The sequence below is a fragment of the Balaenoptera ricei genome, chromosome 1 (assembly GCF_028023285.1).
Source record: "Balaenoptera ricei isolate mBalRic1 chromosome 1, mBalRic1.hap2, whole genome shotgun sequence".
Lineage (NCBI taxonomy): Eukaryota > Metazoa > Chordata > Mammalia > Artiodactyla > Balaenopteridae > Balaenoptera > Balaenoptera ricei.
In genome coordinates, this window is record NC_082639.1 from 96,888,486 (window position 1) to 96,958,553 (window position 70,068).

General features: G+C 51.8%; 2 protein-coding genes across 4 annotated transcripts; one reads left to right on the top strand and one right to left on the bottom strand.

The window, feature by feature from the left end:
- The first annotated feature begins 5,009 nt into the window (after nt 1-5,009).
- On the top strand, nt 5,010-28,160 carry KCNC4 (potassium voltage-gated channel subfamily C member 4). Of its 3 annotated transcripts, none has more exons than XM_059927480.1 (4): nt 5,010-6,969; nt 17,916-18,852; nt 20,878-21,081; nt 26,971-28,160. In XM_059927480.1, the coding sequence occupies exons 1-4, from the start codon at nt 6,301-6,303 to the stop codon at nt 27,093-27,095; spliced, it is 1,935 nt and encodes a 644-aa protein (XP_059783463.1). In that variant the 5' UTR covers nt 5,010-6,300; the 3' UTR covers nt 27,096-28,160. The 3 variants fall into 3 exon arrangements, with proteins under 3 accessions (XP_059783463.1, XP_059783471.1, XP_059783452.1); XM_059927488.1 differs by having other exon boundaries at nt 27,034-28,160; XM_059927469.1 differs by having other exon boundaries at nt 23,357-27,063.
- Nucleotides 28,161-35,666: 7,506 nt separating this feature from the next.
- Nucleotides 35,667-36,270, bottom strand: LOC132351095 (large ribosomal subunit protein uL22-like). The gene has a single exon (XM_059900908.1). It carries the CDS (start codon nt 36,238-36,240, stop codon nt 35,686-35,688), a length of 555 nt encoding a protein of 184 aa, XP_059756891.1. The 5' UTR covers nt 36,241-36,270; the 3' UTR covers nt 35,667-35,685.
- Between the last annotated feature and the right edge of the window lie 33,798 nt (nt 36,271-70,068).

A 70,068-nucleotide genomic window follows, 5' to 3' on the forward strand; every position in this document is an offset into this window, starting at 1 on the left:
ACCCTGAGACTAGCCTGTGCCAGAGAGGCCATGTGTTTGCAGGTGTACCGTTGACAGCTTCAGCCAAGCTCCCAGCCAACAGCCAGCATTAACTGCCAGCCACAGGCACACACCATGGTGAACATTCAGCCCAGCTGAGCTTCAGATGTCTGCAGCCCCGGCTGACATCTGCCTGCAGCTGCGTGAAGAACTCTAAGCAAGGACTGTCTAACAGCTATTCCTAACTTCTGACCCATAAAATCATGAGCAAAATACAGCACTTGTTGGATTTACACCACGAAGTTCGGGTAATTTGTTTCACAGCGATAGTAACCAGAATATAAACCTTAGTGCTTATCTGGCTCAGCCTCCTCATAGAATAGTTGGAGAAACTGGCCCAGAGAGGGGAAACTCAGAGCCTCATAAACCACGGAGTTGGAGTCAAAGGGCTGGAAGCGATCTGAGTGTCAACCAAGCGGGGGCAAAATTGGGGTCAAGGACTGGGTTTCTCCCAATCCAGTGCACCCTCCAGGATAGCAAGATGCTGACAGGGAGGGCTCCCACCTTCTCCTACCCTCACCCCACTGCCTCATTAATTCCATGCATCAAGTATAAACCAAGTGTTCTGAGTGCCTAGGATTGTGCTAAGCACTGGCAATACACAAAGAAGGATCAGGCAGGGGTCCCTTGCCTTGTACTTCTACTGTCTTGCAGAAGCAGTCATAATCTGACTTGGCACGTCCTGTCACTGTCATACCCACCGGTGCCAGGCACACTGCTGTGTTTACTTACATGGTCTTACATGGGGAGAATCCCTGGGAAATGGGGAGAAGACCATGTGTGTCACTCAACAACCACCCAACCATTATTAGGATTACTCCAAGTGAGCCACAGTGCCAGCTGCAGAGCAAATCTCCACCCTGGGGCTCCCTGGGTCAGAGCTGGCTGGCTTCTGGGTCTGTCTGTTCTTCCCAGGGCTGACCCAAGCAGGTAAGGATCCCTGGGTTTCATGAGTGTCCAAGAGGAGCCAGAGTTTGGTCTCCCTCTCCAGACAACTGCTTTCCTTTCCCTGGGACACCGCTGGAGGGGACCGGGCCCATCAGGACTAATTAACCACTCTAATGGAATAAGCCAGTTTTGCTGGAATTTAGCCCAGGTGGGAGGAAGCTGTACTTTTCTAGATGGAGAAGCACTGAGTGCCAAGGAGTCTTGCCAGCCGGGCCCTGAGCTACCATGTGTGCACACGTGCTCTCACTCTCTGCACCTGGCCTGGGTCTCTATCTCGGCAGCCTTGAGCCAGGAGGGCTCCGGGAGTCCCCTTAGCTGCCCTGATCCTGTGATCCCATGAACGCTGTTCTACATGCAGAGGCCACGTGGGCCCAATATCATTCTTGACCCTTGGCCCAAGCCCAGGCCCAGCTCAGTCTCCCAACACTCACTGAGGCTCCACAGGCCTGGAATCTGTCAAGGAGAATGTGCCTGTGAGCTGACAATCAGGTCCCTTCTAGCCCTTTGACTCCAAGTCCATGGTTTATGAGGCTCTGAGTCCTGGCCAGGCCTGAGCTTGTAGCCTGTACCCTTCTGGTCTTTTCCCTTTAAGAGCTGGGCCATCAAAGGCCATCTCTGGTGTTCCCCCAGAGCCCCAAATACACCTTCACTAGGATTTTCACAGCAACTCAGCCCTGACTTCGTCCCTTGTGCTGACCTCTGCAAGGCCCCGTGGGCTGTCATCTGTGTCTGGGCTCCTCCCAGACCCCTCCTGGGAAGGCTCTCAGCATTTGATTTGGAGCCTGCAAGTCTCCGCAGGCTGCCTGGGGGTGGGGGTGGGAGGCAGGATAAAGTGAAGTGATAAGCACACGGGAGGTTTCAGCCTCCTCTCACCCTCCCTTCTCTCCCTCCATGAGGGGAAAAGCTCTATCACCCTCTGCCCCAATGATGATGACTGATAAAGCAATTCAATTAACCAGTCTGGGAAGCAGGGAAGGCTGGGAAAGGACGCTGGTTCCTTGACCTGGACCTGAGGGAAGAGGGTTTGGTTCTTGGCAGGAGCTGGAATACCAAAAGGGGGAGGTGTGAATATCAATGGCTAGGACTTTGCCTTGGCAGCCATTGGGCCTGCTCCTAGGCCTGGAGCCCCTCAAAACAAGCAGAGTCCACAGAAAAAAAAATGGAGAGGAAATTGGCTAGCTTCTGTCACCTCAAAGTGGCTGAGCCCCACACCAAGCTCCCAGTGGGCAAACGGGAAGGGTAAATGGCTTTGATGTCAGGCTCTCAAGCCTCCCACTGGCCAGATCAGCCTCAGCTCTCAGACAGCAAGGGCCTCATATGAGGGGACTCTAGAAAGGCTACAGGTGCTTGACAGCGCCCCCATCCGTTCCACTCTGGGATCAAACATTGCTCTCTTTTCCTTTTCTTGCTATACCTATATTCCTGTTGAGGAAAACCCACTGTGACTGACACTTTAGCATGAACTGGCTCCCAGAAGGATGTTCTTTCCAGACAGCTGGAAGAAACCTGGGCATCCAGAGGAGGAAAGTGGAGAAAAGGGAAAGAAGCTTGTGGAATTCGGAATTTCCAGTTGTGACTGCTTCGTGGTCTTGCTTAAGCCTGTTGGTCATCAAGATCTTGGAGGAAAGGAAAAGGGAGAGATCAGGCCAAGTCCCAGATGGGAGAGATACCTGAGGTCCTGGAATTGACCGGAAGCCTATCAGCCCCATTTTCTCCCATGACCACAGCCCAGTGAGGTCTGGAGCAGGGTCTCCTAGCACCACCAGGGGGCAGCACCCACCCATCCACAGTAGGCTGTCACATGGCAGTCTGGTCAGGGGGGCTCTCTCCTTCCTGGGTTCTGAGCTTTTCGGAAATAGCAGGACCTCATACATACAGAATTGATGGAGACAAGCCCTATGTGGCCAGCTGCGGCATTATGAACCCTCCAGAAAATTCCAGAGAGGCCCAGGTAACAGGTTAGCCCAGAGCTCTAGGATAAAACCTTCAGCAAGTGGTGAGGTCTTCTCTGGAGGCCTCTGGCCTGGCTGAGTTCCCTTCTCCAGGAGCCGGGCAGTGTGTTGAGTCAGGGGCCCTCCCACCCAGTGCACTTTCACCCCGCTGCCTCTCCCAGGCTGGGCCCTCTGTTTTCAGTGACTCTTCCTGGGTTTCCCTACCCCGACCCCAGCTTTCTGACCTCCTGTCCAGGCCTCCTTTTTCTCTGGCAGTTTTCTCCCTCCACTTATCTCCCCACATGCTTCTCACCATCTACAAACACCACAGAGTGAAAGCACCAAGAGGGTGGAGATTTACCAGGGCGAGGTTGGAGGAGCTCTGTTTTGTTTGTTGATTTTCAGTTCCTGGAACAGCTTCTGGCACATAGTAGGTACTCAAGAAATATTTACTGAATGAACAAATGACTCAGGAGTGGGATGCTGGGATGGTATTTTTCACTTCTCCCACCCACCCCCACCAACCTCTCCCTTTTCTTGGAATGACTGAGTTCAGCCAGCCTGAAGAATGGAAAGTGGGGGAGAGACCCCAAGGGAGTTTGCCAGGACACAACCAGATAGGGCTTTAAAGCTATTCATTACAGTCAATTCTTTAATAACCGTGCTGTGGTTCTTCCTTCCTCATTCCAGCTTCTGGCCAGTCCTGGGTCTTCTCTCCCCAGTCACAATTGGGAGATTTCTTTTCCCCTGCAGCAAACTCAAAGCCAGCTAAACTCTGAAATGCAGACATCAGGTCCAAGGGGTAGGGAGACTGGACACAAAATGTTTGCCAGCAAATGAGTGTTTCTGACTACAGTTCAGGATGCTATTTACCTCTTCTGCATGTTAGTACAGATCACAGATCATCATCATTATTTTGGTTTTCTGACTTCATTAATGACAAGATTTTGCTTATAAGGATTCCCCATATTTGTACTGGGCTTCTATTCTAACCTTTCCTCAGAGCACCCCCAAGCCCCTGTCTTGTTTCTCCCAGTATAGCCAGGTACTGCCTGATCTGGAAAAGATGGTACACAGGTGTCCAGGGAAGGTGTGTTAATCACCTTGCATTTCTGCTTTAAAATCCTTCTTACAGTGATCTGGACAGACACGGAGGCTTGCCTAAAACTGTAAAAAAAAAATTTTTTTTTAATTAAAAAAAAGAGGATTAATTTAAAGATGTGGAAGAGGTCTGGACTTAAAAACAAATAAAAAATGAATCTGGACATTGCTCTTGGGATGAGGCCAGTCAAGTCGGGCTAGTGCCTAATGTTTTGGGTACAGCAGCTTCTCAATCACTTAGCAAACAGGTTCTCAGAGGCAGGCACTGTGGGAGCTATTAAGATGAAAAAGCAGTCCGGTCTGGAAGAGCTCAGGATCAGAGAAGGGAGATGAGACAGGAAAAGGGCAAAGTCAACTTGCAATGAGTGAAACAGTAGAACCAGGAGGTTGCTCCCTAGGATAATGATAAGCAACGGCTTTAACCTAATGATCTTTCATGGCCACCTGCCCCACACCCATAACAGCGCCAAGGCTACGGTTTCCTTCCGCCCGCCTAAACCAGGAGCTGCTTCTCTGCCCAAGGCCGCCGGGTCCCTTATTCCACCGCGGGGGCTTCGGTGACTGTGACACAGGCCGCAAGCATAGAGACCACGGGGATCTTGGGCCCAGTTGGGGGCGGAGTCGTCAGGAGGGCCTAACACAGTGTCTGGGGCAGGAGGGGGCAGCCTCCTCCTAGCGACGCTATCTCTCCACTCTTTCTTCCCCGGTCTCCAGTCAGTCACAATTAACCGGCAACAAAGCGATCAGCTTGGTGGGGACGAGGCAAAGGGAGCTGCCAGAAGGGGCGGGCGGAGGTCAGAGGTCAGGGGTCGAGAGCGCTTGGGTGGCAGCCGGACTGCAGTGGGAGGAGCTCTGGGCTCGGGGGAGGCGGGGAGCCGGGCCGAAGGGAGGCGGGAGGGGAGACGGCGGCGGAGGCGCGCAAGGCGTGCAGGCGGCGGGGGGGTTACGCGCCTGGTTTGGCTTGGCTTGGCTCGGCTCGGCTCCGCGGAAGAAGGCAGAGCTCGGCTGCCGGGGCCCTGCAGCGAGCCGGGTCGGCCCCACGCCGCGCCCCGCCCACTCCGCTCCGCGGAGGGCGCACCCGGGCGAGGCGGCACCGGGAGGAAAAGGCGCCAGCAGAGAGCGGCGTCAGCTGCCAACGCCGGAGGGAGACGGAGAGCGCCCAGAGCCGCAGCCCACCGGCGTGGAGGCAACCCCCGCCCCTAGGCCACCTCTCGCCCGCCCCCTGCTGCGGGCCAAGGCCAGCGCCCCGCCCGGAGATGGGTAGACGCGTGGATGGCGTGGCTCTCAGCCCCGCCAGATCGCAGGAGCCAGGCGCCGGGGCGCTGCGCTGAGGCTCCCGCTTGGTCGCTCGGCCGCCGCCCCGGAGACTCCTTCGCAGTGCCCAGAGCCCTGCTCCCGGGAGCTGCCCCGCCCCCAAGCTCGGCACAGCGCAGGACGCCCCGTCCGAGGCCCCCCCGCCCCGGCACGGCCCCCGCAGCGCAGCGCCCAGCGCAGCGCAGCTCCCCGCCGCTGTCGAGCCGCGGACGCAGGACCGGAGGCTCGCTCCTGCGGGCGCGCTTGTTTTCCTTGTGCCGCCTCGCCCTGCGCAGCACCCGCCCGCCCGAACGCCGCGTTCCGCTCCGCCCCGCCCGCCATCCGTGCCCTGCGCTGGATTTATGAATGGGGGGAAGAGGCCACATGCCGCCGCCGCCGCCTTGTGTTGACCGCACGCAGCCCGGGCCCGCGGAGCTCCGGCTGCCGTGAGAGCGCCGGCCCGGCCCCGGCAGCCGCTTGGAGGACTTGTTGCTGCTGCGCTGCTTCCGCCGCCGCCGCCGCCGCCGCTCCCGGGTCTCGGCGGGGACTGGGAGCCGGAGGGTGGCCCGTGTGAGTGTGAGCGCGCGCAGTGCGCCTGGACAGTGCGCTTCCTCGTCTGTTGTGGGGTGCAGGGGGGCGTGTCCCGGGCCCCGAGCGTCTGGGTGTCCAGTGCTAGCGGGGGAAGTGTGTGTGTGCTAGCCCTGCCTCCCGGGCGCCTCGCTTGGGTCCTCGGCTCTCCTTTTCTCCTCCTGCCTCCCTCCCCGGCGCTGCCAGCCCAAACCCCAACCACCTGTGCCCCCGAGAAATCCAACTCCTCCCGCTCCGCGCCCCGGGGGGGAGGCAGGGGCAGGGCCACGCCGCAGAGGGGGCCGCCGCGGCCTCCTGCCTCCTCCTGGTCTTCTCCCCCTCCCCCGTCTGACGCTGCCTCCTCTGGAAGGGTGTTTGGAGGGCAGCGGCCGCCCCAAGCCGAAGCCCCGCAGCGCTTCTTATGATCAGCTCGGTGTGTGTCTCCTCCTACCGCGGGCGCAAGTCGGGGAACAAGCCTCCGTCCAAAACATGTCTGAAGGAGGAGATGGCCAAGGGCGAGGCGTCGGAGAAGATCATCATCAACGTGGGCGGCACGCGACATGAGACCTACCGCAGCACCCTGCGCACCCTACCGGGCACCCGCCTCGCCTGGCTGGCCGATCCTGACGGCGGGGGCCGGCCCGCGTCCGATGGCGGTGGTGCAGGCAGCAGCGGCGGCGGTGGCTGCGAGTTCTTCTTCGACCGGCACCCGGGCGTCTTTGCTTACGTGCTCAACTACTACCGCACGGGCAAGCTGCATTGCCCCGCCGACGTGTGCGGGCCTCTGTTTGAGGAGGAGCTCACCTTCTGGGGCATCGACGAGACCGACGTGGAGCCCTGCTGCTGGATGACCTACCGGCAGCACCGCGACGCCGAGGAGGCGCTCGACATCTTCGAGAGCCCAGACGGAGGCGGCGGGGGCGCGGGGCCCGGCGACGAGGCCGGCGACGATGAGCGGGAGCTGGCCCTGCAGCGCCTGGGGCCCCACGAGGGAGGCGCGGGCCCCGGCGCCGGGTCCGGGGGCTGCCGCGGCTGGCAGCCCCGCATGTGGGCGCTCTTCGAGGATCCCTACTCCTCCCGGGCGGCCAGGGTGAGTGGTAGGAGTCTGGGTCTTCTCTCAGACCGAGACTGACCGACTTTACCACCGCCTCCCTCCCAAATTCCCCTGCTTTCCGTGGGTCCCCAGGGGAATCATCCTCGCCCCCAACGCTTCATCAGGAGATTGCACACTTTTGCACTCCTGACTTACTACTTGGACCTAATCCCAGCTCCTGCTTTAAGGCATCCCCTCCCAGCGAGTGGGGTGCTCTTAGCTGAGCTCTTCCACCCCCTTCTTCCTGCACAGGCAGCCTCACTACATCTACTCCCAATTCCTCTGAAGGACAGAGTCCTGGAGAACTGGAATGAGGCCTTGTGCTGGGGTCAGGCAGGATTTGGGGGAAAAAACTAGAGTGTAAGTGGCTACTCTGGCAGTTCCCTGTGTCCCATCTCATTGAAATCCTCCCAGCAGCTCAGTGTGCTAGGAACTGTGAGTTCTAGAGAAGGGGGCACGGGTTTCAGCCTCTTCAACCATAACAGGCAGAACTGGGACCAGAACCCAGACCTCTCAACCAGGTTTGGGAGAGCCCTTCTTTTTCCCAGGAAGATAAGTCAAGATGCCTGCCCCACGCCACGCCCCTGAGGCTTCCTGGACACCTGGGTTGTCCTGGCCTCTGCTGGGATGAGGGGAGAGTCAGACAGGAAGAGCGTAATGTTGCGGGCCCTTCAGGCTCCCGCAGCCAGTGGCCAGCCACAGGCTGCCTGGTGATGATCCCAGATTTGTTGCCGCTTCTTTCTTCCTACTGCAGCACAAATTGGCTTCCCAGAAAGCCCTGGTTCAGGTTACTGCTTGAAATAGGTGATGGGGATGGGGGCAGGGGGGAGAAGTGTAGGTTGATTTAGGCAAGATCTAGTCCCTTCCCACCATCCCCTCCCCAAGTCAGTCCAGTTTCCCCTAACCCGCTTAGGTGGAAGGCGGTAGTGGGGAAGGTAGGCTTGGGCATCTAAAAAGAAAAAAACACCCATGAAGGATGGCTTTAGATTCTTTAAAAAAAGAGACCCCTGGGGGTTGGTGTCTGATCTCATGGCTGGCAGCCTGAAGCCTGGCTGGGGTCTGTCTGGGAGACAGGAAAGAGCAGCGTGATGTGTTGGGTCTGGGGACTGCCCCCTGCTGTGGAAGCTGGTAGTTTCCTCTGGCATCCCAGGTCGTCATGTTAGTGAGTCTCAGAGCCCTGCCGCGCTCCCCAGCACCTCCTGTGCTGGGCTTCAACCCAGTCATGGAAGAAAAAGTTACACTCCCCTCACCCCCCCAGGGGAGGGCAGGAGACTGGGAAACGGGGCTGCAGGGAGGGGCTAGGCTGGCATAAATGCTCTACCAGGGCACATGCATCTCCTGCGTGGAAGAGGAGGGAGGAGCAGAGGGCTCTGGCTGAGGCGTACCATCCCAGGGCAGCCACTGGAAGGTAGGGGCCTTCTTCCGGGACTGAGAGCAAAGCTAGGGTGCTGCTTCTGTTTGCTCTGGCCCTGGCTGGCTGTGAGTCCCATGGGCTTCTCATGCAGTCCTCTAACCCTGCTAGTGTTCGCTCTCGGCTGGGTGCACGAGGGCAGAGACAAGTGCAGATCCTTCAGGCTCTTTCGGAGTTGGGGGTGAGGGAGGAGAAGGCAGATTTAGCTTGATGGAGTTGGGCAAAGGGGGCAAGCCAGGGAGGCAGGAATGAGATGAGGTGGTTAGGGGCCCTATTTCCGAGCATTCTGGGGCCTCTGAGGACTTTACATCTGCTCAGGTTCCTCCCCCTTTGATTCCAAGGGGCTGTACCATCAGTGAGTTTATTTTCTCCTCAACTCACTGCAGAGTGGTCCAGCCGGGGCTCTCTGAGTAAGCTCAGAGCCTGGTTAGCCCCTGGAAATCCTCCAGGAGCCCAAGATACTTGGCCCTTTTGATGTAGAATCACAGCAGCCAGGGTGATCCAGTTGAGGTCAGAAGTTTGGGGCTGGGCTGGGTAAATTCTTCCCACTTAACGAAGAAACCAGGATTCAGGGATGTTAAGTGTCATCACAGATCCTTAACTAATAAATAATAGAGCCAGCAAATCACCCCAAGTATCCTGCCTTCTGGTTGTTAATACTGATGTGCACAGCTATATGGAGCTTTGGTGGCACTCATGCCAGAAGGGGCTTGCCTCCTGCTGAGAGGCACAGGCAAAGGCAAGCCTTTAGCTGTTCCTGGGACATACAAGTGAGAATACAAAAGTTTAAAAAATTAATTGATAAGCAACTGCCATTTATTGAGCACACCATGCAGGTACTTTGCGTTAATCTCTAATCCTCCCAGTAAACTTACAGCAGAGGTATTATCCCCATTTAATAGACTGAGGCTGTGAGAGGGTAAACAACTTGCCTGAGGTCACACAGCTAGAGAGTGGTGGGCTGTGACTCAAAGCCAGGGCTCCCTCACTACCCAGCCCTTGCTCCTCGGATGATAACATGTTCTTGCCACTGAAGGAGGCTATTTTTGAGGTGGATCGTTTGTTACTCTGGTCTGGGAGGTGGCCTGAGGTTTTGTAACTCCTGTGGATGACATCAGAAAACCAGGGGCAGTTGGGGACATCAGAAGGGACACTACTCGGTTACGCCTCCAGGCCTGAGGGTCTGAGGTGCAGGGGTTCTGGGGCTATGCCCTCCCTGCTCTGTTTACCCCAGGCCAATAATACCCCCTGCCCCTGTGCTGTCCCCTGGGTCTGTGCGCATACCTCCCCTCCCTCGGCCTCCTCCCTGTCTCCCTGGAGGAAGAGGGGGAGGGGCCTGCAGCACTGTGGTGGGCTTGGAGTGCTCACCGAGGGCCAGTAAGGGCAGAGGAGCAGAGCGCTGCCCCGGGCATCTCTTCGCATACAGCAGCTGGTCATTTGAGTAGTGCGTTATGACAGGAACAAAACAGATACAAACGGAAAGTGAACTGAGCTGATTATGGGAGCCTGTTGCCTAGCTACCGGCCTGGCCCGCAGAGCCATTCCTGTTCAGGCAGGCTCCAGCCTGGGTGCCCACCCTGCTCCCTTCACAGCGGCTGGGTCCATGGGCGGCTGCTGCTGTGGTTCTGTTCCCATGGCCTGACCTGGGAGCAAGCACAGGAGGCAGGCTGGTCCTGTCCCCCTCTGCCCATTGCCCATGGTCCCAGGCAGAGGGAGGGCTCAGCAATGGCGAGGGTGGCTTCCCAGACTGAGGCGGACCAGTCAGGGTTTGGGCAGCAACCGGAGCTCTAGAATCAGGCCTTCCTCCTTTTCTGAGGGCAGACAGGAGGCCTGATGAATGGGACCCTGGGACACTCACCTCCCTCATCCCCAGTCTCCAGAGGTCCCAGGGGCTGAGCTGGCTTTAGTCCAGTTATCGGCCCTATTAAGGATGATAGTTCTCCTTTGGCTAAATCAGTACCTAGACTGAGTTTTCTCATAGTGTTTCCCCTCTGAGTAGAGGAGGTGACCCCACAGGATCCCACTGCCCCAGGAGGCAGCTGCAACTGGGGTTTCATACTGCTTGGGCATCCACTCTGCCAGCTGTCAGATGCTGGCACACCTGCACTTTTTTCTAATATCTGACCCATGTGAGGCAGGGATTATTAACCTCAGCTTACAGAGAAGGAAACGGAGACCCAGAGGGGCTTGTTCAAGGTCGCATAGCTGGTGGTGGAACTAGGATCCAAGCCCAGATCTTGTGCATCCACGTCTGTGCTTGTCCCCTGCTTCGGCCACCTCCTGGGGCTTCTGCTTGGAGAGGGCCTCTGACTTCAGGAGGGCCCTTCGGGGAGGGGAGGGCCCTTCTGCTCTCCTCCCGTCCCTTCACTTCCCCCTCCAAACTAAAGCCCCCGTCTCCTTGCTCCCTAGAATTGCTCACACCTGAGCTTGCTTTCTCTTTCTTTCCCTCACTGTGGGGCTTTTTATAGGACAGAAAGAAAGGGGGCTTGGTTAAGAGAAGAGACTAGGTGTTCCGTGGCCCAGGCAGAGGAATGAAACCGAGGCCTTCTAGGAAGGAAATGCAGAGCTTGCTTCCTGCTCACCCCATCTGAAGGCCCCAGCTTCTCCGGCCTGGGTGCTGCCTGGGACCAGCCAGCCGGTGGGCATGACAGGCTTCCGAGTGAGGGCCAGGACTCGCAGTCCCATGCCGTCTGGGTGAGGAAGGGCCAGGAACCTGAGCCCAGGAGGCTGGGTGCCCCAGCTTCCGCAGCACCCTTAGGAGGGCAGTGCCAGCATGCCCCAGGGCAGTCGCTCTACCGCCTTCCCGGGAGCGGAAGCAATGTTAGGCCAAGGGCTGCAGGCCTCCCCCCACCCCTGCCCTCAGGCAGCCTCCCAGTCTCCTCCTGGGTTTGTTTTCTGTTTTCCTCTCTTGTTCTGAACAGACCAACATTTGTCTCTGAACATCTTGTCTCTGGATGACGAGGTGTTTCTGCTTGTCACCACTTGGGGTGGGGTGTAAAGTGGGGGAAGGGATAAAATAAACTTGGGCTATTTTGGAGAGTTGGGGGAGGAGCAGGCAGGAACAGAGGCAGCTGGGCCTTGGGAACCGGGAGCCCCCAGGCCCTCCACCTCCACCTGTGGTCAGTGTCAGCCTGGGATGCTGGGCACAAGGGTACTCAAGCCACCTTTGTTCCTTGGCAGCCAGCCTGCCACGACCTGGCCCAGCTCCCTGCTGGGGATTTCTCTGGGCTGGGTGAAGGTTACTGGCCCCTGGCAGGCGTCCCCATCAGGCAACTGGCTTGACCCATCCCTGAGAGCCGCAGAGTCTTGAGAGCCCAGGTGCCTGGAGGGATTCCTAGGCATCCCTTTGTCATCTCTAGTCCCAGTTAGTAAGGCTGATGATCTCTCCTCGTGACAGGCTCTCTAGGACCAGGAGAGGGAGCAGGCAGTCAGCTTGGCTTCAGTCATTCAGAAAACATTTATTGAGCACTTAACTACCTGCCAGACACCAGGCTGGCCTCTATAAATATAAAGATGAGTTAGAGGTGGTCCCTGTTCCTAAAGAGAACCAGATCAGGTGGAGTAGGTGGCAGTTGGGGAAAATTGAGTGACAAGAAATGGTAATAATAATACAAGATAGATCAGGAGAGGGGCCACAGTAGTCTTAAAAAATGAAGTTCAATAGGAGGTGAGAGGGGGAAGTGATAAATCCCACCTGTGTGTGAGATGAGGGTTTGTTTGTTTGGAGGGGGTTGGTATGCAGGGAAGCTTCAACAAGGAAATAGAAGTTAAACTGGGTAGGCCCTGCATGATAGTGACTTAGCTTCCTTAAATAATTTTTAGAAGGAAGCCAGTTATAAATAAATATATAAATAAATATTCAATGTGGGTAGTGCTTAACCATGCAGAGTTAGGGAAGAAGGGAATTTCCTGGGCAGGGGACCAGCCAGAGCAGAGATAGGACAGCATGGGACAGAAAGTCTAAGGGGCAGGGGTGTTTTGACGGATAGGCAAGAACCTGGAATTGCATTTGTCTGGATAAGTTCTTGGCCAGTGATATGGACTGGACTGAATTCCTTCTGGGGCTGGGACTCATCGGCTCTAGGCAGCCAAGTGGCCCTGAGAGGCCCCAGGTGCTAGCTTGGCAGGGGCTGAGCATGGTAGAGGCTGGCTCTGACACCGGAACCAGAGGGTCCTGGCTCAGGATGGGAAGGCCCAGGGCCAGCCAGGTTCTGCTCTTGGGCAGCCCATGAAGGGAGAGGAGCTGGGGTCCCTCGGCTGGGACCTGGGCATCATAGTACAGGTCCTCACCCAGGAGCCCAGGGACAGCTCAGAGATGCCTTGCCTGGCACACTTCCTCTTCTTCCCTGCTTCGCAGCCCGCAGGGCTGCCCACTCCCTTTCCAGCACCACCTGGGCACTAGGATCTCACTTCCCCAGAAGGCTTAGCTCCTCATCCCATCCCCTCAGATCTTCCTCTGCAAGTGTCTTTGGCTGTGTTCTCAAATTTCTCTTCTCCTACACTTCATCCTTAATATAGGTTTTTGGGCATGAGTCTTCTTATGTTTATCTGTCCATCTGTCTCCTTGGCCCTTCCTCCTTGGGCTCCCCTCCCCTGCTCCTGCTGATTGTATTCAGTTCCCAATGACTGGTGTCTGTCACCTCCTCCCCACCCCCCCCAACCCAGCCTCTGCCAGATTTCTGAGCCACTCTAGGCTCGGTGGTAAGTTTTACAAATATCATTTCTTTTAATCCTCAAAATAACCCTATAAGATAGGTACTCTTATCCCTTCAATACATGAAGTATGCTAGTAGCCTCAGGGCCTTTGCACTGCCTGTTCCCGCTGCTTCTGGAATTCTGCTGGATCTTCACATAACTCATTCCCTCACTCCTTCAGGTCTCTGCTTCGATGTCACCTTGGCACTAAGGCCTTGCCTGACCACCCTATTTGAAATAGCTCCCCCACCCTCACACTTCTTAACCTCCTTTTTATTTTTCTCCCTCTTATACCATCTGACATACTATACTTATTTGTTGACAGTCTCCTTCCACTGGAATGGAAGGTCTAAGGGGCAGGGCTGTTTTGTTTCCTGCTGTTCCACAGCACCCAGAGCAGTGTCTGGCACATAGTAGGTACTCAATTTTCCATTTTATGAACAAAGATCCTAAGGCTCAGAGAGGGTAAGTAACTTGCCCAAGGTCTGGGCAGTAAGTAGTGGAGCCGGACTTGCGTCCAGACGTGTGTGACTTTACATTTCCGCCAGGGACAGTCGTGGGATGAGCTCAGTGAAGGAGGCTGGTCACAGGGCTGGCCCACCAGCTGAACCACCTGGGTCTCTGGAGATAGATGGGTCCCCAACAGGATACAGCCAGCCAGTGTGAGGGGCCCAAGGGAGCAGGAAGCTCGAAGGAGCAGCACTGTCCTTCACAGAGGCTAGGACCCTCCTGTCCAGGGTGGCGAGACCCTCCTGTATCCTCCCAGCTGGCAGGAGAGGGGCTGCTGCTGGCCAAACTAGTTCACACGAGCGGTTTTCTGCTTGGGCAGTTTTGGCTTTTGTTTTCTTTGGCTGCACCGTGCGGCATGCGGGATCCCAGTTCCCCCTCCAGGGATCGAACCCACGCCCACCGCAGTGGAAGCGGAGAGTCTTAACCACTGGACCGCCAGGGAAGTCCCTGCTTGGTCAGTGTTGACTTCCAGCAGAATCCATGCCTTCTGTCCCCACACAGTGGAAAGAACGGACAGCTTCGGCTATGGGAACCAGCCAGGTCACTTCTCCCCAGGCCTCAGTTTCATCACCTGTAAAACAGCAGAAAGGGCATTGAATTCAATGACCTTCCGAGTCCCTTTCTCTTCTGTGAAGCAAAGGCTTTGTGATATTTTGGGCTCCAGATCCAACTCGTCCTCAGAAGCTGCGCGCGGGTGTTCACGGAGGCCCCCTCACCTCCTCAGCTCTGTCACCATTCATTGAGCACTTACTGTATGCCAGGCACTTGCTGTGTAGAAGCTCATTTAATCCTACAGTAACACTACTGGGGGCACTAGTAGTGTCCCATTTTGTAGCGAGGAAACAGGCACAGAGTGCACCGTTTCCCTGACTGAGTGGCAGTGCCGGGATGAGGCACCCAGGCAGCTGACCCCAGGGCTCCTTAGCCCTCCTTTGCCCTCAGTCTCAGCTCCCCGAGGCCGCACAGCCCCATGTGTGGCTGGGGCCGATGGGGAGCGCTCTGAGGGGCCCTGCCAGCCTCGCAGGATGGGCCAGGGTTGGGGGAGCAGCACTGGATAGGAGGCTCAGGTGTGAGGCCTTGACCTCTAAGCTGGGTGATGCTGCTGCAGCCGCTGCCTCCTCGCTGGTCCCTTTCAGGTCCCAGTCAAGGGTTGAAAGCAGAATGAAAGCAGTATCCCTGCCACCAAAGGGAAAAGCCCTGGTGAAAGGCACCGATTGCAAGCAGAGCCACCACTTACAAAATAACTTGGCTTGGGGAATAATTTAGGGCCCTGAAGGGGTACCTGTAACTTCGGGACCCACCTGGGGCAGCCTGCCAGAGCACAGCCCACTGCATCTATCACCGCTCGGCCTTAGGTCTACCTGTCTGCTCAGGGAGTGAGGGCTTCCTGGGACCAGCCTGGAGGGGCCACAAGGGAAACTGAGGCCCCATGTAGGTTTCATCAGGGAGGAGTGGATTGTCCCCATCTGTTTGGTCAGAGAGGCCAAGAGGAAAGAGCTCTGAGCTGTGAGTCAAGAGACCTGGCCTCAGTTTAATCCTCAACAAGTCATTTGCCCTGTCTTGTGCCTCTGTTGACCCTGAGAAATGGACACATGTGGCTCCCCTTTCCCTGTCCGCATCCTCTGAGAGGGTGGCAGTGAGGGGTAGAAGTAAGTAGATGGGATGGTTCTGTGTTTAAAAAAAAAAAAAAAAAAAAATGAGTGAACACTGCAGGAATTCAGGAGGTTGTTCCCTAATGCAGGAGGGAGGAGTGGTTTGCACCCACTGGGCCTGCTGCAGAAGGAGCCCTTGGGGTGGAGTTGAGGAAGGCACCTTGGCCCTGCTGGTGAGAGAGTGGCCCTGGCCACAGCACCCGCCCTGCCCTCCCCTCCCTTTCCCTCCCTGCGCCCTCTACTCAGCCCCTGGGCAGCTCTTCCTGAACTTGTTTTTCCAAATCACCAATTAACTTCACGCTGGGCTCCCAGGTGGGCCAACTCTCCTGGCTAACCTTTCCTCAGAAGAGCACAAGCTTCTGCTTCCCAGGCTTCCTGGCAGATCTGGGATGTGCTGGCCCCACCCCTTACCCCAACCCCCTCTGCTTGGGAGGGCGGTGCCAGGACTCGCGGTTCCCAGCATCACCATGGCCACTGGACAGGTGCCTCCACCAGCTCATCTCTGGATGGCCCTCGAGAGCCCACAGGCTGGAGCTATTTGCCTAATGCCCATGTCAGCCCGTATCGTCTTGACAGCCCATTTCTCAGGGGAAGAAAAATGAAACCAGAAAGGGAACTTGAAATTCACCTTCACGGGGCAGGGAGGAGAAGCAAGCAAGAGAAACTCCAGGCAGAGTTGTCAAGTGGAAAAGGGTGTCTGTGGTCCGCTACCCTGCTTCTCCTAACTTGCCGTAACTGATCAACCTGTCCAAGTGTAAATAAGATAAGTCTTACTGTGTGGCGGGTGTCTGTCCCAAGCCAAAGGTACACATTCCTAAGAGTGAAATAGCAGTCATCAGGGAGCTGGCTGGGAGCAGTGTTGACAATTCAGAGAAGACTTTCCTGGGTCTATGAACTGACCCTGCCTGGGAGGTGTGAAGAGAAGGTACGGCCCCTGAGTTAAACAGTGCTGAGTTCAAGTCTGGTTTCCATCCCTTCCAGGCTGTGTGACCTCAGGCAAGTATATAACCTCTCTGATCTTCAGTTCCTCCATTGGAAAATGGGATGATGGGGCCTACCTCACAGGGAGGACTGAAGGTGCTAACACATATAGAGTGCCCAAGTATGCCAGGCACAGAATAGACGGCTAATGAATGTTCATTCCCAAAGTTCCCTCCTCAGACTCGCTCCTGCTCCAGAAGCCTTTGGAGGTGCTACTCCTTGCTTCATTTTCCCAGATCCCCCTGTATTCTCCACTGGTGTTTTGCAGTACTAAGAACAAGTTGTGCCCACCCACCTCACCCGTCTCAGTGCAGACTCCCAGGGAGGGAAGCATCTCTGAGAGGCATCATTAGACAGGGGGCAATGCTATGGCCAGGTGGAAATCAGAGTGGGGCAGGCAATGGGGGTTGCCAAGGGGTCGTGGGGCCACAGTCCTCCCTCATCTATCTAAGCTCGGCCCGCCTCTCAGGGAGGAAGCCCATCCCCACCTACCAAGCAGGACAGGCAACAGCAGGGGGCATGGACTCCAGCAAGGAGCACCCTGACAGTGGTGAATGGCATCACATGAATAACAGATGAAGGCTCCGTAATTGGTGTTATTACACATGCATTTCATCTCCATTCATAATGATTGGACACTTAAACCCAGCCATTCCTCTGCTGAATGCCGCTGTCATCATTCTAGCCGAGATCCCAGCAGCTGTCCAGATCAGCTGTTGCCACACTCTGATCCCAATGGGTGCAGTTTATTTTTTGTTGGCGCTCAGTGTCCCAGGAAATGTCAGTTCTCGGGAAGGGGAGGGGTAGCTATTCTGGGCAGACTACCCTGTCTCCTGCCCTGGAGCAGGTTGTCTTTCTTCAGACGCTTCTCACTGTCTGGGCAGTCAGCTCAGACATCCTAGGGTGAGAGGCAGGCAGGAGGGGCTGGGACTTGGGGCTTGAGGAGGTGGGTCACGGCCGGAGCTTAATAGGTAGAATGCCAGCCCCCTGCCTCTAAGCATATCCCTTGATGTAGTGGCCCTCGCAATTTAGTGTGTATCAGAATTACCTGGAAGGATTGTTGAAACATTACTGGACCCTCCGCCCAGCATTTGTCATTCAGTAGGTTTGGGTGGGGCCCGAGACTTTGCATTTCTAACGAGTTCCCAGGTGATGCTGATGCACTGGTCCAGGCCCTCACTTTGAGGAAAACTGCCTTAAAGCCTAGTTACTTGAGGTGTGGTCTGTGGACAAGCAGCCTCACCTGAAAGCTTGTTAGAAATGCAGAGTCACAGGCCCTGCCCCAGACCTCCTGAATCAGAATGGCATTTTAACAAGGTTCCCGGAGGATTTATACAGCCATTACAGTTTGAGAAGCCTCAAAGCACAATCGGGTTAGAGGTGGGCAGAGCTAGGCAGTAGGCAGGGCCAGGCAGCTATCATCCTCTGTTCAGTTCCTTCCAGCCAAAGGCAGCCTCTAACTTCTGGGCACCATGACAAGGATTGGGACGTACGGCCTTAAAGCACGCAAGCAGAGGGATAAAGACCCTCTGGGGATGGAATTCCAGCCCCAGACTGTGTACCTTAATCCCACCTCTCACCACCTAACAGACTGCCTGGTGACCCACGGCCCCTCCCTCTACAGGCCGAGGGCCCTGTCCCTGCTGGGTGCATCTCTCCCTGACAGCTGCCTTCACTCTCCTCCCCGCCCATAGGTGGTGGCCTTTGCCTCTCTCTTCTTCATCCTGGTGTCCATCACCACCTTCTGCCTGGAGACCCACGAGGCCTTCAACATCGACCGCAACGTGACGGAGATCCACAGAGTGGGGAACACTACCAGCGTGCGCTTCCGGCGGGAGGTGGAAACGGAGCCCATCCTGACCTACATCGAGGGAGTGTGCGTGCTGTGGTTCACGCTGGAGTTCCTGGTGCGCATCGTGTGCTGCCCCGACACACTGGACTTCGTTAAGAACCTGCTCAACATCATCGACTTCGTGGCCATCCTGCCCTTCTACCTGGAGGTGGGGCTGAGCGGCCTGTCGTCCAAGGCGGCTCGCGACGTTCTGGGCTTCCTGCGCGTCGTGCGCTTCGTGCGCATCCTGCGCATCTTCAAGCTTACGCGCCACTTCGTGGGGCTGCGCGTGCTGGGCCACACCCTGCGCGCCAGCACCAACGAGTTCCTGCTGCTCATCATCTTCCTGGCCCTGGGCGTGCTTATCTTCGCCACCATGATCTATTACGCGGAGCGCATCGGCGCCAGGCCTTCCGACCCGCGGGGCAATGATCACACCGACTTCAAGAACATCCCCATCGGCTTCTGGTGGGCCGTGGTCACCATGACGACGCTGGGCTACGGGGACATGTACCCCAAGACGTGGTCAGGCATGCTGGTGGGGGCGCTGTGTGCACTGGCCGGCGTGCTCACCATTGCCATGCCCGTGCCTGTCATTGTCAACAACTTCGGCATGTACTACTCTCTGGCCATGGCCAAGCAGAAGCTGCCCAAGAAACGGAAGAAGCACGTACCTCGGCCGCCTCAGCTGGAGTCGCCCATTTACTGCAAGTCGCAGGAGACCTCGCCCAGGGACAGTACCTACAGTGATGCCAGCCCCCCTGCCCCAGAAGAGGGTGTGGTTGAGAGGAAACGGGCAGGTGAGATTGGGGGTTGGGAAGGAAAGCCACCTCTCCCCCAGTGGCCAGGGGAGTTCCCAGGTAAAACTCAGCCCTTGGAACTTGGGATTGTGCTTTTATTGTTCTGGGCTTCCCTAAATATAAGGCGTGCCTTTATGAGGGCACAGTATTGAGGCTGAATATCTATTCTCTGATAGCTTCCTGAACATCAGGCTCTGTGGAGTGAGTATCCCACTAAATTTAGGCTGCTATGGGCAGTGCATGGGGCTGTAAATTAGAAGCCTGGGTTTCTAATCCCATCTTGGCCATTGCGCTGTGTGCCCACAGGCCAGTCACTCACCCTCTCTGGGCATAGACTCCTCACCTGTAAAACGGGAATGCTGTCAGTGTCTTACCCCGACTTTGACGAGACCCAAACGAATGATGGCTATGAACGTCCTTTAAGAAGTTAAAACCACTTTACAAATATCAGGCGCTGTCATTATTAGCTGGAGAGTAGGGCAGCTGTTCTTCTGAGGAGAATCAACACATGAATCATTTATTTCCAAACGTTCCAGTCTAGTGTCTCTTGGCCTGATAAATGTGATAACGTAATGGCAGTGGGAGGCTGCCTTCTGTTTGGCACAAGCTAGATTGAGTCCTGGGCTCGGGGTTTAACATGGGACGGAAGGGAACCAAGAGGGAGCAGCCCAGACAGTGTTGGGAGAGGGGAAAGGAAAGGTGGAAGAAACTGGGAGCTGCATCCTGGAACGAGAGGACCTGAGGGTCTGAATCGTGCTCTTCAAGGATGAAAAAGGCCACCCCAGGAAAGCTTGCTTCTACCTGAGTCAAGAGTGAAAGGAAATTGGCTTCACCCACAGCAACGTGAAGTTAGGTTGGAGAGTGGGAACCCAACTGTTAGGTACGGGATGGGCTCCTGAGGGAGGTATGGGATTCCTAGCATGGGGGGCCATTGGATGCCAGGCCACTGGGGAGCTGGGCGGGGGGTGGGGGGGTGCCAGGAGACTAAGGTAGCAGCTCCTGTCTCGGCTCTGGGGGCAAAGTGGGACTCGTCCTTGTGGGGAGGTGCCTGACTTGGGACATTCACCTGTGGCCTGTTGGTGGGTGCCCATCCTACGTGTTGGAGCCACTCACTCCCTGGGGTCATTCAAGGGCCCGGGTCCTTCAAAGACCTTGATGGAACAGCACCCATTAGGCCCCCCTCTTCTCCCCCACCAAAATGGTACCCTCTTCCCCAATCCCTGAACATAAATCTCCCAGCCAGTACCCCAGGGAATTTCAGCTCTACCCTGAGGTCCATTCAGGGCTCAGAGGGTAACTTAATATCAAAATGTACAAGTCCCTAGGCTGGCTCCGCAATACCTATGGCGCCATGAGCCGTTCCTTAGCCTGACTCTAACTGCTCGGTCACAGAAAGGGCATTCCTGGCCACTGCCTTCAGACCAAGGAGCCCCCCTTCTCCAGATCCCAGGGCTCAGCTCTCATCTGTGCTGCTGCGTGCCTGGCAGAGCAGGGTTGGGACTAAGAGCCCACAGCGGTAGGAGCTGAATTGGAGCCTCTTCCCCTCGGGGTCCTCCCCAGACACAGGGGAGCCCCGAGAGCAGAGGGCTCTAAATCCTTCAGGCACTGACTCTGGCTTGGATGCCTGGTGAACAAGAATAAGTGCCTTCGGGTGGTCCAGGAAGACAGCTGCGGAAGCCACGCTAACAGTTTAACCCTGGCAGTGCTACCCCTCACCCCAACAAGCCAAGCGTTCTCCTAGGGAATGCAAACTCATCCGAGTGTCAGCCTGAGCCAGACCCAAGGAAGAAGCCGACTCTGCTGCCTGCCTTGGACTGATCTCAAAGGGCCAACTTGGGGAATCCCTGCTTTTAGGGTATCTGTGGCCCTGGCCAAGGCTGGGAGAGAAGCCCACATCCTGTCCCCTGCCCACCAGGACCAGACCCACTCGCTGGCTCTGGCAACACTCTCCCCTCGGGTTGGGTAAGTGATACTTTAGGTCTGGGATCAGCCCTCATGCAGCCTTCTTTCTGTCTGCCCCTTTAGACTCCAAGCAGAACGGCGATGCCAGCGCGGTGCTGTCAGACGAGGAGGGAGCCGGCCTCACCCAGCCCCTGGCCTCCGCCCGCACCCCGGAGGAGCGCCGGGCCCTGCGACGCTCCGGCACCCGAGACAGAAACAAGAAGGCAGCTGCCTGCTTCCTGCTCAGCGCTGGGGACTTTGCCTGTGCCGATGGTAGTGTCCGGAAAGGTATGGCTCCCCAGGCTGGGCAGGGGGGTAGCCCCCACGGAGCTGAGTCTCCCCAGTGTCCCCCATGGAGCTTGAGGTCTCCTCCTCCTCTGAGGCCATGGACACCATCTCCTCTGCCTCGGATGCGCCCTCGCTTTTAGGATGGGTCCCCTGATATTCCAGTTCCCGGATTAGAAAGGCCTGTAGCATCCCCAGAAGGTACACAGAGCCCCCTGGGTGCCCACGGGGAAGACAAGTACTAGAGGGTGAGGGGACCCCAGATCAAGGCTCCTGCCACCCCCTCCATTTTATTGCCTCTCTTCCTCTGGTTCCTGCAGTGGTCTTCAGGCCTGGCTCCGCATGGTCATTGCCAGCCTTCCCCTAGGCCTCCCTTAAACACAGCTCAGGCTTCCCCAAGTGAGTAGTCCTGGGAGATGCCAACACCATTCAGGAGTCAGGGTAAAAATGGGGTGCTGGTGTGAGGTCTTCAGAGAGCCTGGCTCAGGCCCCACCTCCTGCGTCCTGCACTGGGAGGTCTGCAACCCAAATCTGCAAGCCCCTGAGATGGGACTGTTCACTCCGGGTAGAGCCAGAAGGTGACCAGGGGGAGGGGTGGACAGGGAGAGTGGGTCCCCTCTGAAGTGCGTTCTGAAGGATTTGGCGAGTTCAAGGGAAGGCTGAAATTCCATCCGCAGACCCCATGCAGAAGCTGGTCAGTGGAGCTAGGGATTCCTGGCCTGAAAAAGTGGGACCGAAATGATTAGGGATGGTTGAGAGCCAATGGTGGCTGAGAGCCAGGGCTCTCAAGGCCAAGTGTCCCTTCTGCCCAGCTCCTCATCACTTGTGTTTTTCCTGCCTTGTCCCTGTGACCTAATCTCTCTAAATAGCCTGCCTAGTTTCAGGATAAACCCCAACTCTCCCCGCAAAAAGCTCTTCCCTGGGTTTGCAGGCTACTTCTTTACTAACCTTCTTTCAGCCCAACACCCCGCCGCCACTTGCCACCATCCCCAAACCTCAGACCAAAGTCAGGTTGAGTGAGGCAGGGGCAGTGGCTGCTGTAGGAATAACCTGTGATGTCTCTGTCCCCCCAAGGATGTCCCTTGGCCTGCCCAGCCCAGGCAGCCTCCAGGAACACCTCCCCAGGCCCTTTCCCTGGCTTGCTCAGCGCCACTGTCCCCAAGGGATCCCCAGGGCACCCTGACCCTAACCAAGACCTGAGAGGTATGCGTCGTGCTTTGCTGGGCATGTGTCCTACTGGGTGGCAGAAGCAGGAACAGCAGCCTGGAACCTGGAGATGGCCCGGAGGCTCAGACTCCTCACACCCTCTTCTGTGTTCTTCTGGTCACCCCTGGCCTCTGTGTAGCCCACTCCTTGGGCTCTGGATGTGCCTCTCCCTCCTGCCCCCACCCCAAACATGCTGTGGCTTCCACTGTGTCCTAGTTCAGACCCAGAGTCTTGCTCTGGCTGGAGCATGCTAAGTGGATGGTGTAGAAGGTGGGGTGAAGGGGACTCCACCCCCCAGGTAGGACTTGAGCAAACGGAACTGAGTCCTGATCACCCCTGTTTTCATCCAGAGTGGTGAGGGGCTCAGTGGAAGTAGTGGTGCGCAGGAGGCTGTGAGGTTGCAGGTCAGAGCAGGGACCATGAGGGCCTGGGGAGCAGGTCCCATCCGAGGAGGAGACTCTGTGTGTGCATGCATGGGGCCGGGGGGCCTGCGTCCCACCACGTCGTATCTCTCTGGCTGCTTGTGGCGCCCGGCTGCTCTATTTTCAAGATGCCTCCACACTGCTTCTTGGCAACAAGCATGTAGCTCAGCCAATTAGAGTGACCTTCGAGAGGGAACAGGTGGGTTGCTGGGAAACAGGCCCTGCTAAGCAAGCGTGGCAGTTAGCATCGCCAAACTCCCAGTGCGCGCTCGGCAACTTTCCCTGTGCCAGACCACGCCACACTTCTCTGCGCTTGGGCTACGTTCAGGCCCAGGAGTGAGTGGGCCCAGGCCTCCCCCGGCCACCAGCACAGACCCCATGTGACCCTGTAGGTGCATGTGACTGAAAGTGAACTCCCTGGAAGGAAAGTGATGAGTGCTAATTAGGGCGTCTTAGGGTTGAGCAAGGAGGGTACTGAGGGCTGTAGGGTCTTCATGCAACTGGAGGGAAACCTACCTGGGGACAATGATAGGGCAAAGGTCAGCTGAGTGTGGGGCCCAGGGGTCCATCCAGAGACCAGAGAAAGTCAGGGAGCTTTTCCCAGGGGGACCAGACCCTTCCACCCAGTCCCGGGGCTGCCCGCCCTGCAGGGTCCCCGGAACGTGGATCCCATGGAGCATCTCAGGCAAGGAGCTGCGCCCCTCTGACCCACGTGCCTTTTCTTCACCAAGGCTGTGAAAAGTCCCGGAGTCTAAACAACACAGCAGGAGCTGCTGGAACCAGTCTGGGGCTATCTCAACTGGCATCGCGATACAGCTCACCCTACCCTCCAAGAAAGCTCCTGCTCTCCCACCCCTTCCACCCCCTCACCAGCCCACCCCCTGGACACTCAGCCCCGTAGCTGGACCCTCGGCTCACCCCGCCCCTGGGCACACGCGCACAAACAGGCACACTCACATGCCTCCAGCCCTCGTTCCTCCTGGGGCCTGCGGAAGCCAGGCAGGATGCAAGAGAATTCAGGGCCCCCAGGCCTCTCCTCCACAGCACCCAGCTCCCCAGAATGTTCAGCTCTGGGACCTGAGAGGGAGGGAGAGATTACTTCCAGGCCTTCTATCCCGCTCGCTCCCGTCCTGAGCTGAGGGTGCCGTCACCCCCAGGACTGTGTCTCTGGGCCCTGCCTCCCCCTCAGGGTCCCACCTAGATCACAGCAAATGCATTTCCATCCCTCGGGGCCTTCAACCAGTAACCAAACAGCCTGCAACTGAACATCTCTGTCTGTCTGTCTGTCAATCCCACACCCAGACCAGCCAGGAATAAGGCTGTCCCCTGGGGCATCTCTGCCGGTGTGTGAGGGCTTGACTCCTTGGGGGAGCAGTGCCACCTGATATTCTCCAGCCCTGCCATGGGGTGCAGGTGGGCGTTCCTAGAGTCAGAGCCCCAGGATTGGCTGCCGAGGCGCGGGGAGGTCCTCCTCTCGGGGGTGGCGCCCAGCAGCGGAGCCCAGCATCCCATCTGCACCCCGAGCTGCAGTATCGCTTGCCACGCTGCTTCCTCTGCTTCCCCGACAATTCTTCTTCCTCTCCTGCTCCCTCCAACTCCCAGCCCTGCCTCTGAGTCACCTGCCGCTCCCACCCAGCCTCTGTGCTCTGTATCGCTGCCAGAACCGGAGACTCATCTAATTTCTATAATTAAGTGTATTCATTTACCTAACGAGCCAGGGAGCACAACAGGTCTGTGAGTCATTGAGTGAGCAGGGGTGCGCCCCGGGCAGGGGCAGCTGAGGGGAAGTGTAGGGACTGAAGCCATCCTGCGCCCACCAGCTCCCTTACTGGCAGCCTGCCGCGCCCAGGGTGGGCCGAGCCGCAGGGGGCCCCTCCCCAGCGCACCAGCCAGGCGCTCCAGGACCTCCTCAGCCCAGGAACTCGGAACACCTCAGGCAAGACATCGCCTGTTTCACCTGATGGGAATTAGACCTGACAGCAGAGCCGTGTGCCTGGCAATTTTTAGAGTCAGATTATGCAACTTTGTCGAGGGAATGACTAAGTAAGGTCCATGTCTGCTCCTTCCAGAGTGGGCAGAGATAGGTACCGCCAGACAGCATTTTTGGGACTTGGCAGGAGGCTGGGGACTCTGGAGGCCACCCCAAAAGGTGAGCTGGGCAGAAAGGTCAGACCGTTTCATGGCGCTGGAGGGGTGATGAAGAGCCTGCTCCAGGAACATCCCCATTTCAATGCCTTCTTCAGCCTTGGGCAGACACAGGGATGTCCCTTCCAGGAAAGTCTGTTCAGGGTGGGTCCTGGGCTCCCCCAGCCCTGCTGTGGTCTGTGGGGCCTGCCTCCTGCTTGCTCTCAGAATGACGAGAAGAAGAGCTGAGGAAGATACAGGGGCGTCCATGCCACTGCCCCTCAGAAGGGGACACGGACAGGGAAGCCCTGTGGAGCAGGACGGGGAGCAGGGCACCTTCGACCCTTTCAGCCCAGTCTGAGAGCCCAGCTTCTCTTCCGGGAGGATGGGTTCGGTCCTGCCCCTGCCGGGCTCCCTGGTGCAGGGGTCCCGGCTCTGACATGGACACGATGAGCTGGGTGTCCGGTGTAACATGGGCACCACAGCTATTTTCTCCTCTCACTCGCCTTTCTGGTTCAGGGAACTGAGGCGGCTATTTCTGTGGCAGCCCTCAAGTTGTCAGGAGCCCAAGTTTCCACGGCACCCACCGCCTCCTTCCCTCTCTTCCCTCCCACAGGGACGGGTATGCTCATGGCACCCCCATGGTGGGCACAGATGTCTCTGGGCGACATGATGCAGGAGTGCCAGGCTGGAGCCCCTAGTGCCTTGGGAGGTGGGCTCCCACACACCCCTCCTGTCTCTCTGGCTTCTGTAGGGTTGACACAGGATTGAGCGTGAGCTGACGGGAGAGCTGAGTAGGCCGCCTGCCCCAGCTCCTCTCAGGGCCCTCGGAAAGGGCAAAGTGAGCCCTGGAGTTTACAGAGCCCCACTGTACACCAGGCCCTGCCTGGGGAGGCGGCTGCCTGCATGGGCCTCAGGCTTGCCCAGGCCTCGGGCCTCCCTCCTCAGGAGAGGGCACTCCCTCCCACCCACAATCTGAGAGTGCAGTTTGCTTTACCTTGGATCTGGACTTGGACCTCTGCCCATTACTTTGGCTTCTAACAGCCTTTCCCCTGCAGCTGGGGCCCAGCCCCTCCCCGCAGAGCAGGGAAGCAGCCCGGTTAGGAGTTGTTGCCCCTCCAGTTTGTACCAGGGCTGCTGACAACCCTAGAGGCCACTTCTCAGCCCCCAGGGCTTCTGAGAGGGGTGGCTGTGAGCTGGAGCCAGAGGGGAAAGTGCCTGTTCAGCCCAGAGCCCAGACTGCATGGGAGTCAGAGGGGAGGCTGCATAACAGCTCCGGCTGCCCTTTCACAGAGCCTCCTGGAAGGCGAGGGCCTCCTCTGCCCTGGCCAGAGAACATCGCCTTCTCTGGCATGATGCCTGCCCCCGCAGCAGCCTCCTGCCTGCCCTACCTGCGCCCCAGTTGAGAAGGTAGGGGAAGGGAAGGCCCAGGCCACTGCCGTCCCAGGCTGAGGAGGAGATGCCGAGAAGGGCTCACTGAGGGGTTGGGTTTCCTGCTGTCTCTCCTGAGATGGGCACAGTCATCCTCCCTGACCTTCCCCTTCAGCATTCACCCTCCAGCTGCTGGGACTCTGTTCCTGCCAGATTGAGGAAGGGGACTGGGCAAGACACGGCAGCACACTCAGGAGCCTTCCTCACCAGCCCCCTGGGACAATGGACTAGCCCCAGGTGGTGATGGCAGATGGAGCTATGTCAGGGGGGAGCACAGGCTGGGCAGGCAGCAGCCCAGGCGATGGCCTGTGGGCTGTCAGCCCCCACCCTGCCAGGAACCTCTCCCACTGCCTCCATGCCAGGCTGCAGAGCTGTGGTCCCTCTTCCCACTGCACTGCAGCTTTGAGGACCTGAGGTCTCCTGGTTCCTGGAGCTCATTACCTAACAGGCACAGAGATAAGCTGTAACATCACCTATGGGTCACCGTGGCCCAGTGCTGGGTTGGCAGAGGGGTGATGAAGGGCTCACCCCCTTTCCTCCCTATCCCCACTCTTCCTGGACTCTTAGCTCTGGGCCCCATGCCTTCCAGCTCCGCTCCTGGCCTACTCCTCAACCCACCGCCTATAGGTCAGCAGCTGCCTTCCTTCTAACATCTCATTCTTTGTTTCTCCCTTTCTTTTGCTGAACTCCTTACCCCCCCCCCCCCAAGAAGGCAATGTTGAGCTGAAAGTGTGCGTCCCAGTGTCTCACACCCTGTGCTCTTTAAACACAGAGACCTGCCAAGATGCCCTCTCGTCCAACTATGCCCAGGCTGAAGTCCTCACCCTCTCTTAAAGCGGCACCAACGTGAGAGAGACAGGCAGACAGACAGAAAGCCAGAGGCTTAGGGCAACTCTGGAACCCAGGCAAGAATCTTTCGCTGGGAAAGACTCAGATATCCTTGATTGCACAGGACTGATGGGAAACCTCCCATGTGACCCTCGGGGCCCAGAGCCATTGGGTCTGATGTTCTTGTTCTGTTGTACATTGAAGAGATATATATGCACATATAGTATCTATATTCATACATACTATACTATTGTGTGTAGTGCATGTGCTCTTGGTGGTCTGTCTTCTTCGTTAGGCTATGTCTCCCCAGGCCCTCGCCCCACCCCCACCCTCACTCCCTTCCCCTTCACTGATTCCTTGTTTCTGCTGAATATGTGTGTGGAATATCCCAGGAAAAGTGTACCTGGGAACTGCCAGTCCAGCTGGGTGGTCCCTGGCTAGACTCTCCCTCTTGGGAGTGTTTCCCCTGTGGGCCAGAGGCCTGTGGAAGGCCAGATTGCCCCCTAGGGTCACTGCTCCACTAACCTCACCCCACCCCAGATTGGGGCTCTACCTCCCACCCCACGCCCCAGTTGTTGGGGGACTTCCCGGGGCTCCTCTGCAGCTTCTTCCACTCCTTTCTCCACCTTCCCTGTGTCCTTGACTGAGGGGGTGTTTTGTCTTTTTTTATTTCTGGTTTTTTGTTCTGTCGCCTTTGTCCGTTTGTTTCCAAAGATGCTGCTGGGCGGACGGGCAGGGAAGGGGTCTGTCTGCCCATCTGGCTCAGGGGTCTGAGAAGGGAATGCTGCGGGCGAGCGGAGACCAGTTGCAATACAGTACTTCCTGGCTGGTGGCCGGAGTATGCGTGCAATAGCCGAGGCCAGGTGCCCCCTTCGACCTTGGCCTCTGCCTCTGCGTAGGCCCTCCCTCCCCACTCCCAGCCCGCCCTGCCCCTCCCTGGTGTTGGTCGTCCTTTTCTAAAGCTGTCCCCTCGTGTGTCTGAGGCATGCCTAGGCTGGGCCCTGCCGCCCTGTCTGCATGCCTTTGACTGTCATGCTGTGCTCAAGCCCCAATAAAGACATCTGGAGCGTCCTGCCGTGCTCGCTGTGTGAGTGACTGCCTCCGCCTCTCCTTTCTGTATCTGTGGGGACCTCCCCGGGCTTCCCCCCCAACACCCGAGAAATGCAACACACTCCTAACCCGCCCCCACCAGGAATCACCAGTGCAGCCCAACCCCTGCATTTAGAGCCAGACACGAATGCTCGAGATGAAAAGTGATCTGGCCAAGGTCACGCCAAGAGGACTAACCTGGGACCCCGGGCTTCTGGGCAGTGATCTCCACTGCTGCCACCGCGCCCCACCCCCACCCCCAGCAGTAACATGGAAGAAGAGACTGTTGTTTGTTTAGGGGGTTCCACTGTATTCCTGCTTGTTTTGCAGGGGGCATCTTCTCTTCCCTGAAATTGCACCAGTTCTATGTGGGCCAAGGCCCTGGGGATGCCGAAGTCGTTGTGATGACTGGATGGATGGCTGATGAACTGAGGCCGACAAGGGGCTGGGGGCACAACTGGGACCACTTAGGGCTGGGGAGTGAATGGTCCTGGGCCTAGAGAGGATGGGGATGGTGGTGAGTGATGCTCAGACGTCATCCCTCACTGTTGTCCCTCTCACACTCACACAGGGGAATGAGCAGGGCTGGCTTCAGGGCCGTGCCACCTGTGCAGTCACTCAGAAGGGCCCACAACTGACTTAATGCTCAGCTGTTGCCGTCTTGAAGTTACTGATAATTATTGAAGAAGGGCCCTGTGTTTTCATTTTGCACTGGGCTCCGCGGATTATGTAACCAGGCCTGGGCACGTGTGTGCTCTCTTTACTCTTTATCCCAGGTGTAAACTTAGCGTCAAAGGGGCCTCAGTTCAGGGTCTTGATCTGCCACTTCCTAGCTGGGTAACTTGGGGCAACTTGCCAAACCTCAGTTTCCCTGCCTGTAGGATGGGGATAATGATAGCCCCTGTCTCAGAGCCAGTGATTGTAAAGGCCTGGCCCAGTGTCATCTGTCTGCATATGGCGTGCAGTAGATGCACAGTAAGTGTTAGCTCCCTCCTCATCCATTTCCTGTTGCTCTCAGCTTTTCTCCCCAGATTTCTGAGATTGCCTGGTCCAGTCACACCAGGAAAGGACAAGAGCACACCGGGGGTGGGGGTGGGGGGTGGTGAGGATGGCAGGGCTGAGGGGAGGGGAGAAGTAAGGGGAAGCCTGTGCCTGAAGCAAAGAGAAAATCGCGCTTCGAGCCTGGGCCAGCAGAAGCAAGGCGATGGCAGGCAGCCAGTTGTCAATTAAAGATAAAATCTCTCCTCCAGCAGTGGAGGGCAAGTAGAGGCTACGCCTCCCCCCCCAGACGGGAGAAAGCCATTTGCAGCCAGGCTCGCCTCAGAGAAGCTTGGCCGGGCAATAATGGGATGGGATGCACTGCTGGCCCCATGATGATATTGCGCATCAGGGCCCACGGCCAAAATGGTGTTTGGGTATTTTGGGGTTTTTTTCTTCTTCTTTTACTTTTTTGTTGTTGTTGATCAATGTGGAACCGTTTCATGGTCAGGGGCTGAGAACCCAGCAGGCAGCCCAGGGGTAACCAATGCCAGGGGGGGCTTGAGGGGACCCAAGGAGATGCAGTTGGGGTTCCCGGTGACAACCTCAGACCCCTGGAGGGGGAGGGGGAGGGGGCAGTGTGCAGGAGGGCAGAGTTCAGTGAGAGAAGCAGGGGACGGCCCCTCCTCCCCACCTCACAGAAACAGCAGGCAATGCTGTCAAGGGACCAGCCTCCCTCTGGTCCCCGAAGCTGGAGTGGAGCCCAAACTAGGGAGCTGGTTAAAAGAGCAGGATGCTATAGTGATGGAGACTGACTCTGGGAGTCCGACTCATGTCTCCTTCACTTCCTGATTATGTGACTCTGGGTAAGTTAATTAATCTGTGTGAACCTCTATTTCCTCATCTGTAAAATGGGAGCAATAATGGTATCTACCTCATGAAGCTGTTGGGAGAGTTCAGTGAGGCAGGGCCTGTGACACCCTTAGCACAGCGCCTAGCACAAAACATTGATTACAAATATTTGGGTGGGGGAGCAACTCTCTCCAATGACAAATGACCGGTTTGGTTTGATGGCCTCACGTTTCAAATAGGTGCCATGAATTCGCCTCGTTTCGGTGAGCCCCTTAGCTCCCTGTGAAGGAATAAGAGTTGGGGTGATAATACCAAACAGCTAACCTTTATTAAGTGCCAGGCAATACATCTAATGCTCCTAAACACCCATTCTGAGCTTGGTGTTATCATCATCCTTGTTTCAGAGGAGAAAACTGTAGCACAGCAATGTCAGGTCATTTCTCCAAGGTCACACAGCCAATAAGCGGTAAAGCTGGGATTTGAACCCAAGCCGTCTGGCTCTATGAGCCCTACATTTAGCTGCTGTCTAAATGGAATGAGGCTTCTAGGTCATCATACCTAAAGTATAGATTTGTGCTTTTTAATGTTTTTCATTTCCTTAACCTCTATTGATTCTCATAGCAAAGGTATTGTTTACCCCTTTTATAGGTAAGAAAACCAAGGCTTGAGGAAGTGATTTGATCATGCCCCCACATGCACACAGAAAAGGGAGAAGGATGTCTTCTCAGCCTCGTTAATTAATTAGCATAAGGTAACACCCAACTCAAGGAGTGATTGGTTCCTTCCTTCTGCAACTCACTGAGTTTTATTTTCTGATGCTCAGAAGGGAGGTACTTGGATGGGGACTGGTCTGGAAACCAAGTTACGTGAGGAGCAGCTCAACCTGGAAATGGCTTATTGGAAATTTGATGGGGATCAAGTTCATGTATTTGAAGGGTATCAGAGGAGAAGTAGGTTTAGATTATTCTCTGATCCCAGAGAGCAGACCTAGAACCAGTAAGTGGAAATGTTAGGAAGGCAGATTCAAACTGCCTTCAAATCAAGAAAAACCTGACATTTTTGTTGTTTTCCTTGCCATTACAAATTTAACACATGGTACTGAAAGCATCCCAAACCAAATCAACAGGGAAGCCTCATCACCCCCCCTCAATCCCACTGTCCTCCCTGGAGGTGACACTGTCAACCTCTGGTGTTGGGTCCTTCCAGGCCTCTTGGAAAAGAGAGGCTTCCTAACAAAACTCCTGAAGGAATGGGCTGTCCTGGAGTGGAGTTCCCATCCTGGAAGTTTAGAGAGACCCTGAACGATCGTGTGCCGGGGGTTCGTGGGAGGAATTTCTGCTCAGCCTGGAAGGTGGAAGTAGAAGGCCCCTTCCAGTTCTAAGATGGTCTGACTTAACATGGGGCCACACAGCTGTTAATGGTGGGGACAGGTCCAGAACCCAGGTCTTCTGAACGGGACTCAGATAAGCTCCTTGCCCAGCATGATTTTCCTCAAAGTCCTTAACTCTGGGGTGGAAGACTCCCTGTCTGCCTCTTCCCTGCCCCTCTGCACAGACTGGAGCAGAGACCGGCATCTGTGGTGCATCAGTCCAGAGTGACTCGGTGTTGACGACATGTACCCAGCGCCCACGCCTATAACCCCCCGGGGCCCCGACAGCGTCACCACAGCGAGCACCCGCCTTCATCTGCCAGCTCCAGGCCCCTGTGCGTGCCCACCCTGGTACCCACACAACAGGGGGCACACGAGCGGGCTCAGTCACCTCAGGCTGTGGTAAGCACACCCGTGCCGCAACTGCCCGCGTTGTTCCAGAGGCCGGCGAGGGCTGCCAGGGCTTCTGGCACCTGCTCTCTCCTGGGAGACCACAGTTGGCTTTGAACACAACATCATGGGCTGAGAGGGAGCCAGGAGGACAGCTGTGGCTCCAGGTGAGAGGGGCCTTCTGCTGTTGGTGCTGGAAGCCTCTCCTTTCCCCATAGCTCTGTCGGGCCCCCCCGCCCGCCATATTTGCCTACTTCTAGGGCTATTCCATAAAAGTCTCCTGGAACTGCAGGGCTCTGCTTTTTGCTGACTTAGGGTCTCTGCTTCCTAAATCAGCAATACCTGGTGTGGAGAGAGGGGGCGGCTCCTCTCCCCCGAGGCTGAGCCAGAAACTGAGGTGTCATCATTAATCCCACCCTCTCATTCCTTAATTCAACTCACTCACTTACCGTGCATTACATCTGTATTAAATGCCTATACTCTGTCCTGGGGAACCAATAGTGAACAAGACCAACGGAATCCCTGCCCTCATGAAGCTTACATTCTAATAGGGGAGATAGGCCAAAAGACCAGTAGATTAAAATATCTAACAATACCCCGCCCCCATTCCAAGCCATTAGCGAGTTCTATCATTCCAAGCTCTGAAATGTGTTTCACACGTTCTCCATCTCCCGCTCTCTCCCCTCCAGCTCTGAAGGTGGGCTTCATCTCCTCTTTCCTGGTCTCCCTGGGTCCCACTGACATCTACCACCCAGCCTCCACCCAGCAGACAGAGAGCGCTTCTTAAAACAGAAACCAGATCGTGCTACCCCTGCCTAAAACCGTCAGTGGCTGGATTCCCACTGCATTTCGAATAAAATCCAAATTTCTTCAAAGTAAGGCGAGCCCTCAAGGCCCTGCTAGTCATCAGGCCTCTTCCTGCCTCAGCAAATCATTCCTGTCCCTCCCTCTTCCCCTGGGAAACTTTCTCACACGTACCAGCCTCTTCCACCTTTAGTGGTTTACACACACTGTTCCCTCATGTGGACCACTGTGCCCCGCCTCTCCCGACCCCTTTGATTGTCTGAGTTCTCACTCTTTGGGTCCGGCTTTAAGTGTCTCTTCCCTGGTGATTCCCCCCGCCCCCTGCCCCCTGCCACTACCTCTGTGTTGTTTTCTGTGACCGCAGCTGCTCATTTTTTTCATGGTACTTTCTTCCTCGTAACAGTATTTGTCTATTGCCTGCCTTCCTTTAAGTACCTGGGGCCTAGCACTGTGCGAAATAAATGTTTTATGAATGAATGAAGGGGCAGAGGTGGGCCTGGCATGAGTAAGTGCTCAGCTGTGTCCTCCCTTATCCCTCCCAAATGTCTCCGGCTGGCACCTCACTTCTAGGGCATTCCTGGGAGTCATTGGGGAATAACGTGAAAGCTCTTCTCTTTACATTATGCATTTCCTGCCTGAGAAACTGTTAGAATAATGAGGAGGGCTGGAAGAGAGGGACTGAGAGGAGAGTTCCCGTAGCTCTTCCTTTCAGAATGTACCCATCTCTTCCTGGTGTTTTTGATGCTTGTAGAATTCCCCTCCCCTGACTGTGAGCTACCCCAGGGAGCTGATTCATCCCGGCGCCCCCTCAGGGCTTAGCCCAGCGCTCCCTGCATAGTAGGTGCTCAGGGAAATGTTTAAGTGAGTGAAGAAAGTGATGGAAAAGGAAGAAGAGTGAGAGAGAAGAGAAGGCAAGGGGAGCAAGAGGCAGGAAGGGGTGATGAAGAGAGGAAAGACCGATGGAGGGAGTGAGCTTGGGATGGAGGGAAAGAAGGAAAACCTTGAGGCAGGAGTTGCTGGCCCAGCTTGGCCTTCGTGCCAGTGCCCCCCTCACCTCCCATGGGCTCCTTCCTGAACTCTGAGCCTCCGGATCCTGCTCAGGCCTCCTGGGGGTGACCAGCCCCGAGGGGACCTCTGCAGCGACCGGAGGCTGGGATTCCTCAACCTGTGGCACGACTCCATTCCTAATGTCCCCAGAGATTCCCCCTTAAATCTCCCCCCATTTCCTCATCTTTAGGCCCCAGGTCCAAGGACAGTTACTTCCAATGCAGTATCAGTGATCAAAAGTTCAGAGCAAACAAAGGGAAACAAACAAAACCAGACTTTCCTCCATGCCTTCAGCCCTCAGCCCCAGAGGGGTTCAGAGAGGAGGTGGCCTGCCTCTCCCTCATGGCCCAGGCTGGGCCAGCTGCCCCTCGGGAGGACCTGGGTGAGCCCAGGAGGCAGGGAGACCCAGAGGACCCGTTCCCACACTAGCTGTTGCCATGGTGGCCCTCCCAGGGGTGGTGGTTCCCAAGGTGCTGTGGAGAGCAGAGTTGTGCCACTGCCACCACCAGCACGGTGTAGAAGCTGCCTGGGATCCTTAACCCTTCCTAGGCTGCTGGCTGGTTGGCCTGGGGGCCAGCCTGTGCCCTCCTCTCAGTCCACCAGGCAGACACAGGGCCAAGGAACAGGACGGAACCAGTGTCCTTCCCAATGCCCCACCTGCATCCAGCCTCATGCCTTGGGACTGCCTTCTCCCCTGAAGGGACAACGCCATACTCCTGGCAGGTCATTAGGGACCTCCTTTCTCTCAGGACCCCACTGGAGGTAGCGATCATTTGCCAGGGAGTCTGGGGGTGGGATTGTGAGAGTAGGGGGCAAGTAAGAAGGCTCCAGAGGGCACCACTCTCCCTCTGGGCCTCAGTGTGCTGAACTGTGACTGTTCATCATAACTCTCCATCTCCCTTCCCGGGTTCTTCTCCACCCTTGTCAGGGGCTCTCGCTACTGGTTCCCCTTTAATGCCCCTCCCCCCCAGACACACGCATACTTCCAGGGTCCTTCTGTTCTCTTCACCCTCTCTTCGTGTTCTAATCTATGCATAGGAAAGTATCTTGTGTTAGTCATCCACACTCTAGTGTAAATTAGAGTCCATGTATACTTTATTTCTCAGGATATAGGATTAATAGACCTCATCTCAACTTATGGAATGAGAGACTTGTTCTCTGTTATAGGAAACCCTAGCACCAGAGAGCTCCAAACAAGGTAGATAATTTTTTTTGTTCAGAGGAGAAAGAAAGCAGGAGCTTCTTGTGTGAGGTAAATTAGAGGCCAGGGCTCTATAAGGAATTCTGCTTTGGCTCTGATTAACAAAAAACAAAATGGAACACAAAAGGGAAATCTGAAGTGATAAGCAATAGGAGTTGCTTCTAGACAGAAGATCCTCTCTCTCTTTTTTTGCCCCCTTCCACATTCCAGTATTGAGTCCTCTTCCTGGCAAACTCTTATTCATCCCTCAAGGTCCACACAGCTGTCACCTCCTCTGAGAACCCTTCTGGGATTCTTCCTTTATGCTCTCACTGCTCCTTGTTTGCCCCTCCGTTAGAGTACTTATCACAGCACAGCTTGTTGCTTGTTTACTCAGTTATGGATGCTTCACCTTTTTAACACTTTTATCTCCAGCCCCTGCTCAGGGCTTAGGAGCTCAATGTTGAAGGAAGGAAGGAAGGAAGGGAGGATGGGAGGAAGGGGTAGAAAGCAAATGAATTAGCTGCTCACTGCTGACTGTTGTCTTTCACACCTGTCATTCTAGCCCATGTCTGGTTTCAGAATTTGTCCAGAACAATTCCCTGGAATGTTGGGCTCCTTGGTTGTGCCAGCCGAGTCTCCCCACCTCCTCCCCTGCCACCAGGGCTCCCATCCACTGCCCTCCACTCCTTTCGGCTTCCCTGGTTGTGACCAGCTGGGTTTTTCCTTCCTGACATTAATGGCTTAGATTGGCAGTGGAGTCCACTTGGAAGGGCCAGGGGCTCATGTCCTGGTTTCTTCTCCATCTTTCTTCTTCTCAGCCTTAATCAGGGTGTTCTTTTTTTTTTTTTTTTTTTGCTTTTATTTGCATTTATTTTTTGCAGCATTTATTCCCAGGCCATAAGTTTTTGTTTCTTCAATTTCTTCTGGGATATCTTTTTCTTCTGGGCAACCTCCTCTTCTGGTTTAGGAACAATCTGTCCTTTTTCAGTAAGGATCATCTCAATGTGGCAGGGAGAGCTCATGTATGGGTTGATCCGACCATGAGCTCTGTAAGTCCTGCGCCGCATCTTGGGGGCTTTGTTCACCTGGATATGCTCAATGACCAGAGAATCTACATCTAAGCCCTTAAGTTCAGCATTACTCTCTGCATTTTTGAACACGTGCAGTAAAAATTCAGCACTCTTTTTGGGCCACCGACCCTGGGTCCAGCCCCACTGTTTGGCCTGGGCACACCTACCAACTCCACCATTGTAACGATGGAATGGCACACATTGCTTCTTTAAAGTGACATCCTTCAGATACTTGGTGGCTTTTTGGATATGCATACCCTTAATGGCCTGGACTGTTTCACGAGTGTTCTTAAAGTGAACATGAAGATTTGAACCTCTCGACTTGCATGATTTTGTGGGGTTTTCTGGGTCAAGTGAATAGCGAACCATTTTTAGAGGTCACCTCAGGCCGCTGACCGGAAAAGCATCAGGGTGTTCTTTTATGAGCCTCATGCCCTCCCCAATTCTCTGAGTGCCAGTCTGGTTGCTCAGGTGTGCACTCTTGGGCACGAGTCCTGCCACATAAGAAGCCATATAGAGAGAGGCTGGTAGGAGTTGTTTCCGTAGGGGCCCAGTCATGTCCCGTGATATTGCTGGGCTTCAGGCTCACATCTGTGGCATGGGAATTAAACCACCCCTGCCCTTATCCAAGGGAGTTATAAAGATTAAACGAGAAAGTCGGTGTATGGGGCCTCTGGATCCTCTAAAGCACTACCTGAAGTGAAAGTTATTCCTCCAACCTTCTCTCAGAGGCTGGGCTATTCCTCCAGAATCAAAGCGTTGGTGCCTCTGGAAGTAGTGATGGCTAACACCCAGTGCTTATGCGGGCCAAGCACTGCTCTAAGCCCTATATGTGGATTAATCCTCAGAACAAACCCAGGAGGAAAGGGCTCTTTTAAACACTCCCATTTACGGATGAAGAAATCAAGGCACAGAAGTCCCACAGAGAGTGGATTTCACAGCCTGAGTTTGACCTGAACTCATTCAGCCAGGCCCTGGCCCCATGCTCCTGACCACTGGCTCTATGGCCTCACACAGTCACAGGTAGGAGCTGGCCTCTCAGCACCAGGACTACCACTGCCATCGATTTACTACCCACACTCAGAATGCTGATTCTGGCTGCCACTGGCTTTGCCACATTTGAGCTGTGCAACCTTGGGCAAATGACAACCTCTCTGAGCATGGTCTCTCATCCAGGAAATGGGAATAATCCTACATCTCCTGCAAATTTTACCAGGAAGAATCACTGGAGGATGAATTCGTGAAACAGCTAGCCCGACTCAGGCAGGTGAATGGTACTCAACGAGTGTCCTTCCCCATTTACATGTAGGGAAACAGGGGAGCATGGGGGGGCAGGGGGGCGAGAGCGGGGTGGCAGGGCTGATTTCCACAACAGAAAACACCAGAAACCCTTTTCCAGAAATGCCTTGCTAGGGCCACTCACTGTGGGATGATGGGATGGAGGCAGTGTCCTGTTTGATGCAGGCGCTGGGGATATGGATGCTCGTGAGATGACCCACTGCCATGGCCATTTCCCTCTTGGTGACACAGTGATACCTGCGTGCTTGTTCCCCAAAGCAGTGAGAAATCAGAGAGCAGCCTGCTGCCAAGGCTACACCTGTGCTGCCGGTGCCTCTTCCCCCTTCCCTTCCTCGTCTCTCCTTCAAGGCCCAGGATCAGGAGCTGCCCCCAGGGCGTTTCCACACACACCTGTGGGCCCCTGGGAATGGGAGCCAAGGAGGCGGTGAGGTGAGAGGCAGCGTGGAAGGGAGGCCAATCGGGGATCTCAGAGCAGGAGGAGGAGGGGGAGGAAGAGGGAGAAAGGAGGAGGGAGAGAAAAAGCGGGAAGGGGAAGACGAGGGGGCGGGGAGAAGGAGGGACCAAGCCCAGCGGTGGGACCTGACATGAACTGAACAGGCTGGAAATGGAGCAGCTGGGCAAACCCAAAACGCTCTGTTTGGGGGTCTGCTGAGCAAGCATGTGAATGCGCAGAACTGGGGGAGCAATTCAAGGAAGAAATAAATCATCACCTCGGGGGTAGGTCAGAACAGGAGACGTTTATTCTAGCCCAGCCCAGATTAGTCGATGTTTTCTTTACATAACCATTATTTTTAACAGGCTGGCTTGGTGGCTGCATTAGCCTGACGCCACCCTGTCCTTGGCAGGTGGAAGGTTTGGTTACTTTGAGACCAAGACCACTGTGGGTTTTTATTCTAACTGTGGACGCTGCTGGCTTCAGGCGAAGGGATCTGAATTCACTTTCCAAATGGAGATTTCGGAATCTGAGCTGTGTCACAGAATCCCACTTCCCTTACTAGAACAAAACCCAGCTCTGGGGTGGGTCAGGACTGGCCTGGAGGCCCATCTCCCTCAGCCCTCCCGGGGCACCACCATGCCCTTCGATGAGCTCACTCCATGGTAGCAAACTTCACCCCGGGAGGTGCCCAGGCCTCCTGAGCTTCTGCTGTGGGCGCCTCCTTCCCTGACCACTCTCCACCCCACCTCTTTGCTCCTTCACCTCCCCCTGCCCCGCAGAGCACATTGTTTCAATCTTCCTCTGCGCTTCCAAACCCTTTCCCTCTTTCCCCACCTTGGCCGCCATGGGGACTCCCCAGTTTCAGAGAGAATGGCTGACTTCTGGGGCCCAGGAACCCCCTGAAATTGCAGCCGAAGTTGTATGTGTGTGAGGGTGAATGTACGTTTTCTAGAGACAGGATCCGGAGCTTTCATCAGATTCTTGGAGGAGTTTGCACCCACCTCCCACCCCACCCCCTGCCAATCCCCCTGCCAATACGAAGAACTCTTAGTCTGGCAGTTAGAGGTTGGGCCAGCACAGGCCGTGAAGGCAGCTGGAGCCAGGTGGCCCCTGGCACGGCTTTTTAGCCTGGCCCAAGGAGTCCCTCTCACTTTGGGACTTTTGCTCCATCGCCGTTTTCTCTAGAGCTCAGATCAGCTCTACTTGGGACTGAATGTGGACAGGAATGAGGGGGCCAGAGCTCCAGCCTCGCATCCACCACTGGCTGTGCAATCCTTGGCAACTTGCTTAACTTGGCTGAGCGGCAGTTCTCCATTTGTAAACTTGGGGATAATACTGCCCACCTTAGCAGGTTCTCACAAGGCTCAAGTGAGATCCCGTGTCTCTATGACTTAGCTTAGTAACTAACATTTCATGAAGCTTAATGTCCTTGCTTCCTCTCTTCCTTCTTTCCTGGATGAACTCTAAGGTTCTTTCCACATTTAATAGGTAGACTCCACCATAGGGCCTTTGAGGAGAACTAAACTGGGGAGAGAGAGAACACAGGAGATCACAGCCCACGAGGAGCTGGAGCTGGAGGGTTAGATCTGGTGGAGGATTGGGAGAGGGAGGTCTGAGTAAGCAGAAGGTCCCCATTGTGGCAGAGAGGCAACCGAACCCCAATCTGATATTTGGAACACAGCTGGTTATCAGACTGGATTTTGGCTTTAACCAAATATTTGACGTTTTGTCCAGCTCATTTCTAAATAGGAGGCTGGGGGCTGGGTCCATTTCCTAAGTTCCAGTTCAGTTCTCTCTGCTTCCCTGGGCTTCAGTTTTCATCAGAAGACATTCACACGAAGCCCCAGCTGGTGATCAATTCATAGCAAAAAGCCAGGGGAAGTCTTATCTCCAAGGAGATTAGATTAGAATTTTCCTGTGTGACTAGGTGGTTAGTCCTGCACATGGTGATTTTATAACCCCCAGTGGAAATAGGACCCTAGAGTTGTCTGCCTTCTCAGACTGGTCACTTGGAAACACATCAGCTGTAAAAAAGCTGATTTAAGACCCCTCGGCCCCTGTATACACCACCAAGAGAGATGACTTGATTCCAGAGCTATCCCCAAATCTCTCCTTCCCCACACTGCCTCTCCTCTTCCTGTAGGCCACAGGCTCTCAGCCTAAAGCAGCTTATTCTGTGCATTTCAGGTAGAACTAGAAGTCAAGGAAGTCAGGTCGCTCTTCTCTGACATTGATGAGATGGGGGACCAGGGAGGAAGTTTCAGAAAATTCAAGAGTTCTTCTTTGTTCTTTGTACTATCCGTGCCTGTTCCAGCTTTCCCTGCCCTTGTTTGACCTGCCTCTTGCAGGACTGAGAGACAGCATCTTAGGGCATGCCCATGAAGTACTCTGAACTTCTCAAGATGTAAAGGGAAAGAGAAATCAAAGCCAGCTCTTATCTCCATCCAGATGATGGGAATCAAAACAGCCAAACCCGTGCCGTCTCTTGCCTCATTTGGCCAGTGGCTGAGTTAATTCCAGGCTGAGATCTCTCTTAGCTTGTACTAAGTTCGCCCTAAAGGCTGCCAGGTTATCAGCGACTAAATCACCAATCCATAAAAGTCATCTTGCAGCCTTCCTCAGACCCAGAGGAGTCTTACTCCATCCTTGCCTCCTTCACCAATGCTTTCTTCACTCTGGATTTGGCATCGTATCTGGAACTTGAGCCTAGGAAATATTTTTAGCTACCAACCATGACTTCTTCCCTATTCACAACTGGGGCAATGAGAGGGTAGGGAATTGGAGAAGATTCTGCCAGCCACAGGGCCAACAGCTCCTTGAGGTGTCTTCCCTAAAAGATGAGTCTGGGCACGTCCCTCATTTTCTGAAAACACGTCTATGGCTCCCTGTTGGATAGAGGTGAGATGCCCAAGACCCTTGACCATCTGGTCCCAGCCTAACTTTGAGGCTCAGTCCCTGCCCTCCCTGCCTACACACCTGAGCAAGAGTGTTCTTTGACCTGTGCACCGTCCTGCTTTTGGTTACACTCTTCCCATTGCTTGGAGTGAAAGCCACTTATCCTTCGTGAAGTCTTTTCTGATCCATCCCATCCCACCAGCAAAACTTTGGGCACTCACGGCCCCCATACACCTGTCCAAGACCATTTGTTGCACTGGATGGTTATATGGCTGTCTTTTAAGGGCCACTGTTTGGACTCACCTTTCCCATACCCCTGCCAACTAGGTCACAGGGACCTAAGTAGGTATGTTGGGAAAAATTATCTGAAATTTAGATAAGGCCAAGAGGATGACTGTATATTCCTTCGGTGTCATACTGAAGCTTTGTATAACAGACCTACAGGAAGATTATTTAATGGTCTAGAACTGTGCTATCAACACATGGCTATCGAGCCCTTGAAAAGTGGCTAATACCACATGTCAAGCTGACAATATCTTGGACATATTGGGTTAAATAAAATATATTCTTAAAATTAGTTGCACCTATTTGCTTTTAATTTTTAATGTGGCTACTAGAAAAACTTAAATTACACACCTGACCCACGTTACATACTGTCAGATAGCACTGCTCTAGAAGACAAGTTCATTGTTTGACTTTGTCATTTGCTATTATTAATGAAGGGCTCAGACCGTGAAATACGTGTTAACTTGTAGATTTTTGCTGGTAGAGATTCAAATGATTTCTGTCCAATAAGATAGATAATCCCTGTTTTATTACCCTGTAGGATATTTACCAGATTTGTCTCTAACTTAAAAAAAAATTATTTTGGTGTGCCTTTCCTTTAAATCTCAGTCCCTTAAATGCTCTTTGAACCAGCTTTGTCATCTTATTGGTCCCCTCGTTAGTTAGTGAGTTCAGTGAAGTCTTTGACACATGTTCATTCTATATCTGTATGAGACTTGTGCTTTCAACTTTTTGGAAATTATACTTATATCTCTTATCTTTTGTACAGCTTAAGTATAGAGACTGAATTATCAACATGCTGGGTATTAAGTAGGGGCTCAATAAATGTTTGTTGAATTAATAAAAAGCACTTGCATAGAATTGGGACCTTATGTTTAAACTGCCAACTACACTTTGCAGTAGGGTCTTCATCTGCCACATGCCAGGGAGTTGGGGATGTAGGAAAGATGAGATCTTTCCAGGACCTTGAACTATTTAGGTGATCTCCACAAAGATTTTCGATTCTTGGGGCCTGTGATCCCAAGGGGATGCTGGCCAAAGCAAGTTCCTTCAATCAGCTCAAGGGGAGGTCCTCCCAGCCCCACCCACCCAGAGTGCTACAGGAAGCAGGGCGCCCAGGTAGGTTTCCCTTCCCTTGCTGCCCCATGGCCTGGGCTCCTGCCAGACTCAGCACTGTGAAGATCCCCCCATACAACTGTGACTACTCCTTAGGGTCTGGACACAGAGGACTTTTGCCTCAGAAGCCAGGTCTTCAGGGGGCCCTGGTTAAATCTCTGGGCCCAGAGTCCAGGTAGACAATTGCAAAACGGTGTCTCTTCCCCTTTACCCTCCTGGCCATCTCCACAGTGGGGAAGTCCAGCTGGCAGGTAAAGGTGGAAGTTGACTGCGAATTCCTTGAGGGCAGAAGCTTGTCATTTGCATGCCTAGCACCTGCTGAGCGCTCTGCCCAGCGCACAGTGGACACTCCGTGAATGCTAATCCACCTCCCCTCCCTCTGCCCTACTCAGCCTGCAGCCAGCTTCCTTCCAGTGAGCCTGACCTAGAGACTCCTCAGCCTCGGCAGAACATTGATTCATCAATCCCCTCTGGGAGTCTGGGCAGGATCCCTTGAGAATTAGGCATCAAGCTCAGGTTGGTGACCTTCTAGAAGTGTCACGCCAAGCCTGTCCTAGTCCACTTTCCTTACAAAGAAAAGAGAAGTTGGTAGAGGTTCTGCTGCTGGAGAAGAAGAATAAAAGCAACATTGCTCTTTTTTAAATTGTAATAAGATATACACAACAAAGTTTATTATTTTAAGTGTATAGTTCAGTGGCATTAAGTATAATACATTCACATTGTTGTACAACTGTCACCACCAAACTGAAACTCTGTACCCATTAGACAACAGCTTCCCATTCCACACCCCTCCAGCCCTGGCAACCACCATCCTACTTTCTGTCTCTATGAACTTGACTACTCAGTGTACCTCATTTAAGTGGAATCATGCGGTATTTGTCCTTTTGTGATTATTTTAACGTAATGTCCTCAAAGTTCATCCATATTGTAGCATGTGTCAGAATTTCCTTCCTTTTTAAGGCTGAAAAAACTCCATTGTGTGTGTGCGTGTGTGTGTGTGTGAGAGAGAGAGAGAGAGAGATCTCACATTTTGTTTCATTTTGTTTATCCCTTCATCCACTGATGCACACTTGGGTTGCTTCCACCCTTCTGGCTCTTGTGAATAACAAGTGTACGAATACCTCTTCAACTTTTAGTTCTTCTGGGTATGTGCCCAGAAGCGGAATTGCTGGATCATATGGTAATTCTGTATTTAATTTTTTGAGGTAAAAGCAAGATTTCTGAGCACCTGTGTTGTGCTAGCTGTGACCTAGGTTCCATATGACATCTCATGTAACCCACAAAACCACCCTATGGGGTGGAGATTATTGTCTCCACTTTATAGAAGGTGAAGGTTCCAGAAACTAAATGACTTGCTCAAGGTTATAGGTAGTGACTGCAATCAAATTCGAACCCAGGTCGGCTTGATTCCAAGGCCACATTCTTCCCAGGCAGCAGGTGATGAAAACAAATACAGTCCTCAAAAGGAGGCCACACCTTAAAGCTTAATTCACAATTACACCTTTAATTAACATTTAACACTTTCCTTAATGAGCAGTTAACACCTTAGCAGGAATCAGTTGCTGACAGAAGAATGGGTCATCACTCCCCCTTTTGTCCTGTCAAATCAAACACTGTCTTCCAGATGGTTCCCAGACACAGCGCCTCTCTCCCTGGTCTCCCACCCTTTCCCCTCCCACATCACCAGACCTCCCTCATTCATTGGCTAGGCCCACATGACCGCCTCCCCCCAAAGCCTCTTCTCCACCCGGAAGTCTTCCCAGCCACACCCCCAGGAGGGGTCCCTCCTCCTTGCTTCCCTGGGCTTCTGGGCCTCCCTGGAGTAGGCAGCCCTGAACTTTGTTCTATTGGTTTACAGACAAACTCCCTCCTGGCTGCGCAGTTTCCAGTCGTCCCTTTGTATAACCTATACCTTCCAGTGCCTGGGGCTCTGTAACTAAATCAGTGATTCAATGAGTGATTCACTCAATCAATGACAGTACGGAAGACAGGAACGAAGAAAGAGAAAGCCAGAATCATCCTCCCCTACTTCACTATTTGTGTAAGACCAGGCTGTGAGTTGCTCAGAATAATTTTTGTGCTACATTTGGCATCACTGCGCAAGCCTGAGCCATTTTGGGGTTGGAAACTCCCAGGAAAAGCAATGGAATTATCCTCTTGGAGAAATATGCCCACGTGGCTGGCCCAAGGAAGGGGAGGAGGGGCTTTCAGTGTTGGTAGGGATTTCATGTCTGAGGAAAACCAAATCCCAAGGAGGGGGGGAATTCTTTGTGAGGCCTTCAACACAATTATTCATTCACCCAGTCATCCCGCCGACACGCACTTCCTCTGAGGGAGGCACGCACCTGGGCACCCTGCTGGAACCTGAGGGAAAAGAGGAAAGTAGGACCCTCTCCTGAGGTGCTCGGCCAGGGGAAGCCGCGTCCTCTGGGAGGGACACGGGGCTTCTCTAGGAGGAGGAAGGGGAGGCTCAGCTCAGCCCAGCCCACGGGCAGGGAGGCAAGTGGCTGCTCCTGAGGCCAAGTCCCTGGATTGTCAGGATGCGCTGGCCACACCTGCAGGCTTGGCTAACACTCCAGTCTTTGATGTCGGGACAAGTGGATGAGGACCACACAGCAGGCAGGGAGGGAGCTGGAGCGGTGGGCAAGGAGAGAGAAAGAGCCGGGTATCTGGGGTGGCAGCTGCCCGCAGCCAGAGGGTAGGGGGAAGTGCCAGCAGGTAGGGGAGCCCAGGCCAGAGTCGTGGCAGGACCTCCCCGTGAAGCCACCCCCACCCCACCCCCAACCGTGCACTAGTCCAGCTTGGCTTAGAGGACTATCTGTTTAGAGGGCTTCAAGCTCCACAGGCCCCAAACAGGCAAATGTTTTGCAGAAAGAGAGACAGGATTCAAATTTGATTGGAGGGCAAGGATTTGGGATTATTTGCCCAAGAGGGAAGGAAGCACTTAAGTGACTTGGTCATTCATGATTATTTGTAAGGTGTTAGGATGACAGACAGCATTAACCCAAATGGTCCCCATAGCAACCCCATGAGACGAGCAGGGTGGGACAGCATCCCATTGCGCAGGCAAAGAAAACGGGGCACGAAGAGGTTAAGGCTCTCGCTGGCCACTCCGTACTTCATCAGTAAAGGAGATTTGACATCAGTGTTTCTGGGTGCAGGGTCCTTGTTCACCTCGGGCTGCCTCTCCTGACCCAGTGAGGGAAAGGGGGGAACCCCCATCAGGGGGACTTTGAGACCAAGCCCACTATGGGTGGCTGTCTGAGGAGTGGTCACAGGAAAGGGAGGGGGAGGGGGACAGGCTCTGCATCAACCTGGGGCCTGAGCAGCCCACTGCACCCACCTCCGCTCTTGGTCCAGGTGCCCAGAGTCCCGGGGCCCCGGCAGCTTGAGTGCATTGCTTTTCCCAGGTCTCAGTAGGGGCACTCGGTGAACTCAGAGGCTTCCTGGCTGGGAAAGGCTGTCCAGGTTCTGTGATTCAGTGTGCCGGCAGGAAAATAAATCCACCAGAATGATTTCTTTTTTCTTCCAACAAAGAAATGAGACTCGTAATCCAACAGTGACTGCCAGAGGACAGCCTGCTCTGAATTCCTTTCCTGCCTTGCTTACAGTCATTAAATTGGTCACTTGGGTTCAGGGGATGAAAGTGCGCCCGGCAGGACTGCGGTTGGCCTGGTTAACTTGCCGGCTTCCGCCTGGGACGGGATGGACCGAAGCTCTGTTCCCCACTGGGCTCTCCCTCTTGGATACTCAGAAATGCTCTCCCTGGGTCATAGCGGGGAGGGAGGAGGGCTCGACTCAAACCCTTCCTCTCTGATCAAAAAACTTTCCAACAGCCCACCTCCCTGGAGTGAATCTGGCGTATTGTCACATTCACTGGACGTTCATTCTGCCAAATATTTCATGACAGTAGCTCCTTTATTCCTAACATCACCCTCTGGAGGAGGTGTGATCCCCTCTCTAAAGACGGGGAGTCTGAGGCTCAGAGAAGTGATCTTGTGTGGGTCAGGCAGCGAGCGAGCCGCAGAGCTGTGGCCTGGATCTAATATACTCCTCACGCTGGTCATTTCAGGCAGGTATTGTTCGCAACTGTTTCCTCAGTCAAGAAACTGAGACTAAGCCTAATTAAGCTCGTCCAAGGCAAACAACTGCTGAGGAGAGACCTGAAATCAGAGCCAAAGCCCAGCCTTTACAGTCTTGTCTCCCTGCTGGGCAGGCTGTCTTCCCACACAGCACCCTTACCTGTGCTCACTAGGTCTCTCCACCCTCAGGCCTTCGTCTCAGCCAGCTCGCTGAAGCCAACAGTGAGTATCTTCACAGCCCAGCTTCAAACGGGCTTCTCCACAAAGCCTTCCCTGACGTTTTGGGCCATGCCCACCTCTCCCTTTCTCTCCTTCCCAATCTCCCATTGTTTTTATTAAACATAAGGGCACTTCATTATGGCTTTGGCTTACTTCACATGTGTAGGCCTTGTTCCTGCCCCCTCTTGCCTTCCCTAAATGATAGGGATAGAGTAGATAATGAAATAGTCAGTTTAGAAATCCCAGTAGGGGATTAAGGACAGAAAGGGAGTTTTAAGGGAGTTTGGGAGACTGTTGTAAGCTAATGACCACTCAAGAAAAGAATCCAGTAACCTAGCAACAATCTACACTGCCTTGAAGGGAGACCAGGTGCATCCAAGCACCAGGCACACTCAAGCCACAAACCCTGATAGTTAAAACACAAGACAATAGATATGGGGTCTGAATCTTGTTACGTGAAGTCAGGGAGTTAATAGTCCTTGAAAAGCAGCATTTCTGCATGTAGTCAAGACAGAAATATAGGTGAAGGGGGAAAAAAAGGGGGAAAGGGGACATTATACCAGAACCTGAGATGAATTACCATATTTTAGTATATGTCACCACTCTTTTGCTAATATACATATGATTTAAATAGCGCCATGACAGTCCTGTTCAAACCATGTAGGGTCAAAGGAGGAACTAATGATGTAAACTTTGATGTCTGCCCAAGAATGAGGAAGAAGGTGGTTTTCCCTCCTTCCCACTTTTCTTTTGTTTATAAAAATAAAGTCCTCTCATTCCTGGGGCAAAGCCTTCTCGCCTGCCCGCTTGTATTTCTTTCTTTTTTTTTTTTTTTTAGAGGAATTTTCCCATTCACTTTTTTTTTTAAATTATTTATTTTTATTTATTTATGTACTTTTGGCTGTGTTGGGTCTTCGTTTCTGTGCGAGGGCTTTCTCCAGGTGCGGCAAGTGCGGCAAGTGGGGGCCACTCTTCATCGCGATGCGCGGGCCTCTCACTATCACGGCTTCTCTTGTTGCGGAGCACAGGCTCTGGACGCGCAGGCTCAGTAATTGTGGCTCACGGGCCTAGCTGCTCTGTGGCATGTGGGATCTTCCCAGACCAGGGCTCGAACCCGTGTCCCCTGCATTAGCAGGCTGATTCTCAACCACTGCGCCACCAGGGAAGCCCCCGCTTGTATTTCTCATGAGCATCCTATGGTAATAAACTCACTCTTTGCCTGCCACTTTGCCTCTTGCTGAATTCTTTCTTTCTGCACCAAGACAAAATAACCTGAGCTTCAGTAAGTCCTGACACAGGTGAGCGGTTTCAATTAAAAGAACCATGGGTTCCGCACATATGGTCACCTTATCTTTGATAAAGGAGGCAAGAATATACCATGGAGAAACGACAGCCTCTTCAATAAGTGGTGCTGGGAAAACGGTACAGCTACATGTAAAAGAATGAAATTAGAACACTTCCTAACACCATATACAAAAATAAACTCAAAATGGATTAAAAACCTAAATGTAGGGCCAGACACTATAAAACTCTTAGAGGAAAACATAGGAAGGACACTCTATGACATACATCACAGCAAGATCCTTTCTGACCCACCTCCTAGAGAAATGGAAATAAAGACAAAAGTAAACAAATGGGACCTATTGAAACTTAAAAGCTTTTGCACAGCAAAGGAAACCATAAACAAGATGCAAAGACAACCCTCAGAATGGGAGAAAATATTTGCAAACAAAGCAACTGAAAAAGGATTAATCTCCAAAATATACAAGCAGCTCATGCATCTCAATATCAAAAAAACAAACAACCCAATCCAAAAATGGGCAGAAGACCTAAATAGACATTTCTCCAAAGAAGATATACAGATTGCCAACAAACACATGAAAGAATGCTCAACATCACTAATCATCAGAGAAATGCAAATCAAAACTGCAGTGAGGCATTCTCTCACACCAGTTAGAATGGCCATTATCAAAACATCTACAAACAATAAATGCTGGAGAGGGTGTGAAGAAAAGGGAACCCTCTTGCACTATTGGTGGGAATGTAATTTGATACAGCCACTATGGAGAACAGTATGGAGGTTCCTTAAAAAACTAAAAATAGAACTACCATATGACCCAGCAATCCCACTACTGGGCATATACCCTGAGAAAACCATAATTCAAAAAGAGACATGTACCACAATGTTCATTGCAGCTCTATTTACAATAGCCAGGACATGGAAGCAACCTAAGTGTCCATCGACAGATGAATGGATAAAGAAGATGTGACACATATATACAATGGAATATTACTCAGCCATAAAAAGAAACGAAATTGAGTTATTTGTAGTGAGGTGGATGGACCTAGAGGCTGTCATACAGAGTGAAGTAAGTCAGAAAGAGAAAAACAAATACCGTATGCTAACACATATATATGGAATCTAAAAAATAAAATGGTTCTGATAAACCTAGGGGCAGGACAGGAATAAAGACGCAGACGTAGAGAATGGACTTGAGGACACGGGGAGGGGGCAGGATAAGCTGGGACGAAGTGAGAGAGTGGCACAGACATATATACACTACCAAATGTAAAATAGATAGCTAGTGGGAAGCAGCTGTATCACACAGGGAGATCAGCTCCGCGCTTTGTGACCACCTAGAGGGGTGGGATAGGGAGGATGGGAGGGAGATGCAAGAGGGAGGGGATATGGGGATATATGTATACATATAGCTGATTCACTTTGTTACACAGCTGAAACTAACACAACATTGTAGAGCAATTATACTCCAATAAAGATGTCAAAAAAAAAACAAAAAAACACAGTGGGTTCGAGTCTCCTCCTAAGTCAGGGATTGTGGGTTCAAGTCCCACTGCAGAAGGAGTGCGGTTTCATAAAGAGCAACAATCAATCATCTGAGATGTCATGTTGCTTACAGCCCTGAGAGGTCAACTCTAGATAGTACAAGTATCTACCATATCATCCAGCACAGTGCCAACCACAAAACAGGTGTTGAATAAATTCCACACATTTGTGTGTTATTGTTCAAAGCATTTGGGTATCCATTGTCTTGATGAATTTTCCTGAGAACCTTGTGAGGTTGGTATACAGGTTCTGAGGGACTAGCTGTAGCTAAGGTGACTAGCTGGTTAGTTGAAGAGCAGGGCTGGGACTCAGATTTTCTGTTCCCATGTGGAGGGCTCTTTCCTCTGCCGGGCCACAGATAAGAAGATCATCTGTTTCCTGAAATGGTATCCCTGGTCAGCTGAGTTTTCTCTACTGTTTCTTCCTCCACCCCAGGCCCCCAGCCATGAGAAGGGTCCTGCTGGTGTCTTATTGAGGGTGTCATCAGACTGGCTCTGAGGGCAGCTTGAGTCAGAGAGTGAGGGGTGGTAAGAAACATCTCAGGTGAATCCCCCAATGAGTCCAGCAACTGGCAGGGCTGAGGTCCTGGTCCAAGTGAGGACGCTCCCAGTAACCCCCAGAGGTTCATGCTGGGTCTTGGTCTGCAGGGTCCCTGTCCCACCCCATGGCCCTGCAGGGAGCCACTAGTAAGCGCAGGTGATCAGTTCCAGACCAATCCCCAGGTAGCCACAGGATGCTTCCTCCAGCGGGGGGCAGGGGGTGGGGAAGGAAAACCATCCAAGACCTGCTATCACCTCACACACAAGAGGAAATAAGGTGGAAAGAGACACCACTGTGGTTTTGCCCACAGAGTTGCAGGAGGGAACCAGAAGCAGAGCTGCTCCCTCAGGCAGTGGATGCTCCCATCGGGCATATCCAGAGCTGCTTTGCCAAAAAATAGAATTAGGTTACATGGTTACATTCTCAGCCAGACAGCCCAAAGGATCTGGGGGGCATCCAGGAGCCCAGCCCCTTCTCTCTGCTCCAAGCCAACCAGTCAGCTGCAAGATCTGACCCCCTAAGGATCAGGAAGGCGGTAAGGGTCATGGTGGCATCCTCACGTGATCTGGTGCATCATTTGTGGGCTCTTCATATGCCTGCTTAGCCCCTACTGTGTATCCAAGAACAGCCCCAAAGAGTTGTGATCACTTTCCATTTCTCCGTCTGTGGCTTATCCGCCTTGTGGAGGAGGCCAGTGTTGGAGCGGGGACCAGGGCTGGGTATGTGACACCTGCTTTTTGAGAGCAGCCCTGGCATGAACTGCTTGCTCGAAACTTTGCACAGCTTTCTACTCTGGGAAATGCAGGATTAACTGAATGACATATGCAGTGATTATGGGGAAGCAATGGGGTGAGAGGAGGACTGTCTGTAGATCCTGCCAAGGAGACCAGGAATTAATTCAACCTGTCACTTACACTGAGCTCCCTTAGCAGGTGACTGGTGCAGTCACCTCATCTATCCCCAATACAGTACACCATAGCCGTAGCCCGAGCGCATACTGCAGAGCGGGCCAGAGCCTCGGGGAGGCCCGCAAAGAGGGCTGCTGCACTGGGGTAAACAGACCACAGCCACGGCAGCAACGCCGTTAGATTCCATCCCATGACATTCGATCCAGTATTCGCTCACCACCTGCTATATGCTGGGAACACTGCCAAAGTTATACGTATTGATAAAATAATCTTCAAGTTGAAGAAGCTCACTCCAGGTGTACGTGTAGTATGTCTGCACTTTCCAGGATAATCTCAAAACATTCTGTAAATTCTGCTAGAAACAGGGAGCATATGCATTCTCTTTCACACCTGTAAGCCCTGTGCCTGACACAGAATCTGGAACGGAGTATGACTTAATGTACGTTTGCTGAATGAACAAATGAACAAATGCCTGGATCATCTGAGTTGGGCCAGCTAGTTCACGGGCGCTCTACAGAGAGTCAGTATTCAATGTGCTCTGCTGGCTGTCCCTCCACAACCCTTTGGTTTCCTCTCAGGAGATCCTCCTCACTCCTCCACCTTTTTCTCTCTAACATACCACGCCCCCCGAGACCTGTGCTCTGCAATTTTGCATTCAGCTCTCCACTCCCTGTCCCCAAAGCCCAAGTTACCAAAGATAACTAATGTTAGCAGGTCAGAGTCAGCACAGATGCACTTTAAGATGCTTAGCCTGGCTGGAGAGCCCTAGACAGAGCCGGATGTATTTTTAGCTCCTTGGGTATCTGGAAAGGTATTGAGATGCAGTCGTTGTTACAGACACCCTGGCAAATCAGTATTCTGCTACTGGCCTCCCCACACCAGCAGTTTCCATTCAGTGTCTCAAAAGCAAGGGTTGCCATGGAGATTGAGCTGCAGGGCAACTGAACTTCCTGTTGGGAAACAGCGGCACAGGTAAAGCTCTGGGCCAATGGGAATCAAGGAGCTCCATGGATGGCCACGGCTTCTTCTCCTGAAGGCAAATGATTGCAGAGTCCCTGGTATCCTCAGAAGGGGTTAGCCGGGAGATAGAGGATGCTGTGTGTCTGGAACTTCATCAGGGAGGGATTGATACTGATTCTATTTCTCCCTCACACCTGTCATAGGATTGATTTAGTTCTCTCTGTGTTCCATTGCCCAAGGACTTTGGCCATCCAAAAAGAAGTCTGGAAGCTGCTTGGGGAGGAAGGTGGCAGGGCCATTTTGTAGTAGAGGCCAGTTGCTTAGACATAAGCTCTGTGTGGGGCTTGGGGAGGCCAGGTCAACCCAGTCCTGGAGCCAGTTGAATCATAGTAACCCACTCTTCCAGTGACACTGTGTAGGATTATCTTATTTTATCCTTGATATCATGCAGGGAGGCAGCCAAGACAGGTAGCATGGTCCCCAATTTTCCCATTCATTCAACAAACATTTCCTGTGTACCAGATATGCTAGGCAACCGAGATTTTAAAATCTGAGGCTACAAGAGGCTAAGTGACCCACAGACAGTTACAAAACTGGTAAGAGGTAGAACCAGAAGAACCCCCAGTTCTGTCCAGTCCATAGATTCAGAGGGATAAGAGCCCAAAGAAGTTCTCAGAGAGCATTTAGCCTGATCCTTGAACTTCACAGAAAATAAACTGAGGCCCAGAGAGAGCGTGAAACTTGGTCACTCAGAGAGTTGGTGATAGAGCAAGGGCCAGGGTTCTTTGCCCACTCTGCTTCTCACCAAAAGCTCTTTCTAGGGAAATGTGCTGTCCCAAATTTTTACAGGACCCTCGCTCTGTGTCAGGCACTGGATCAGCTAAGAATTTCTTTTAGTTGTTGTTAACAGAGACGTGATCACAGTGACTTAAAAAAGCTAAGTGTTTATCTTCTTTCATACAAGAAGTCCAGAAGCAGGTATTCCAGGGCTGTATGATAGGTCAACAAGGTCATCAGTCATGCAGGTTCCTTCTAGCTTTCTACATCACTGTTGTTAGCACACAGTTCAATCCTAAAACACCCAAGATGGCTGCTGGAGTGCTAGCCATTATATCCACATTCCAGGCAGGAAAAGGGAGATAAGAAAGGAACAAAAGGGCATGCATGCAACCCCTGTCTGCCCCCTCCTCTCCTTTAGGGATCTTCCTGAAAGCCCACCTAAGTTCCATTTATAACCCATTAACACTTGCCAATTGTAAGGGAGGGAGGTTAAGAAATGTCATCTTTTACCTGGGTACATTGCACCCTAAATAACATTGGAGTTATGGTAGGAATGAAGAATGGGAGAATGACATTGGGAGCAGAATTTTTCTAGGCACTGTATGGGAATACAACACACACACACACACACAAACAGTATATATATATATATACTGTGTGTATATATGCTACATATTGGTCCTAAGATTTATAAAGGGTTTTTGTTTCCTGCTTCTTAAAACTTTTCTGTACTTTCTAAATTTTCAGCAGTGTGTGTATATATTTATTTGACAATGAGGAAAAAAACCACTACCCATCATCCCTCTTTTAATTATCCACACAGGTGATTATTAGCCAGGCTCAGAGTCATCTATGTTATGCTACTTCCATGAAGATAGAGCAAAAGTTCTTAAAACAGTGTTTGAACAAACTTAATATCAATTCAATTCAGTTACAGCAAACTCTACAGATTTTGCAGATACCACCCTTGGAAGGGGCTTGGAGTAGAAGCGGCAATCCACCAAGGAGCTGGAGAAAATCATAGCTTTATGCAACGCTAGCCCCTCGGCCCTGAGCCTCCACTGCTGCCAGCCCCCAGCTCATCTTGTCTGGGAGCGCCTCCCACACACAGTCTCCTGGACGCTGAAACCTAACGCCCTCTGGGGCTGCTGGGCTGCACGCCCGCCTGGAGCCTGCTGAACAGCAGGGGTGGGCCCTGTGGGTCTGCCAGCAAGGCTCAGCCTTTGCCCAGCCTCTCGCAGGTGGCTCCGGTTATTTGTGAACTGGAGCTGTCCTCCTCAAGGAATCGCAAGGTAGGTCAGGGACACGGAGGAGGCCCACAGTAAACCAAAGCCTGGGTCCAGGCATCCTGTCTCCTGCCACGGCCCCAGAAATATTTCAGGAGTGATTCACGGGCCAACACAGGGGCATGACTGGGCTCGCAGGGAGCCCCCTGCAAGACTTTCTCCCCACGTGGTGCTTCTTGACAAGATTTTTAAGTAATGTGTTGTCCAAGGCATGAAGAAAAGGTTTTTGAGAGGGGACTGTGGAAAAGCAAGGGTTGGTCTATTCAGTATGGAATTGAAGTATGGGTGGTTCACTCACGAGATAGCCCAGACCCTCCTAGTGTATCTAGAACCCATTCTCTCCTTAATCTTTGCTAAATGAACACCAGTTTTATTTGGGGGCAGTAATGTGCTCAGTTGAAATATCTGATCTCTCAGGCTCACTTGCAGATTTACGCAGGGACAGATAATAAAATACAGGTAAATGTCCCTGGGAAGGCTGTCCATCCCTTAATAAAAGGCAAGGGCCCAAGAGAAGAAGACTGCATTTGGGCCTCAGCCCCCCCCCCCCTCTTCTTCCTGCCTGGAATGAGATGAGTGGGAATGGAGCAGCTGGCTCGTGACTCTGGGAAGAAGAGCCTCACGCTAGGATGGCAGAGCAGGAAGCTGGAATGCTCTGAGGCCCTTCGGGAATTTCTTGACATCATCCCTGGACTCCCTACCTCCTGACTTCTTGTCATATGACAAAAATAAAAGCCCAATTTCGGTAAACCAACATGGGTTTCTGTTACACAGGAAGGCAAATATAATCCTAACTGATGCCTGAAGATTGCCAGAGGGCTGTGCCTTTTTGTGTGTTCGAAGCCTCGCCAACCAATATGCAGTTCCCATCTTGGTTCTGTCCCTAGGCTCACTTCCTCTGGGGTTAGAACCGGGTCAGCTCGGATCAGATCACCCCATTTATCAGGGAGGGAAACTGCGGCTGAATTCTCCCCGCAGAACTCACAGCTGGCCTGGGCGTGCATCTCAGCCTCCGCCGAGCTCTTCCTCCATTGTTCATCTGTATATATCACTCAGGGGGAAAGTGAAGAATTAAGTCTCATGAACTGCTTTTACTCCTCCCAAGGGAGAATATAGCATCCAGGAAAATGCTTCTTGGCTGAAAAGTCCCTGAGAATTAAAAACTTGATCTTCCCAAACCCAGGGATAGAATCTTCTCTCTCCCTGTTTCAAACCATTGATGGTATGAGACGGCTCCCCACTGATGGCTCTGTCGACCATGAACCTCAACCCCTTGGGATCTGTAAGGACTTAAGGCTTTTTAAGGAGGAAATGATGACTTGATGACTGTATCATCTGTCAGATTTTTCTCAGTTCAACCACCATCTTTTTGAGTGCCTACTATGTATTTATATAATCTTCACAAAATGAGCAAATGCTTTAAAAGATACCTGCAAAGGAACCTGATTAGAGATACTATTAATAATGCAAACATAAGAAACAATAAGAAAATGTTTGGAATGGCCTTTCTCCTCTTGGTTAAGCACTTTCTTAGGTATATTATAAGGCAAAAGCAATGACAACTAATTGGATATGAAGCAATAAATCCCTGAAATATGTTTGACATTTATTATTGTTAATAAAGGTTATTGACCTAAGAGTTTTTACCTTGAGATATTAGCTAATGATAGTAGAAAGCTATCCAATTAGTAAGCTATTTAAAAACTAAGCATCTAGACCATGAACATAAACTTCCTTAATTATTTCATTGATGCTCAAAGTTATTACAATACTTACCCCAGTACTTCAGATTTCATTAAATGTAATGATAAACATACATGAGTCTTTTGGTCTTTCTTAGTAATTGCAAAACACAAAAATCCCACATGCCCTTAGGAAAACCCTTGCTTTTTCTACCATGAAAAAAGACTGAAATAATGCACAAAAAAAATATGGCACAAAAAAAATATGGTTATTGAAAGATGCATAGAAAACATTGCTGAAAATTTTAAGAAATAAATATTAATTGTAAAGCAACCATAAAAATTAATAAAAATTAATTTTAAAATAAATTTAAAAAGAAATAAATATTAAGGCAAAATATGCCTTATAGGAAGTTTGCTTTTTGTTTGATTAAAAGTATAGAGATTTCTAACATCTCAGTTAATAGAATTTGCTAGATTTTGTTTAAATACTAGAAACACAGGAGAAAGGACTATTTTTGAACCACTAAAGGAAAAACGTGTGAGAGAAGAGTAAATGATTTCCTTAAAAAGTGCTTTATTATTTAATTGTTAGTAATAATAACTATTAACTGGAATAAAAAGTGGAACCTGGGGCGATGTTAACAAAGATAGAAACACACCTAATAGACATTCACTCAACAGCAAAGAAGTTAAAGCCAGACATGCACAAAAGGTGAAGTGTTATCACTGATGTTAATTTTGTAAAAATAAGGCCTTTAAAGTGTAACAGAGTCTTTATATTACTTTGGAGTGGGATATGGAGTGACCAGGAAGATCTTTCATATCACATAGAAGTTCTCCAGTTTTCTCAAAACAGTTGCTTAAGAGAGTTATCAGGCTTACAGATGGATCACATGTTTTTCTTATGAAGACAAATGTTCGATTTTGGGGCTTCCCTAGTGGTGCAGTGGTTGAGAATCTGCCTGCCAATGCAGGGGACACGGGTTCGAGCCCTGGTCTGGGAAGATCCCACATGCTGTGGAGCGACTGGGCCCGTGAGCCACAACTACTGAGCCTGCGCGTCTGGAGCCTGTGCTCCGCAACAAGAGAGGCCGCGATAGTGAGAGGCCCGCGCACCGCAATGAAGAGTAGCCCCCGCTTGCCGCAACTAGAGAAAGCCCTCGCACAGAAACGAAGACCCAACACAGTCAAAAATAAATAAATAAATAAATAAATTTATTTAAAAAAAAAAATGTTCGATTTTTATTACCCTTCTCTGGGATGACAAATGGCTGTCATATTTTTTAAATAAGCACTCTTGATCTGTCCCTTCAAGATAAAGGTGACGCTTTATCCTCTCAAAAAATAAACTCACGCTAAGGAAAGAGCACTTGAAAACACGTTTGGATGTTTCCCATGTTACACCATTTTGACTAAAACCCTGCTCGTAATACCTTTAAATCTCTCGTATCTGTACACTTAAAAAAGAATTGGAAACAGAATTTTCTAACTTGTTTTAAAATTATTTAAATAAGAAAGTTCCATAAGTTTTGACTCCATGCTATTAAAATTATAAAAATATAATAATTATATAATATATAATAAATTATTTAAAAAGTGTTTCTGCTTGCTTAAAAGAACAGACTTTGGGTACTATAGCAATTATGTGATACTTATTGTATACTGCCTTATACTGTTGGTTGTCTTACCCCATGGGAGTGCTCCTTGTCTTCTGACCTAACTGGAAGCTTGCTGTTTCTTATATACATGTTCTCCTTTCCTGGCCTCTCCTCTCCCCTTTCTCCTTCCACCTTGCCCTGGTGCCTACCATTGTTCTGCAGGTGCCTCATCCGTTAATGCAAATGTCAAGTTCAGGCCAGCAGGGACTGCCTGAGTCTTGTAGCCTACCTTCTGAGACCTGTCTCTTGAACCTACTCTGACCCCCTGATGTCCACAGGATTAAAGTCTAGCTTCCATGTATCACCTTAGGGAAAAAACCCGAACGAACTTTTGGGCCAACCCAATAGTAGCGCTGTGCTTCTGCCTTACCTGGTTTCTATCAGACTCATCAAAACTGCCTCTCTTGATTCTGCTCTAGGCGCCTTCTTCCTCCCTACTTACTTGAGGTCTAGGTTTGCACTAAGACCCCACTCAGATCCCATTTCTTTCTTGCACCTCATTGGCCCTGGCCTCCGCAGTCCTCCCTGGGCTGCCCCTCCTCTGAGAGCTTTTCTCCAGCACTTGTGTGCACGGTCAGGCACTATCAGCTCTTATCACGATGAGGATGTCCTGCTGCTCCAACTGGACTGTCAAACCTGTGAGCACTGGGCTGTGAGCCTCCATAGAGCCTCAGTGCTGAGAACAGAGCCCCGTGAACAATGGCACAGGCTGCACCCAGGCCTCATGACTCACTGGGCATGACTGCTGGGCATGACTCACTGTGTGCAGTGAGTGCTCATTGGTGACAGCGTGCCATCTGGGATCCTCACAGTGACCTGTCTTCATCTGTCACTCGTACACTTTTCTACGATGGAGGGAGAGGCCATGTGCCATGACCCTAGAATTGCTCTGCCCCCTGCCGCCCACCAGCAGAGGGGACATGTGGGTTCAGAAGACGTGAGCTGCTCAACCTGTTCTGGGGACAGCTGCCTGCCCTGAGCCCAAGGAACCGAGGGCTGGATGCTGGCTCGTCCCTTGGGTAAGAGTTACTGCTGTTTGGGCCAAAATACACTGAGTGACACCATGGGAGGTTTGGGTGCAGGAGGCATGCTTTAAAAAATACATGAGAATTTAAGGGGTTTTTTTTTTCCACCCCTGCTGGGGAAACATGTCCACATGTCTGGGATAATATTAGGGCTGTTTATTTTCCAAGGCTGACGTTTCCTTGGCCATCTAAGATTGCTGCTGGAGATAGAATGAGTGATATTTACTTTGGCACTCTTGGTCCAGAAAGGATTACCAAGGGCAAGTAGGAGCACGTCTGGGTGACACAGACAGACAGACGCCCAGAAATATGTGGGGCATGCCAAACCAGGCCATCATCTGACCCACGGTTGTTTCTGGGGTTCCTAGTGGCCCTTCCACAAAGGAGACCAGTCAGAGGGGGACATTTCATGTGGGGGACTGATAGGTTCAAAATCTAATTTTAGGCATAGAAAAAGAAACAGCTCTTCTAGTGGGGAGGTCTACTTTGGGGGAAAAAAGAAGGTCTGTAAGGGAACGGTCTTCCTTCCTAAAACAAAACCAAGCTCTTCGGAGCTTTGAGTGAGGGAAGGTGATCACGAAGGGGAGGCGCGGAAGAGGCCACTTTGCAAGAATCTCTTTACCTCTGGGCTTTGCCTCCCCTTTGAGGACAAAACTACCCCATTCTCCTGGTCAAATGAATTGGACTCAGTACAATGAGGCAGGTTGAAATTCTAAAAGGGATTCGACCAAAAAAAAATTTAAAAAGTAGAAGAGGAAAAGAAAATAAGTACACAAACAGTTGCAATATCCAAATATAATTTATTGATGCTATACTAGAACTTGTGTTACTCTGTGCCTTCCCCCCAACCCCTTTGAAAATCCCTAGAAAAATCTCTCCTTTGTAGTGTTTAGGCTCTTCCTAAGCTGGAAGCCTTGGAAAACAGGTTTGTAAATGGCCGGTGGGTAAACAGGAGAATGATCAGTCTTGATGGGTCTCCAGCAGCAGGAAAAAAAAAAAAGCCCACCCGGAGGACAGCCCCTAGCCATTGGGACTGAAGGCTGCTGGAAAAGCCCAAAGGGGCTTTTAGACAGAGCTGCCCAAGAGGCTCATCCGGTCCCCTCTCCCCAGGCAGCACTGGGCATGGTCACCCCGCACTGTTCTGGCTGCTTGAAGCTCCTTGGATTACGACATGCTTATGTCAAAATGTTAACCTTCACTGGTTCGGAGAGAGAGCCCAAGGAAACATCATTTTCCATTGGGCACCAGGGAGCCTGTTCTGGGCCCCAAAGAAGAACTCAGAGAGGCCCTGGGAGGTGGGTAGGACAGGTTAGGTCCTGCCCAGAACTAGACCCTCTCCTCCTGAAAACATGGTGATGCCAGGCTGTGGTGCAGGGGTATTAGCTAGGGACAGAATGGGGACTGGCTCCCAAGCTCTGCGTGAGGACAGAAGGAGCACCATGGAGCAGGCACTCATATGCTTAAGTGCAATTCACTCGATTGGTTCCAGCCTGTGCAACAGCGGGGAGAAATGACGAGCTAAGAAATTTAAGTAGCCCATCAGGCTTTGTGTCGTCCAGATTCCCACACTGCTGCAGGCTGAACTGAACTGAACAGACCTTGAAATATTCATAGCCTGAGGTAGGGGTGGGGGGCCACAGTGCAGAACAAATCTGGTCCCACAGATAAATCCAACCCCTGAATGTGCTTGGAACTCCTCTGCCAGCATCATCCTTCATTGTGGATAACCCTCCTTGGGTCCTTCTTATTGGCTGGGTTTGCTCTAAGCACTTTCCACAGGATAACTCATTTGTCTCCCCAGCCGCCCTGGGTGGTAGGTACTATGACTATCCTCATGTTGCCAGTGAGGAAAACTGGAGAGTCAGAAACGTTAAACAACTTGCCTCGGGGCATTAGGGGCAAAAACCCCATAGGGGACAGGGCTGGGATTTGAACTCAAGCAGCCTAGCTCCAGTCTACTCTCAGCTATTGTTGAGACTTTCACAGCTGTTGTTGCTATTCCTGGCCCTGATTGGCCCCTTTGCTAAAATTCACTCTTGGTGATGGGCCCTGATTCTTCCCCTGAAGTCCTTGGCATTTGTACCCCAAAGGACTTCACTACTGGGAGATACCTGAAATCTTGGCTTCCCTCACCCCTGAGGGCCCCAGGCCTTGATGCACTGTTGTCATGGGGGCATTTGCTCCTTTTGAGGTCCCCTCACCATCACCTGGTTAGTTCCCCCAGGGCACCCCACTTTCTCTCCTTGGCTCGCTGGGCAGGCCAAGCAAACAGCATCCGCCAAGGGGTCTGTAGCAAAACAAACGTCAGCAGCCCCAGAGGCCTCCGAAGCTTCCATTTAGCAAGCAGCCTGCAAGCCTCCGCAGGCAGCGCCCTTGGGGAGGGCTGCCGTTCATCACTTGTTTGGCTGCAGGTGGCTCGGGAGCCCATGTGGGGTGGGGTCTGCTGGGATGAGGGGCGTTAGCTTTTTGAGAGCTGAGGGGGCAACTGGGAGGGGTTGGGGATGAGTGGGGCTGCTCTTGGACCCCTTCAGGCTGCTTCAGTGCCAACATCTTTGCTCCATTCTGATGTGGAAGAATGTCGTGTTTGCTTGTTTGCTATTTATACTGCAGGTGCTGTCTGGGGGTTTTCTTTGAAGCAGTGGTAAACTCTGAGGCACGTAAGTACATTTCTGGCTCATTGCTGTGCTCACACACATGGGTTCAGCTGATCCAAGGCCCATCCTTACCCCCCACGCCTCACTGCTTATGGACATGGGTCCTTCCTAAATCTGTACATTCCAGATACTACCACTCTCCCTGCGCCCCACCAGGAACACACTCCTAAATACATTTAGAATCTGGCTCCTGCTTCCTTCCCTGAATAGGGAAACTTCATTTCAGCCTCTCTTAGGATTGGCCATGCCATTAGCCACGATCTTGTTCTCTTCCTCTTAGCAGGATGTGACCCTCTAAATTCAGTGGCCGTTTTTAATCCTCCCTGACACACTTCCCATCTACCTCACCTCCAGGACAGGGCCACCTCCTGAGGAAGCAAACACCCCCTAGGCCTTCCTATAGCATAGTATCTAAACCACATCATATTTTTTTTCTAGTCAGTTTTATTGGGGTGCAATTTACACAGAGTAAAATATACCCTTTTTAGTGTACTGTGGTATGATTTTTGACAAACACAAATGATTGTGTAACCATCACGACAATCAAGATACAGAACAGTTCCATCACCCCAAAAGGTTCTCTCGTACACCTCTGTAGTCAACCACGCCTCCCACCCCCAGCCTCTCACAACCACCAATCTGGGTGGGCTTTATTTTTTCCCTTCTAGTTTACCTTTTCCAGAATGTCACATGAATGGAATCTGGAGCCTGGCTTCTTTCATTCAGCATAATCCTTTTGAGATTCATCCAAGTTGTTGCATGTATCTGAAATCCATTCCTTTTTAATGCTAGGTAGTATTCCGAAGTATAGATGTACCACAGTTTGTGTATCCATTTGTCAGTTGAAGGACATTTGGGTTGTTGCCAGTTTTAGACAATTATGAATAAAGCTGCTATAAACATTCATGTAGAGATTTTTATGTGGACATATGTTTTCATTTTTCTTGGGTAAATACCTAGGAATGGGATTTCTGAGTTGTAAGGTAAGCATATATTTAACTTTTAAGAAACTGCCAAACTGTCTTCCAAAGTGACTGTATTATTTTGCATTTCTACCAGTGTTGTGTGAAAGACCCAGTTGCTCCACACCCTCACCAGTATTGGTATTGCCAGTTTCCCCAGCCCACCCTCCTCCATGCTAAAGATGTGCTACATGGTACTTTAATCATCTATTTCTGTGTTTCTTGACCTCAAGTGGCAGCCTAGAAGGCAGGAGATGGGATCTGTTTACTTCTACATTACCTACACAAACTACATCAGGGCAGGAGCTCAGTAAATCTTGAATGGATGAATGACCGAATGAACACTTTCCAGGTTGCTTGGAAGTTTCTAGAGGACAGAGCTATTGATGCTCCATCACTCTCACCTGGAAAACTGTGATTTGACCACCTCCCTTCCAGTGATGGAGCCATACCTGGTCCACCTCTTCCTCACCCCTTCTTGAAGTCATGCCACCCACACAGTCCCCTCCTGGTCCCTTTCTCTTAGGGTGCTGCCCATGCATTAGCCTCATTCCTTTGAGAATAAACTGAATGTAGAGAGACCCTCCAGTACCAGGTATGGCCAGTGGGTTCCCCCAGAGGACAAGCTACTGGGGAGATATGAGGACTGTGGGATTAAGAGGGAACTATAATGAAGAACAGCTGCTTCTGCCTGGAAAGTTCAAACCAAAGCCAAGGAACTGGGTGAGGATATACTGATACCTCAGGGTGGACTGAGAGAGAGGCAGCCCAGCAGCCTGATGACCCTGAATCCACACATTCACCAAGAGTCCTGTGAGTCGTCCCACAGTGTGGCCACTGGGCTTCTTCAGGGAGATAAGCTGCTCAGTGGAGGGTCTGAGCACAAACTGGGAGTGTGAGCAAATGAACTCCCAGAGAAACAAGGAAGACAAGCAGAAGCACTATGTGATGGGGGACCAAGGCGGCAAGCGGGGGAGGGACTGCCTGCTAGAGCAGGCCTGGGTCCTCTGATCCACCCACACAGCATCAGAGGGCAGCAGCCAATCAGGGCCCTGAGGGCCTGACTGCAGGATGCGGGGCCTAGCCTGGCAGCTGCAGTGCATCCTCCATCCTCTGCAGACTGGCTCTGCAGTCACCTCGGTTCCGAGTTACACATTCTGGGACGATGGAGGAGTCTACTGATATGGAAGATCAGCCCTTCAGTAGGTGTAGACACCGGGGAGCTGAATAGAACTCTCCTGAAGGATCTTTTCAGGAGGGCATGGGGGCAAGCAGAGGGAGGCTGAGGACTGCAGTCCTGCAGGAGGGTAGAAATGGCAGAAAAACAAAGCAAAGAGTAACTCTCCAGAGTCAAGGGCATTCCGATCCCCTTGTGCAGGCTCCAAGGGTCAGAGGCCACCTGGGTGCCAGAGGAATTAAGCAGAGAAGAGAGCAGTTAAACCTTCAGAGGCGGGGCGGCTGTGAGTTCAGGGTGACCTGCTGAGGTAAGGAGGCTGAGTACGGACGTGTGGTCCCGGTAAAGGCTGGGCAACTGATGGTCAAGAAGAAAAGAGACATAGAGATCATCTACTCCAAATTCCCTCTCCTAGAGATGAAGAATCTGATGTCTAGGGTGGGGAAGGGACTTGGCTCTGGTCACATGACTAACGTAATAGCGATAAAACTGGAACCTAGGTCTCTGGACTCTTAGAAGAGAGTTTTGAATCCAGAAACCTGCCTGTTCATCGGGAAAATCCAGTATAGAAAACTTCTGTTAAAGAGAAAAAAGCTAAAAATAGGAAGCAAAACGCGTTTGAGCTCAGATCTGTTTGGACTGGTTCATTCCCACCCCAAATATCTGCCCTTGTGTAGCCTCTGGCTACAGGGGTTTAAGCCTGAGAGTGTGGTGCAAGGGGACAGTTTCTCCTTCTTTAGAGGACATTGCAACGAAAAGAGGGCTAGCTGTTCCTGGAAATATTTAGGCCCAGGTTTGCCAGAAAGCAGACAACCATGTGGGGTTGTTTCTAGTTTAGGGCATGGCAGAAGGGGGGTGGGTTATGGGATGGGGGAGGAGACTGTCCCTGCCACATGCTTCAGGAATCTTCCCTCTCACTGACAGTTGTACAGTGACTCAGGGAGGCAGCTGGTGGTGGAGGAGGAGGCTCTGCTCACACATAAAAGGCTAAGAGTGACCTGAAGCCAAACCACACAATCGCTCGCAATTACCTTACGTTTCTTTAAATTATCAACATCATGACCTGGACATGTCCCCTCTTCTGCCACAATTTTCCCTTAAGTTGTGGACCTTTAATGACCTCAAGACGGATCTAACATAGTTATTTATTTTCTGGAGAACACCCCCACCCCCCACCCCCACGCCGAGCTCTTTCTTGTTCTATAAACCCTACCGAAGGGACAGGCTCAAGCTGCCATATTTGTCCCATGTGACTCCACCTCCCACCCCCAGCTACAGCTGATTGGACCAGAATCAGATCCTGTCTCAATGTTGAACTATCTATTGGCTGGTGTAGGGGAGGAAACCTTTCCCCCTTTTCCCTTCTTGGTTCTTTGGCTGGTCTGTTAATTAAATTGACACAAGACAGATTAACAGGAGAAAAAACACACTATAATTTTGTATGTACAGGAGCTCATAGAAATATGAGACACAAGGAAGGGACCAAAGCAGGCAGCTTTTATACCTCTTAGACAAAGAAACAATACATTTGTGAGGAATTGACAAGACAAAGAAGTTTGGGATTGGGGTAGTAAATTGATGAAGAAGTGACAAAGTTTGTTCGTACAGGTTCCCCTGCTGTCCCAAAGTAGAGCATTCCTGTGAAACCTTTCATAAACGGAAATAGTATAAAGCAAAGAAGCCACTACCTTAGGACATATCTTGCTAACGAATACACAAAATAAATGGAGATGAAGCACAGATGCTTAAAGACACAGTTCAAAGCTACGGCAGCTTGATGCCAAGATGCTGAGTGTATTTCTTGGGGGAGAAGCTTGGCGGTACCACTCTTGCCATTCGGGGTGCACGCTGCCTCTATAACAGCCCACTGCAAAACAATTGCTGAATGCTGTTTTTGCTTTTCACACATTTTTATAAAAGCGAAAATCTTCTTCACATTTCTTCCAGTTAGCAAAAACAGATGCAAATGTAGGTCTTTCGTAAAAGTGAAGTGGCGTAAAGCGAACTTTCCAAAAGTAGAGGATACCTGTATAGCCTTCTCAGCTCTAAATTTCCTATCTCTGGTAATAAGGATGCCTTCTATCTCCCGGAACAGGGAAGGTACCTTTCATATGGGAGATTTATTTCTGCTTTCAGGGAGCAAAGGAGGGTCAGAGTGTCCTTCTTGCACTGGCTGCTGAAGTAACTTTAATTCAAAATAATCAATATGTCAAAGTGGCATATGGGGGGGCAGCTTGCCCTGAACCCCATCGCTGGTCAATAACCAATCAGATTCACCCTCTCAAGAATTTAAAGTACAGAGCCAGAACTCAATCGGAATTCAAAGATTATTGTGGGGACTTCACCCACAAACCACAGGCTGAAGGTATCAGGAAGCAGAGAAGCTTCTTGAATAAGCTGTAGAGAGGAAAATGGCACCCATTGTAAATAGACAAGATGCCGTGGAGGTCTCAGAGGAAGAGAATCAAAGAGTGTCTACCTTGAGCTCTAAGAGTTCAGATTTCCCAGATCCAGTTTCCAAGAGACTGGGCTTTATTTCCCTGAGTTGCACTGTAACCTTATAATAATTACCTCCTTTATTTTGGCTTCCACGAGTGCTTTTCCATTCTTTGCATCCAGTAAACCCATCTTAAGATGCCTTTATCTTCATGTCATCTGACTTCACGTATTATAAAAATGATCATTCCCAAATCTCCAAGGGATGGCCCTGGAGTTAGTGTTGGTGTCTAAGTCTCTACAGCTCCCATGACAATTGCCTTGGCAGAATGAAAGACCATTAAGAAGCTGAGTGAGGAGAGAAAGGAGGAAAGTTCCACTTCTATAACTGCATAAAAAGTTTCCTAGAGAAAATGAGCCCGGAAGCTGAAAGAGGGCATCTAGTTAGTGATGGGAAGTGTCTTCCATCGACTTGGCTTGGTCCCTAGACAGGAAGTGCTCTGTGTTTCCTTGATTGGTTCCTTCATTCATTCTGTAAACATTTATTGTGCACAAATGTGGGCTTGACCCTGGGTCTGGTGCTGAGGAAACAGAGAAATAAAGACACGATTTCTTCTCAGAGTTTAGTGAGGGAGGCAAACATGCTAGCACTTTGTTGGTTGGTTCTGCAACTAAGCCTTTGTTAGGGTCTGCCTTCTGTGAGAGTTATTTATCTCTGTGTCTGTCTTATCTGTGAGATGAAGAGTCCAGAAAGAACAGGAACCCTTGGTTATCAACTCTCTTCCCTACTTGTGCAGAGCCCGGCACCCAGGAAGTGATTGGAGAATTGACTACAGGGTCTGGGCTGTGGGTTGAACTGTGTTGCTCCTCGATGTCCACTGATGGTGACCCTGGCCCTGACCTGCTAATCTTGGAAATCTGTGCTCCTGGGTCACAAAAGGACACCTCAGAGGGGTGAGGAAGGTGGTTAAAACCACTCAAATCCATGCTGGGGAAAGAACTCAAAATACATGCCCTCTGGGTGTGGGTGAGTGGTATTGTAGAGAGGTGCCCCAGGGCATACAGATAAAGCCACTCATCTGGGAGATAGAGCCAGTAGCAAAACCAGTTGTTCCAGAGCTCATTGGATGCTCTAAGTTTTCTAAGGGAGTCACCAGACTTAAGAATCTAATGGGTTGTAGTGAGGATCAGAGATACTCCCAGGACTAAAATGTCATTAAGAACTGAATGTACGAAGGTATCAGAAAGCAGAGAAGAATATATGCTTTATGACCTGTATACATGAGGAATGAGTTAGCAGAAATGGGGTAGCTTTCATGGTGTCCAGGCAAACAAAAGCCAGTGAACATCAGTGTTTCTAACTCTGGCAGGAGGTGAGGGAGTCCTGACCAACCCCCATGGGTACCCAGACTCGTTGGCAGGAATTCTTCTAGAGCGGAGACGTAGGTACCTGGATCCTGTGGCATGTATGTTAACCATTAAAAGCACAAGCCAACCTCCTGCCCCCACATTCTGCCTCAATACCATCCAAACAACTGATTCCAGGCTGTTTGGGAGCAACGTTTCTCAAGACAGTTCCGATTTACCATCAATCCCTTAGGAGGTTAGTCGGCATGAGTTAGTCCTCTAGTGCATCTAACTGTGACAGCATCATCTCCAGGCAGAGAGAGCAGGAGATTTTGTATTCAACACAGCATGAAACCAAGTGTCCTAACAGCCCCAGCAGCCTAATATCTCATGCAGAAATGGTGCATCATGTCACCAAGCCACAAACAAACTCAAGATTGACAAACGTGGAACTGCAGGGGGAAAGCTGCAAAAGTGAGCTGATAACAGGCAGTTCCCCCAATAAGCTCTCAAGGTGCTGAGACTGGGTCCCATGTATTTACCAATACGGCTCACATATTTTTAATTCGTTAGAGATTCAAGTTTAACTAAATTGCTAAGGACCTGTAAACTGTCCTTTTCTTCTGAAGCTTCTGCTTTCAGCATCACCTACCACCCCACATGCTGGCAAAATCTAAATTTAGGCATCTCCTTCAACTATGTCAGTAATCACAGGGGCTAGACTCACTTGATAGGGGTCATATTATAAGTGAAGTCAAGAAAGAACACATCATTAAAAATGTTCAGGGCCAGCAAAATGCCTTTGAAATGGCTTGCTTTTTAGCTGGAAATGTGAAATAGCATAGCGGCATGATGCCTGCATTAGGAAGATAATAGAAATGTAATGCTATTCCCTATGCCACTTTTAAAGCCGTGGGCAATTCTGGGCTCCAACAAATTAACAGACGGATGTTCTTTTCTTTAAGAAAATAAAATTTATTGGCGGAATGGAAAGCACGTCACATTTCCTATTCAGTCACCTCACCTACCCCTTTAACAGCTCACCTACTACTAACCTTGGGGTTCTTTCCTTGTGATGAAACCTAGGTCCTTCATTCCCCTTTAAGTCTGACAATCAAGCCGTCAGCACTGCCATGGGAGCTGAGAGTGACGGTGTTTCCATCTCTAAAACCTGGTACATTTTGTTCTAAACCAGATTCCGAGAAGGTCTGAGTAGGAAGCCATACTGTGAAGAGCCCCAGCTCCAGCAACCCCGGGAGAGGGTACAGGAGAAGGGCCCACCTCTGATCAAATGTAGGCTGACCCTAAAAAGTTTTATAGCGTTGTATTATAGTTATAGGATCACACTAGGTGCATATTTACAAGGCCCTTTCTTTGTGTGAGAGGTATTATAAAGAATTCTCCAGGAAGACTCATCAAAGACCAAACCAAAGTTTCCTTAGGAAGGACAGCCCCTCACAACAAAAAAAATATTTGGCTAAAAATGTCAATAAGTATCAAGGTTGAGAAACCCCGGAGTAGATGATCTCTAAGTTACCTTCAAGCTATAAGAATATCTACCCTTCTGCATGAGTATTAAAAACTCACATGAGCATGTGTAATTAGGACCCCCTGAGTTCGATGGCAAGGCCCAAGGCACTTATCTCAGGTACAAGGAGGGCATCCTGCTTCTGTCCCTACCTCCTGGGGTTCACCTTCCAAGCTAAGCAGACCCAGGGCCATCTGCTGCCATCTTATCTGTCACCCCCAGCATCAGCAGAACATTCGTCGTCAAAGAAGGCTTTTTCAGTTAGAGAAGCTTGATGGGGGTAGGGACAGAGTCCATGACGGCATCACTCCATCAGTCTTCTAGGTTAACACTTGTCACTGGACTTTTCTCACTGCCAGATTTCCCTCATTGTCTGGTGAACTCTGTTCCTGTCTGTCAGCCATGCCTGCCAGGGACCCAGGAGTGCAATCTTACTTCACTGTCTCATGTCCATTTCTTTCCTCCTTTAGGACTAGTATCTGTCAGCTCTAAAGACTCACCTTCCCCTGAGCTGGGGACTCAAGCTCTTCACTTCTCCCTGGAGACTTGGATTCACAGTCCTAAAGAGAGCATCAAGACTCAAGCTGTGAGCTGGGATTTAGAATGCAAGGAAATGTTTAATGTGAATATCAATGGCACATGTGGTGCCACTTCTCCCTCCTGCACTCATGGCAGACATCAATAATCAATCACAAAACTTTTCCCATTTGAACTGGAGCATGGCTAAACACAGCAAAGGCAGGGGGATGAGGACTTCAACTAGATTTTAAGTTCCATGAGGGCAAGGACATGGTCTGTTTCATTCACTAGTCTACCCTCAGAATACACAGGAGTGGCTTAATAAAAGTTTGTTGAATGAACGAAGAGCCTCCCAGCTCATGGTTTCCCTAAGATGCACACTGCCTGCTTGGCTCCAGGGGTGAATGGACTCTAATCTGTAGCTCATGTTCTAGGCTAATGCTGGATAAAGCAGCCCTGGGGAAGGAAGGGAAGGAAGGAGGAATGGTGATTTAGTGAGCAATACTCTCTGGTAAAAAAGGGGACTGTGGGAATGATGGTTTCCATTATTTCCAAAAGAGGGATAATAGGTGTAAGTGAGAGCTTTGGAAGAATCTGGTACTTGTGTAACTTCCCCACGTATATTATTTTTTATTATCCCTTTCCTGTGGTGATTAGAGAGCTTTAGGTATTTTAAGCTATCATTTAGTGAGTGCTATGTTCTAATAGCTTTATAAACATTAACCCACTAGACAATCACAAAAGGTCGGTTCTCTTTTCACCCCCTTTTCTCAGAAACCAAGGCTCAGAGTGATTAATTACATGCCCAGATGCACTGCTAGTGGGGGACTCAGCTCAGATTCATACCTAGGCCAGTGTGCTTGCAAAGCCAATACCACAAATCCTTCAAACAGAAAGAGTCCGAGTGCTTGTGTTTGGTGGCTGCAGGGTGGGAGAAGAGGGTGTTCTGGCTCTCTGCCAAGTTTGAGGAGAGAGAAACCCCAAAGGAGGGAGTGGCAGGGGAGCAGCTGAGGGCCTGAGACCTTAAGGAAGGCAGAAAACAGTCCCATGGAGTTGGCCTGGACAGGAAATAGATCCTTAGCACCCAACTCTGGGAAACTCCTGGGGGCGGAGGGACGACTTAGAGGTCCAGAGTGGTCTATTATATTTCTGGTCTACTGCCCCATCATCCCCATCATGTCCTGCTTACTGCCCCACCATCCCCTATTCTACTATCTATCATCCTCTGGTGCACTGTCCCACCATGTCCTGGTTGTCTCCCCCACCATTAGTGCTGCCTGATTTAACAACTAAAAATACAGGATGGGGGCTTCCCTGGTGGCGCAGTGGTTAAGAATCCGCCTGCCAACGCAGGGAACACTGGTTCAAAGCCCTGGTCTGGGAAGATCCCACATGCTGTGGAGCAACTAAGCCCGTGTGCCACAACTACTGAGCCCACGTGCCACAAGTACTGAAGCCCGCGCACCTAGAGCCTATGCTCCGCAACAAGAGAAGCCACCGTAATGAGAAGCCCGCGCACCACAACAAGGAGTAGCCCCCTCTCACCGCAACTAGAGAA

Coding starts and splice junctions, on each gene's coding strand:
- KCNC4 (XM_059927469.1), top strand. CDS start 6,301: ATGATCAGCTCGGTGTGTGTCTCCTCCTACCGCGGGCGCAAGTCGGGG. Junction 6,970..17,915: donor ACTCCTCCCGGGCGGCCAGG/GTGAGTGGTAGG, acceptor CCCCGCCCATAG/GTGGTGGCCTTTGCCTCTCT. Junction 21,082..23,356: donor CGATGGTAGTGTCCGGAAAG/GTATGGCTCCCC, acceptor CCCGCCCTGCAG/GGTCCCCGGAACGTGGATCC.
- LOC132351095 (XM_059900908.1), bottom strand. CDS start 36,240: ATGGTTCGCTATTCACTTGACCCAGAAAACCCCACAAAATCATGCAAG.